Raw genomic sequence first — 57568 nt, 5'->3', positions numbered from 1 at the left:
TCCCGCTCCCGGAGTTATCGCGCCGCTTTACAAAGCGCGGTCGTTCGCGCCACGCCGGCCTGGGGGCGGGGCCCAGATCCCCTAGAGGCGTGTCCGCGCGGCTGTGCACCGCCCCCTGACGCACGCTCCCGTCCCCGCCGTCCCTGTGCGGCGGAGCCACCTCACAAAGCGGCGACCATTCGCGCGGGGCGGGGCCGACCCCGCCCCCGGGTGTATTCTCTCGTTCCCCGCGCCCAAGACCTCCAGCAGGGGGCGCTGTGACACGGGGCCGGGCCGCGGCGGCGGCGGCGGCGAGGCGTGGCGTGGCCGGCAGGTGGCGCTGCCCGGCTCGGCCTCGGCCTCGGCCTGCGCGGCGGCGGCGGCGGCGGCAGCGGCGGCGGCCTGGGCCCGGGCGCGGCGGCGGTGGCGGCGGCGGCGGCAGGCCCTGGAGCCGGATCTAAGATGGCAGCGGCGGCTGCGGCGGTGGGGCCGGGCGCGGGCGGCGCGGGGGCGGCGGTCCCAGGAGGCGCGGGGCCCTGCGCGACAGTGTCCGTGTTCCCCGGCGCCCGCCTCCTCACCATAGGCGACGCGAACGGCGAGATCCAGCGGCACGCGGAGCAGCAGGCGCTGCGCCTCGAGGTGCGCGCCGGCCCGGACGCGGCGGGCATCGCCCTCTACAGCCGTGAGTGGGGGCCCCGGGCTTGGGCCGAGGGCCGCGCAGTGCGCGGGGTTGTGCACGAGGCTGGCGGGTCTGGGGACCCCGGAGAGGCCCTGAGCCTGGGGGGCACCTGGCTGGGGGTCCCGGGGGCTGAGTCGGGGCTGGGAGTGAGGGGGTGTGGAGCGCCGGCATCCAGGGACAGAGAGAGAGAAAAGAAGGCATGCGTGGTGGCCAGAGGGGAGAGGTGCCCCGAATAAAGAGGAAAGCGCGAAATGGGGAGTGAGGGGCCTGAGATTTGGGAGGGGGCTGTGGGCAGGAAGTGGGGGGCAGACAGTGGTAGGGGTATTCGGAGGAAGCCGGGCGAGGGGGTGTCGGGAGCGGGTGTGGCCGCCCAGGCTGGGAGGAGGGTGGGGTATGGGCGGCCTCTGGCCATCTCAGGGGACCCCCTGGACTACTAAGGACAGTTGAAAAGTAATTCCCAGTCTGGGGCGGCCAGGAGAACGGGGTGCCTCCTCTATGGAGGGCTTGGCTTCCAGGACCCTCCGAGTGGGAAACTTCTAGAGCTGGGGAGAGGGCCCATGTGAGGGTGGTGCGGGCCACCGTAGGGGCTCTGGATGGAAACGTGGAAGGGGAGGGCCGCTTTCTGTTAGGCTTAGAAGTAAGAGGTAACACAGCCACCTCCTTCACCACGCGCCTGCTGTCGCCTTTTTGGGGATGTGAGAATCTAGTTGCATTTTCAGAAGCTGCTTTCAAAACTGACATTTCAGTAGGGGGAAAATCGCAAATGTGCTTGCCAAGACGTCCCCCAGCCGTAGTCTTTGTAATTCATCCTTTTTCTTTTTTCTTGTTACTCTTTCTTTTCTCCTCTCTTCTCTCAGATTCCTCGTTCACATTTTGCTATTCTGTTTCATTCGCCTTTGTCTCATGGGATCTCTTGCCCTGATGCTCTAGGGAGCCACGGAGAAGGCCTTTACTAGCTTTGGCCCCCTGGGAATTTTTTGCCACTCTGGGAACTGGGTGTTCTGAAGGGAAGTGTGTGGAGCAGTAGGTTCACATGGGCTTCTCCCTTCGCCTTGACTTTGAAAATAGATTAAAGGAGTGTGTCTGTCACCCAAGTGTGACACCTTTTGTCACACTGGAGAGGAGCTAGGGTCTTCTTGGACTAGATGAGAGGGAAGAAGGGTTGGGAGCTCAGGACAGACATCTAAGCTCAGCAGGATCTCAGATCCTAGGAAGCCCATTCATTTGGCAAGCATTAATAAGCAGTTTCTCAAGCTAGTCCCTGGCCTTACACTCGAAAAGAATTCCAGGAGGCTTGGTCTTCTTTCTTTTCTTTTCTTGTGAGTGTGTGTGTTGTGTGTGTGTGTGTGTGTGTGTGGTATTGGGGATTTAACCCAGGGGCATTCTATCTCTCTTGAGCCACACCCCCAGCCCTTTACTATTTTGAGACAGGGTCCAACTAAGTTGCCAAGTCTGGCCTCCAACTTGGAGTCTTCCTTCCTCAGCCTTCCGAGTTGCCGGGATTATAGGCATGTGCCACTGCAACTGCTCAAATAAACTTTAAGAAGAAAATTTAGAACAGTTTTTAAGTTTATACAATTATTAGGAACATAGTACAGGCAATTCTCAAATAACCCCCACACTTTCCCTTGTTCTTAGCATTTCATTTCAGAAGAGTTTTTACATTTTGTGTTTTTGATGTTGATAATCATGAAAGTAGGCTGGGGTATCGGCGTGTGTGAGATTCTGCATTGGAACCCCAGCACCCCAGGAAAAAGAGAGAAAGAACCAAAAAGAAAAAAGATAATCCTGAAGTGTCATGAGTTACACAGGCAATCTTCTGTGAGAGGTAATTCATAAGCAAAATGTCTTTAAAGAGGGAAAAAGTCCAGATTTCTCAAACGGAAATCCTGAATTCCAGATAATATTCTCAGGGGTCAGAAAGAATTTCTCCCCCTTTACACTTTAGTAGCATTAGTGGAGAGTTAAAAACATGGGCTCTGGAGGCAATCAGAGCTGGGTGTAATAATTTCCCAGGGCTGCCGTAACAAATGAACACAAACTTGGTGGCTTAAAACAACAGGAACGTGTTGGGGCTGGGGCTGGGGCTCAGCAGTAGCACACTTGCCTGGCATGTGTGAAGCACTGGGTTCGATTCTCAGCACTGCATATGAATAAATAAAATAAAGGTCTATCAACAGCTACAAACAAAACAAAACAGAAAGTGTTCTTTCTTAGTTTGTGGCCAGAAGTCTGAAATCAAGGTGTCAACAGGGCCTCGCTCCCTCTGGAGGTTCTCGGGAGAATGCTTTCTCCACTTTTCCAGCTTCCAGTGGCTCAGGCACTGCTCGCTTGTGGCAGCAAAACTCCACTCTCCGCCTCTGTCTTTACACAATCTCTCTCTGGGCTCTCATCTTTTCTTATGATACCTGGCATTAAATTAAATGTAGGACAGTGTCATCCTGAGATCCTTAATGATGTGGTCAAAGACCCCGTTTCCAAATAAGGTCATCCTCCTAATTCTGGGGATTAGGACTTTGACATCGCTTTCTTGGGTCATACTGTATAGGCTAATCTTGCGCCCTGCCACTTTACTACTAGCTGTGGGACTTTGTGTCACAGTTTCCTCATGGTTCAGTCTGTTGTAGCCCTTTGCTTAATAAATGAAGCCTTCCTTGGCAGTGGTACCTGCTCCCCTTAGGGGCTGGCAATGGCCTTAGAGTGGTTGGACTGCTGCTTGGGTAAAATAGCCTGAACAGTGGGGACAGACTAAGAGCATAGGGAGGAACTACTCTGAGTATGCTCTGAATATGGTCCCAGGGCTGGGGTGTGTGGCTACATGCACCCCATTTGAGAGTAGGTCTGCCCATATCCTCTGGGAAAAGTCTGAGGTACTGCAGGCAGTCTGGGGTATGGGAGGGGGATGTGGCAGTTGGGTGGGCCAAGGGGGAGCTCTCCCTATGCCTCCAGGTTGAAGCAGGGTGCTGGGAGCTTCGGGCCTTTTCTTGGGATGAACTTCCTTTCCTGGCTTCAGTTTTTTTCCACCTGGACCCTTCTGGGGCCTAAATGTTTTGTCCCAGAGAGTAAGCATCAGGAGCACTGACACTGACCTGTCCTCACAGATGCTGTGACCCACTTGTGCTTCTAGACTCCCAGAATTGCATCTGTGTAGGTGGGGACATAGGGAGGAATAGTCAGGATTGGCCAGGGCACAAATCTTCCATTACCTTGAATATTTGTGGTAGTCCAGAGTCTTCTGTGGGTGCTAGGGAGGGTCTTCAAAGTGGAGTCTGACAGGTTCTGGTCAGCTGTGTGGTTCTGAACTAGCTATTTGACCTCCCTGAGCCTGTTTTCTCACCTAGTAGCAACACTTACCTGTGCGTGGCCTCTGTTTCCTCTGCAGTGGGAATCATGCCACTTGGGGCCCAGGAAAGTGGGCGAAGTTGATTGGGTGTGTGGAGCAGGGTGTCCAGCGTATAGCAAGCATTCAGTAAACAGTAAGTTTTTCATAGATGTTATTGAGAGTGATGGCATTGTTGTGGCCTAGGAAAGACCTGGCTGTTCTAGGACAGAGCTCCTTATGCTGCAGGCCTGCCCAACTGTCTTATACCCCTGGTGTTGGGAGAGAGACTTGTGGGCCCTGTTTCTTGACACCTGTACCTTGTCTGGTGGGAAGGATGACAGCTGCAGAAGATCCTGCTGTGGTCATCCTGCTGCAACCCCAGGCAACCCTCGCTGCCTCTTCTAGCCATTTGATCACCCTGGCTTTTATCCATGGGATTGACCGAATGGCAGGCAGCTACTAAATCCACACCGTTATCCCTGGGCAGAGGTAGAGGTCCTCTGGCTGGTCTTTCTGAGCCTTGAGGAAGTTCTGGCACAGCCTTGGGCATTCTGGGAGGCAGCTCTGCTCTCCTGAAGAGGAGGTGGGGCGGGCTGGGATGAGAGCAGGTCAGACTCTCAATCCCTCAGTTTCACGGCCTCCTTTCAGGAGATAGCTGTGTGGTTTTTCTTTCTTGATCAGCACAGGTCAGTTTGGCCAGTGTTGTGTGCTCTCCCTGATGCTTGTTTTAAAGAAGAGACAGGGGAGACAAACTTTGAAAGGGGCTAAATTTCGGTTTTGTGGGGGGCATGCCAGTGTGTGCAGAGCCCAGAGGAAAACTTTTTGTCAAAAGAAGGTGAAGAAAGGCTGGCTGCCACAGAACCAGGAGCCCTTGTGACTTGGGACCCCTCTGACAGCTGGGGTGTTTGTTATGTGCCCAGCCCTTAAGACACTTTATTGTCAAGTTGGACTGACAATTGAGAAAGTTGGTAACACCAGAAGTGCATTGTGGTTTCAGCAGTATCTGTATGTTGCTAACCGCTGCTGTCATTTATTGAGCACTTACTGTGCACCAGGCTGTGCAAAAACTTGTGTAGACAGACTCAAGTGCTTGACCTTGGGGGCAGCAAGGGAAAGGACAGTATAAATTCAGGCCTGTGGGCCAAATGTAGCCTGCATCCTATTTTTATACAGTCAGAGCTGGGAGAGGCTTTTATAGTTTTGAAGCATTGAATTAAAAAAAACAACAAAAAAAAGCCGACCCACAAAGAGGAATATTTAATCGAGACCATGGTGTCCTTTAAAACCTAAAATATTTACTTGTTGGCCCTTTTTGACAGAAAAAAATGGCAAATCCTGGGATAAAAGATTGAGGCCGGTAGGAGAAGGGGGGCCAGTAGGGAAGATGGCCCCAGTCAGACAAACCAGATATCCTTTCTTTCTTTTCATTGTGAAGTGTCCTGATGGCTCAACACAAATGCACCACACTTTCTGGATTGTGTGGGCAGGTTGGCCTGCAGGTTGTGGCCCTTGCTTTATGTTAGCACTGGTCCTTAAAAAGTCCTAGGAATCAGTGATTCTAATCCCATTTTATTGGTGGAAAAACAGGTAAAAGGGCTTGACCAGCTGAAATGACATGGTGGGCTGGCAGCAGAGCTGGCTTTGAAGTCCAGGGCTGCCAGATGCCCACCCTACTGTGTGTGTGTGTGTGTGTGTGTGTGTATGTTTCAGAAAGGAAAAATAAGCAGCATTCAGTTTATCTGTGTGGAACAGAGACCCAAAGTAGCAGTGCTTAAACAAGATGGTATTTAATTTTTTGTGCTCTCGTGCTTAAATCCGAAGGTTGGCAGGTACCCAAGTCTCTAGGGCTGGATGGTATAGAAGTCCCCAGACCCAGATCCTTAATAGCTACCACTTCTAAAGTGAGGTGTTGGCCTAGCTTGGTGGTGCATGCCTATAATCCCAGTGGCTTGGGAAAGCTGAGGCAGGAGGATCACAAGTTTAAGGCCAGCCTCAGCAATTTAGCAAGACACTGTCTCAAAATAAAAAGTAAAAAAAAGAGCTAGGGATGTGATTCAGTGGTTAAGTGCCCCTGGGTTTAATATCTGGTACCAAAAAAGAAAGAAAGAAAGAAAGAAACATGCGTGAGGTCTGTCTTCATGGTTCAGCATGGCTACTGGAGTCCAGTCTTCACACTCCGGTTTCCCAGTAGTAGGGTAAAAGAAGGGATGAATGAGGAAGGGTGCAAATGTCTGTTAAGGAAGGTTTCTGAAAGATGGCTTAGGGCACTTCTGCTTCCATCCCATGGACTAGAATGTCCGTTGTATGCAAAGGAGACTGGGAAATGTAGCCTTTAGCCCAAGTAGCCATGTGCTAAGCTAGATTCAGGGCTGCTTTTTGCTGTGCGGGAAAGGGAGAACATAACTGGCAGACTTGCCCTGGCTGCCATGGGAAAATGTGCACCTTGCCAGGACATTTCTGGCTTATGGAAAGATGCTCAGGTACACGGTGAGAAGGGACAACTTGAAACAAAGGGGGTCCCCTTTAAGAAATGGAGTAGCAAAAGGGGAAAACGGGGTTGCGTCAGAATTGCTTTTTTTTTTGTACTGAGGATTGAACCCAGGGGTGCTCTTCCACTGAGCTACAGTCTCAGCCGTTTTTATTTTTTAGAGACAGAATCTTACTCAGTTGTCTAGGTTATCTTGAACTTTTGTTTTTCTTCATCAGCCTTCAGAGTGGCTGGGATTACAGGTGTGTGCCACTGCACCTGGCCAGAATTGCCTTTTACAAGCCTTTCACTGTGTGGTCAGGAGATGTGTACCCTTCAGGAGACGTGACAAAAGGGTCTTTTCTGAAGATTGCTTTAGCAGCAAAACACCAGGTCTACAGGAGCAGGGGGAGAGAAGCCTGTGGGAGCTTCCTAGGCTGGAGAATGGAACGGGAATGTGGCTGCAGAGTGGCCTCCCCTCAGCCTGCTTCAGAGCAGGTCAGAGCTCAGGAATTGTATTCTGGAACAAAAGGTGAATTCTACCCAGGGGCCTCAAGGACTAGATTGTAAAGCTTTAAACCCTGTCCAGGAGTTACAAATGACCTGCCCCAGGGTTCCTTGCAGTTAAAATCTAGGTAGACTACTCCCTGCCCCCCACTTCTATTGGGGCCTGAACTCAAGGTTACTTAACCACTGAGCCACATCCCTAGCTCTTCTTATTTTTTGTTTTTTTAGATAGGCTCTCACTGAGTTGCATAGGGCCTTGTTAAATTGTTGAGGCTGGCCTTGAACTTGTGATCCTCCTATCTTAGCCTTCTGAATTGCTGAGATTACTGGCATGCACAACCACACCCCACTCCCAGCCTTCTTAACTTTTTATTTGAAGACAGGTTCTCACTGAATTACCCAGACTCGGTCTTGAACTTCAATTCTTCTGCCTCAGCCTCTTGTGCTCAGGCATGTGTCACTATACCAGGCATGTGCCACTATACCAGGCTAAGAAGCAGTTTTTTGAACCCAGGTTTCCATCAAGTGTGGATAAATGTCTCTCATCTCACACCTGTAACCCCAGTGACTCAGGAGGCTGAGGAAGGAGAATGGCAAGCTAGAGGCCAGCCTCAGCAAATTATGGAGACCCTCAACAACTCAGTGAGACGTTGTCTCAAAATAAAAAATTTTTGGGAAAAAAAAAAAAAAAAGACTGGGGATGTAGTTCAGTGGTAAAGTGCCACTGTGTTCAATCCCTGGTACGAAAAAAAAAAAAAGTCTCTTACCTCTTTAGGCCCCCAGCCCCTTTTTCTAGGCATCTGAGTTTGAGACTGCGCTGCAGTTCCAGTAAGGTGGACTCGGCTTCCCACCCTGATTGCAAAGTCCTGGCCTCTTGGCCCTTTTCCTTCTATACCCATATCTGGTCCCTGCATAGGCCCACAGCCTCATGTGCAGTTTGGAAACTCAAAAGTTCTGAACATATAACTTATTTTTACTACTTATTTGACAGCATATTCTGCTGTGAGCTGCCATGTGGGCCTTCTTTATAAATTTCTGTGTCCAGTTTAGTGGCACTGAGTCATACATTCTGTTAAAAAGACATGCTTGGTTATAAGAGTATTATAGAGACTACAGAAGAGTGATATAAGTCACCTGTACATTATCATCTTTCTAAAAACCAGAAGAGTTGTCATCTGAAACAAACTGGCCCTTGTGGAAGTGTGAAGGACTGTGATGTGTACAACCTGCCGGGGTTTGGGGGCCCTTATATGAATTTGTGAGTGGAGAGTGGCCAGCACAGGCATCAAGTGCTGGGCTCCCATGTCATGGTCTGGATGTGGTGGACAGGCAGGGCCTTTCAAACTCACCAATGACTTGGAGGTACCAGCTGAGACTAGGGGACTCTGGAAGGCATGTGTAGCTCTTTCCAGGGAAGTCTGCTCTGCCTCTAGGATCTGCTCAAGAACCTGGGGAGGTGGTGAGTTTGCCAGGACATCAGGGAAACACCACTGAGGAGAGAGGGCTGGATGGAAGGACAGGCCCAGTTGTTCCAGGCGAAGGACTGAGGCTTCTGAGGGGCTTCTAGCCGCTCAGAGCTGGCATTCTGCATCTGGTCTGTAGATGGCCCCTGGTGTGCATGGGGGGTCACATAAGCCCCTCAAAATTATATATATATATATATATATATATATATATATATATATATATATATATATATATATATATTTTTTTTTTTTTTTTTTTTTTTTTTTTTTTTTTTTTTTAACATTTTTATTTTTTAGTATTTGGCGGACACAACATCTTTGTATGTGGTGCTGAGAATCGAACCTGGGCCGCACGCATGCCAGGTGAGCACGCTACCGTTTGAGCCACATCCCCAGCCCAATATTTTTTATTTATTATAACCCAGGGCCTTGTCCATGCCAGGCAAATGCTCTACCACCACTGAGTCACAACCCCCGCTCAGGAGTCCCTAGAAATTGATCACAGGTTTGTTTGCTTCAGGGTAAAAGGTGAAGTGTCAGTGACTGTGACCTCAGATGAGCCTGTGAGATTCTCTTTCCATCCCAGACTGAAAAGGGGTTCACAGGAACATCTTCCTGGTATGGTGTGAAGAAAATACATTTAAGGCACCCCTCCTTGTGTGCCTGGGTTTGTGTATGTGCCCTGTAAACGGGTTTAGGTATTACTGAGGGTTCTTAGCCCATTTTTCTGGGCAGAGCCTCCCTTGGTTTCCATCAGTTTCTTTTTTTTTAATATTTATTTTTTGGTTGTAGGTGGACATAATATCTTTATTTCATTTCTGTGTGGTGCTGAGGTTGGAACCCAGGGCCTCATGTGTGCCAGGCAAACGCTCTACCACTGAGCCACAACCCCAGCCCCTCCAGCAGATTCTTAGAGGGATCTGTGACCTGAGAAAGAAAGGGTGACAACCACTGGAGGAACCATCCCTAGGAGTGACTCAGTTGGCCCTGGCTGGTCAGCTGCAAGTGCTGTGAGTGGACAGGTTGAGACCCTGCAAGGGGCTGGGGTGTCCTGGGAGACATGGGGAAAAGACATGAAAGGAAGGAGAGGCCAGTGGTTCCAGGTGCTGAAAAAAGTCAGAGAGAGCTAGAGCCAAGGGCAGACACTGGGTTTCCGACCCAGAGGGCACAGGCAACCTTGATAGCAGTCCCCATCTTGCAGGACCCGGTGGGGGCTGGGCCCAGCCAACTGGCAGCTGGGGAGAGGCATGTGAAGCTATGGAGTGAGGTGGGAGGCTAACCTTCCCCCACCTGGGGCCTGGAGACCCGCCCTTTCATTCATTCAGCCTGAAGTAGGCCTGGAGAGTGGCCTCACTGTCTCTGGTGCAGAGGTCACCACTTATCCAGCTTCAGACAGTCCGCAGAAACTCACGGAACAGCTGCTGTCTGCCAGTTGCTGTTTTAGAAGCTGGGGATATAGTGACACCTGAGGTAAACACGTGGTCCCATACCTGCATGTCTGAGAATGTGGTGCCACAGGTATTAAATCAGCCATCACTCAAAAGTTCCTTGTTCCCCAAAGGGTTAGTGCCTTGGGTATTTTTTTTTTTAATATTTTTAAGTTGTAGATGGAACACAATACCTTTATTTTATTTTTATGTGGTGCTGAGGATCAAACTCAGTGCCTCACACGTGCAAGGCGTATGCTCTACCACTGAGCCACAACCCCAGCCCCTGCCTTGGGTATTTTTAAGGATGCTGGGGGAGGGTCTCTACATAAAATCTGAGGGGAGGGCTGGTCACAAGGCCTCCCTGCTCAGGAAGGGGCATTAAGCTCACTAAAGAAGAATAAGTAAAGCAGGAGGCACAGTGGGGCTTGTGGCGAGCCACCAAGTCCTGACTCCACTTGTCACCATCCACATGACCACTCTGTGCCTCAGGTTCCTTGGCTATAAAGTGGGGAACTTGACGCTTCTCTTTTAGAGGTTGTTGTGAGCGGTGAGCTGACAGAAGTCAAGTGCTTAAAATAGTGTCTGGAACGCTGTACTTCCCTGGCAGTGGGAAGACCTGCTCTGGGAGTGAACTTTCGGGCCTGGCATAGCCAAGGGCAGCAGAGTGTGTAGTGGCTTTCATTCCAACAGTGACAGGGAGGAAGTGACACCCATGGTGGAGGTCGGGCTTAAGTCTGGCTCTGCCCTCCACCCTTTCTGAATGGTGTGGTCCTGGACAAGTGCCTCAGCCTTCTTGTTGGTGGGAGGTGGCTTTGGCCAGGGTGGACATCTGTGACTGGACACAGCCCCTCAAAAATCAGACACACTGTCCAACCCCAGCACAGTCCAGTTTTAGAGAACAGAGAGAATGTGGACTCCGTCTGCTCCCTGCTGGGGCCCGGGGAGTCCCCTGTGGAGAATGGCATTGAAGGGCTTGGGGAGAGGCTGCCTGGCCAGAGAGTTGACTGAAGGAAACTCCTGGGACGGGGCAGCAGCTGACCACTGAGTGAGGGGCAGCAGGACAGTGTAGCGTCTCAGTTTCCAGTCCCACTGCACTCCTGGGTCCCCTTTGTGGCAGGCCAAAATGGCTTTCCCCGGCTGGTTTGCCTTTGCCTTCTCCCTTTCTGGGCCAGAAGCTGCTGGTGCCTGAGAACACAGGCTGCAGAGCCACCCTGCTTCCTTTCCTTTCAGTTTCTTCTTGTAACATGGAAGGCTTTTTTGAGGTTAGTGACTAGTTGGATAGTATTATTATTTGACTCCTAAGCCTGAAAGAGAAATGCTTCTGCAATGCTCAACTGTGAGGGTGATCATTAAATCCCAAGACGAGGGAGAGCTGACCTGCAAGGGGTACAGAGGGGCTTTGGAAATCCTCCTAAGACCCTCTTTTGGGGACCTGCCTAAACTGCTCCTGGATCCAGAGCCCCAGGAACCAGCAGAGGGCCCTCCTTCCAGTCTACCCACAGAAGCCTTGGTCCCGCTCTGTGCTTTTGACACTGTCCAGCTCAGACTTGAGTTGAAGAATCTGGAGGCCCTGACTCCCACCCCCGCCTTTGTTCCTCCATAACCAGTTTTATGAAGGAAATTGAAAGCAGACTTAGCCTAGAGGAGTTGGGCCTGGAGATTCCGAGGAGCTCCAGGCCTCCTCGGGTGGTTCTTTTCTTTTATTACTTCTTTCATTGCTGTTGAGGCTACACAGGCACATGTCTGGGCCTTAGGTGTCCTGTTTGATGCATCCGACAGCTGTGGTCACCTGTGTAACCCATGTTCTGCCACCCAAAGCCAGCTTGTCCTTCACTCTCTGGGTAATTTTTGTTTATTTGAGCAGTCCCTCCTTCGCACGTCTGCTCCTTTCTCTATGGGCCATTTGTCCCTTACTGCCAGGCTGGCCATTCTTGAAAACAGGTCCAGACTGGTTTGGGGAGGCTCTGCTCCCCCACCTTGCCTCTTGCACAGATCCTGAAAGCCCCTTTCCCTTTTATTCCATCTTTTTGTCTGTCTCTTTAAAGCGATTCATTACTACGCACAGTTTTGGCAGGAGCGGTCTGGGCTGTTTTTCTTTAACATTGTTGGCAGGTCTCTCCTCCCGCTAATTGTGTTCTTGGAGGTGGGGTTCGTTTTCGCTGGGTGCCTCACGCGTGTCAGAGTGTAATGGTTTTATGTATAGCAGCCTGCCTGACAACAGGCGTGGGTGAGACTCGGGGCCTGCTAAAGGGCCCTAGCTGATCAGTGCTCTAGTGAAAAAGGGATGCCCTTGTCACATGAATAACTAATCAAAGGCATATTGAGGGACCCAAGAGGCACATTCCAGAGAATTCAACACATTCTTCCTGAAGCTATATGGGAAGGTGAAAGGTCCTTTTGACCCCAGACTGGAGCCTCCAGATTTATGACTTGTGTCCTCTGCTTCTGAGCCCTGGGGTGAGGGGGACAGGGGCACCTGGCTCCTACTCCCCCTTCCCCACACTTGTGCCCCTGCTTATCAGCGCTTGCAGTCCCTACTATGGTTAAGCATGACCAAAGTGCCCTGCAGGCCCTGTTCCAAGTGCTTTTCATTTATCGACTGGTCCAATCATAACATCCCTGAAAGTTGGCAGGTCTTCACAGGGAGCCACAGTGGCCACAGATTACTCCCTTCATATTTACAAATGAGGAAACTGAGGCATTGAAGGTTTGGTGGTAGTGTCCTTTGTCACTGGATTGGTCATGGAAGGCTCCTAGAAACTCACTAAAAACTCACTAAACTCCCAGCTTTCCTGTGTGGTGATTCCACGGCTGCTCAGGCAGCCTCGGCACCTTGTTGTCTGTGCCACATCTGGAGTCACATCTGGTGAGGCAGCCTGAGGCTCTGGGCAGGACATGGCTCTCCTAACTCAAACATCCTGTTTAGGAGCTGAGGTGGGGCCGGAGAGGCTCTGGGAACCCTGAGGGGCCTGGCAGAGGCCCTTCCTAAGGCTACGCAGTCCTGGGACATCCTGTTTCTCTTCTGGGCCCATGGTCAAAAGTCTTTCTTCCAACATGGGCCCTGGCCAGGAACTTTGAGTGGGCCTCAGCTGCTGGCAGCTTCTTCCTGCCCATCTCCAGTTCCCCCCGTGCCTCTTCCCTGCTAAAGCTGCCCTGGCCTATCCTCTTATCTTGTGTAGTTTGGCCTCTTGGGAGCCGGCCCTGGTCCTCAGCTGGAGGCCCCTGAGTGGCCTGGGTGCTGCTATTCTGAGAGCCGGTTTCCCTGTGCAATTTGGGGTACTCCTGCTGCTCCCCTTTCATCCTCATTCTATCCTGGTCTTTGGGGACTCTGAAAATGGCCCTTCTGCTAAGGATCTCACAAAGCACTGCTACCTCAGCCATGTGTCCCAGGCTATGGTGACCCTACGAGGCAGGCTCAATTACCTCCATGCAGTGGGGAGGGCAGGGGTCTGTGTCGTTGCCATCCTGGACATGGTGTCTGTGGCCTTCCCAGCCAGATTCTCCTTTGACTCCAGAGGCTGGGATGGAGTTTGTTTACTCTTGGACCAGTTGCTGGGTCCCCAAGCATCGCTGCTCTTTTTTTTTTTTTAATATTTATTTTTTAGTTTTTGGCAGACACAACATCTTTGTTTGTATGTGGTGCTGAGGATCGAACCCGGGCCACACACATGCCAGGCGAGCGCGCTACCGCTTGAGCCACATCCCCAGCCCCTCGCTGCTCTTGAAAATGGGGCTAAGGTAGCACAGAGGGTGATTTGGTGCCTGCACTGAGACTCTGCACAGATCACACTCCACTGCCTGGTGTTCCATAAATCACAGCTTCAAAGTCTCAGCCGAGAAGAAAGGACAGGCCAGCCTGTGGAGTGAGGGGGCTGGGGAGGCTGGTTTTGTTGCCTTGCCCCCCTTTTTCATAATTATCCACTAAGCTTCACATTTGCAGGGGCTGCAGAACTCCCCAGGCACATCTGCCATCCCTTTTGTGGCCACAAAGCAGGGGCCAGTCACAGCAACTGATTAGCATGGCCAGGGAGACATTTGCATTTAATTGCCCCTAGTGTTCTTTTCAGAAAAGCCAAGTTCTTTCTTTGTCTTGTCCTATTCTTGGGGTTGCTCTTCTACACACCCCACAATTAGACTCCTGTTTAGGGTCTCCACACCGGGCCTGGCAGGCTAGAAGCCTTTACTCTTAAAGGCAGGGCTGGCCTTACCTCCTCTGGACCAGCCCTTTGCTAGGAGCCTCCTGCCCAGTGTTTTCCCCAGGCCTCTGACCTCCCAAAGCTGATTTGTGAGGTCTGCATGTCCCCAGTGAGGGAAGTTTTCTCTATCCCATGGTCACCCCAGAGGCAACTTGACCTTTCTCCACATGCCACCTGCAGAAGTGTCTTGAAATCAGACCTGGTGGGGGTGGGGTGAGGATAGGTCAGCCTGGGGCCATGCAGATGCTATCAGGAACCCTGGAGGAAGATGTCACCATCCCCAATTGGTTACCTCTTGGCCAAGTCCTGTTTCTGAGTGGTTTCAGAATTGTTGCCATTCTCCTGGACACTTATGTTCGTGGGGATTCTCCTAAAATAGATTAAACTCTTTTGAGTTGCCAGCCCTATATTGGAGAGTGGTCTTTTGGGGCTGTCAGATTGTTCAACATGTTAAAGGCCAATATGCCTAGTCCCTCTGTGCTTCTCATTTCCACTTAACAGAATTGAAACACACTGGGTGTGGTGACTCACACCTGTAATTCCTGCAGCTTGGGAGGTTGAGGCAGGAGGATCACAAGTTTGAGGCCAGCCCCAGTAATTTAGCAAGGCCATAAGCAACTCAGCAAGACCTTGTCTCAAAATAAAAAAAGGGGGGGCTGGGGTTGTGGCTCAATGGTGGAGCGCTCGCCTAGCACGTGCAAGGCCCTGGATTCGATCGTCAGCACCACATAAAAATAAAATAAACATACTGCGTCCATCTACAACTAAAAAATAAAATATTAAAAAAATAAAAATATAAGAGGGGGCTGGGGATGTGGCTCAGTGATTAAGTGCCCCTGGGTTCAATCCCCAGTATCCAAAAAATTTAATAAATAAATAAAATTAAAACACTGAGAATGGAGAATGAAGGGGACTTTCCTACTCTAACTTCCCACACGTCTGCTGAGAATCAACATTTAGGGGGTCATTTTGAAATGACCTGAAAACTTAAGTTGTAACCATGAAACTTAAAATGAAGAATGAAGAGTGTTGGGGATATAGCTCAGTTGGTTGAGTATTTGCCTCGCATGCACAAGGCCCTGGGTTCAATCCCTTAGCACCATAAAAAAAGGGGGGGGGCTGGGAATATAGTTCAGTGGTAGAGCACTTGCTTAGCATGTCCAATCTGGCTTCCATTCCTAGCAAAACACACACACACACACACACACACACACACACCTCAAATGGTGTGGGTGGTATGGGAAACCAATTTCTCTGTTGGCTGCAGGTTCAGCCATGTGTTCAGATGGCCACTCCCTGGCTGTAAAGATTGACTCTTGAGGGGCTTCCAAGGCAGATGGGTCTGGGGTTGGCTACTTGGGGAATAGGGTCAGATGCCTGGACTGGACCTGTCATGAACTTGTGTTCAGAATTCTTTCTGGGGTTCCTGCTCTGCCTCACTGTAGAGCACCTTGGGGACATGGGGACTGGGACCTGTGTTTTGTACCAGCACCACCCTGCTTTGTGCCTGTGGGCACAGGGTGTGTCCATCCTAACAGCCTGAGCCATGCTTCATTTTATTTTTCTAGACAATAAAGCTGAGGCTTAGGGAGGGGAAGGGCCCTTGCTTGCAGGTGGCCAAGCCTAGGTTCAGATGTGGGTCTGACTAAGTCTAGAGCCAGGCTCTGGTAACTGCACCTGGCCTTGGTCTTCTTGGCAGTAAAGGAGAAGGGCTTTCCCAGGTGACAGCTGCCTGGAATGCAAGCCAAAGCTCTGCTGCCCCGGGGCAAGCTGATGTGGTCCAGCCTGCTGCCCCACCTCCATCACATCCCCTGGGACTGGGGGCCGTGGCATGGGTGCAGGGCTTTCTTTGGAAGATATTGTGCAGAGAAGATAGAGCTGACCTTCCTCCTCCAGCTGGGGCACAGCAGAGGCCCACGCCTGTCCTCACTGCTCTCCCCACCTGGGCAGGGTCTGAAAGGGTGGGTGGGTTGGGGTCCAGAGTCAGGCCTGCCCACTCTGGAGTGGACTGGAATGGACATCAGGCCTCTCCTGCTGTGGCAACTGCCTTTTGTGTGGTTATCTTTTTATGTATAGGGTAGAAATTCAGCTTACTGGAGAGTGACGTGATCTTCCCTGCACACTGCTGCCAGCTTCCCTTGGGTTTTTTAGGCCCACGTGCATAAATCTCTTGGCTTGAAGTTATGCACATTTCAACAATGGGGGGGTGGGCCGATGGAAGAGTATTGCCTTCCCAGAGCCAGTCCCTAAAGTCATTTTATTGTTTCTAGACCAGCTCTTCTGCTGGTCCCCTCATTTTTACTGATACGATACAAGTGATCACTTTAACGTATCAGTGTCTACAGATTGAAACCTGCTTCTTTTAATTGGCTGCATCTTCATTCATTCAATGGATATTAAGTTTCCTGCTGCTTTGGACTTATTCATATCTAGGTATGTCTTTCCTCATGTTTGCAAGTAGGGCCTTGTAGGGTCAAGCCCTGTAGGTGGATTTTGGGGTCACTTGCCCTTGGAAGAGTTGCCCAGATTTGGTGCTTTAGTGTACCAGGAGCAGTGCCAGACCAGGGCCCCCAAGTCTGCATGACCAAGGGGAGGGGCTGGGATTCACCCAGAGAGTGGGGCCTGGCCATAGGAGCCCAGGGTGACTTCATGGTCCTTAAATACTACTAGAAAGGGCAGAGTGTGGCAGCAGCTGCTCTGGATCTTCTCTCAGGACAGCACTAGAGAATGGAGCTTAGGTTATGGCAGGTGAGTGAGGCGAGGCTGGGTTAGGATTCCTGTGGCTGGGATTTTTTGCTGAGACAGGCATTGATCTGTCACTGATGACAGTAATAGTGACTGATTCCATTTATTAAGCCCTTGTTACAATTACTACTACCTCCATTATCGTGGAATCCTAGAAGCAGGGGAGGATTTTCATCCTTAATTTATGCCCAGTTTTCCAGTGGAGCTCCTGAGGCCGGGTGGAGGCAAGAACTGGGGTGGGGAGGCAGGAGGTTAGGAATCCCACACCAACACAGTTCTCCAGGCTCTGCTGCCTGCCAGCTGTGACCTAGAGCAGTTCCAGGAGAGTGCACTGGGCTGGCTGCCAGGCCTTCCACGTGGGTTATGTCATCCCACCCTTGGGATATGTCAGGATGCCATTGGACAGATGAGGAAACTAAGGCCCAAGGTCATACAGCTGGAGAAGGGTCTTTTTAGTTTCCAGAAGCCATCACTCTAACTCCATCCCTGCTGGATGACCCCAGAGCGATCTCTTCCTTCTGGCCACTGGGATGTTAAACCATGCGAGACAGAGGAAGCTTCTGATGCTGACTGGTTTGGAAGCAAGATTTTCACTGCAGGGGTGGTGGTGGGGGTGGAGGGGGACTCCCAGTGTCTCCTCTCCTTTACTCTAGTGTGACTCTCACGCTGTCTCTATGCATCAGCCTGTTTTGCTTCCTTCCAGCACTTACCACCAGCTCCTGCTGCCCTGTCTTCTCACTGGTGTGCAGAGTTGTTTGCCTCTCACCCTCAGCTCTCAGGAAGGGCTTGGCCTTCATGTTCACCTCTGGGCCCCCTGTCCCCACCTTGGCATGGAGCAGGGTGTGCCTGGGTGAGTTTAGGAAGGCACCTGTCTTCAGTTGGGAAGGGGTGGGGGTCTTTCTTTTTCTCACCTACTCCTTTGCCGTGGAATGTTTTTCTCTGGAAGGTATGCAGGCTGTTTTTTTGGCAGTAGGAGGTGATTTATTTGGACAAGCCTTTCACATCTCTCCCCCCACAGGTCTGCCAAGATAAATAGCCTTAATTATTCCTCTGTTTGGTGGCAGTAATAATGTCCCACTAGAGAGGCAAAGGCTTGAGATGTAGCCTTTTTGTTCCCCCCTGAGCTGGTGACTGTGTTTCGGTCTCATCCTCAACCTCCTCTGTCTTGTGCAAGGTTGGAAGGTTCCACAGGAGGAAAAAGCTTAACTCCAGGCTGTCCAACTGTCCCCCTTCTGCTAGGTCCCTCTGACACAGGTCTGCCCAGCCTGGGGTGCAGACAACCCTTACTTTTTCACTGCTTTCTAGAAATAAGGAGGAAGGGAAGGAGGGCAGAACAACAGGGAGCATTACTGTGTTGCTGCCCACCATCTCCTAGTAGTGGAGGGGCCCCCAGCTAAAGCCATACTTGTGGGCAGGGACAGACTGGCTTTGGACTTGGGTCCCTGGGCTTCCATACCCTCTGTCTCTTGTGCTTAGGAGAAGAGTCAGGGCCTGGGGACACCATTCAGATCAGCATCCTAGCCATGTACAGAGCCTGAGTCCATACTTCACAGATTGGTCAGGTGGATGGGCAAGGCCCACATCAAATGAGGAGTCACCATGCAATTAGAGCTTATCCAGAAAGTGCTGGAGCACCTCTTGGTGGAGGTGCCAAAGAGGCAGGGGAAGAGGGGAGGGTGTTCCTGGCTAAGGAGCCTCAGAGGCTAGAAATAACTTCTGCCAGTGGTCTGGGGGCACTGAGCGAATGGCAAAACCAGTGTGACTGCAGGAGGGACAAGGCACTGCACTGAGGCTGCAGATGCTGGCAGGGGATATGACCCTGTGTGGGGTTAGAACTTGTTCTGGAAGGCTCTGGAAAGCCATGGAGAACTGTTTTTGTTTTGCTTTTCATTTGTTTGTTTGTTTGGTATCAAAGCAAAGAAAACCCCGGTGCTCAACCACTGAGCCACATCCCCAGTCCTTTTTTATTTTGAGACAGAATCTTGCTAAGTTGCTTAGGGCCTCGCTAAGTTGCTGAGGCTGGATTTAAACTTGGATTTCTCCTGCATCAGCCTCTCAAGTCATGGGGATTGCAAGGCACGCACCACCACACCCGGCTCATTTTTGTTTAGGAGATGGCATCTCACTGTGTTGCCCAGGCTGGTCTCCTGGGCAGTGATCCTCTTACCTCTGCCTCACAAGTAGCAGGGGCTATAGGAATGCACTAGCGGGAGGGGTGTTAAACAGAGGAGAGAGCCAAGCAAATGGGCTGTGTTAGATACTGTGTGACTTGTAGGGTGGACCAGGAGATGACTAGGGCTTGGGGTGTTCCCTTGTACTATATGGTCCAAGTGCCCCAAGACAGGTCTCTTTGTTTGTTGAAGCCCCTCTGGGTATCAAGCCCTGGGGCAGGTCCAGGGCATGCCAGTGAATGGTATAGGTAGGCCTCCGGTTAGCCACAACCAGTTTCCTTTCTCTTCAGCTTTTTTTTTTTTTTTTTTTTTTTTTTTTTGTGTGTGTGTGTGTTTAAAGTTCTGAACTATGGAGCCCCCTATATCTCAGGGTTCCCAGATTCTTCTGTGGTGGATCCCATGGTGCTGCCCTGGGGAGCCAACAAGGAAAGGGCCTGCAGGGTAGGGAGCAGTAGCCTGAGTCCTGCTGGAGCTACCCTCTTGCCAGCTGCTTTAGCCCCTCCACCTCTAGCCCCAGCACCTTCCACCTGTCTCACAGCATGTGGACACTCCTGGGGCTGCTCATGCCTGTGGAAGCAGCTAGGTTCTTGTCCAGGAGCCCTCCAGAGCCTCCTGGGACCCGCAGCAGCTTGCCCATACATCAGCCTGTCCTGTGCGGAGGCCTGTCAGTGGCCTCCCTGGCCAGTGTGCCCCTTTCCTACCCTTCGTATGCTCCTTCCTCTCACTGGAGGATTTGTACCCAGTCTGCTCCCCAGGCTGGGTCAGGTGTACCTCTAGGCTCTCATAGTACACATGAGCCCCTCACCTGGGGATACTTGTCACTTTGCCACCTGGCTATCCTTAACTCCTCTGGGAATGGGAAGCATGTCCTCTTGCCCAATGCCTGGTGAACAAATGAAGGAGGGGGCTCAGCTCCTAGTTTCTGCACCTGTAATTCCAGACATGGTGACCTTGCATGGTTTTGTAGATTGTTTACTGGCACATAGCCATGTTCCCTCATTTACTTATTTTCTGCCGCAAGGCCGAATTGAGTCACTGGAGCAGAGATCATACTGCCCACAAAGGCAAAAATATTTATTGTCTGGTCCTTTATAGGGAACATTGGCCTAGTCCTGCACCAGGGTGCACAGAGAACTCATAGGGCACAGGGGTTAGAAGCAGGGACCCTTGAGCAACAGCCTCAGCCCCCTCTTGGTATATGACCTTGAGTAAGAGACTTCACCTTTCTAAGCACTCTAGTGAGGTGAGGGGGAAACAAGGGGCCCTATGAAAAGCTAAACAGAGCCTGGCCTCTGCTAAGGATTGTCACTTGTTTTTTAGCCCCAGATCTCAGTCTCAGCAAGGTGTGAAGGGGCTTGAGGCCTCATGCTAGAAATTGGGTGTTTATGACATGGGACCAGGGGTCTTGCTTCCTGGGGAGCAAGGCAGGATCCCTCAAAGGTGGGGTGGTTTTCCTACCCATTAGGAATCTGCTTGAGCAGTACTTGCCTTATGGAGCTGTCGCCTGCCATTTTGGCCCCAAAACTTCAATAGGACAGGCTGTTGTGCAGTAGATGAGCAAGTAGTGCCAGGCTAGACCTGGGGGTAGGACGGCAGACTTTGGGGGGGCGGGGGCTGCAGCATTATTCATCCTCAGTCTGGTTTGATTCCTCGTGCTCCTTTTTCCATTCCTCCCTAGAGAGGCTGCCCAGACAGGGCCTCTTCACAGCTGTGGCCCACCCCCTCCTTTTATTTATGGGAAGAGAAATCCCGGCTCTGACCTGGTTGTGGTTGGCTGGAACCCAGCACAACCACCCCACCTGAGAGATCCCACTGAGTCATCCCTAACACCCCTAATTGCCCCTACCTCTCTAGCCCGTGTGCAAATAATCCAGTTTGTGTGACAACTGTGGGGCCTTCTGGATTGGTTTCTAGAAGCTGACACAGAAGACCTTTTCAACTTTAGGGCCCTTGAGGCCCTGTTCCTTCCATGTTTCACACTGTGATGGCTGAATGGCCAGTCAGTGGGAGGGCAGTTGACAACCTTGCAGTGTACCAGGAGTTTCCTGAGGAACAGAGCCTAGGTGTGTGTGTGTGTATCTTAACTCCACTGCCAGATCCAGACCCCTAAAGCTTCCAGGCCCTAAAGCCTGTGGGGAGGAGAGGTGCCCTTGCAGGATGTCTTTGCCCTGGGGCCCATCCAGGAGGCAGGGGGGTCTTCTCTGGCCACAGGTGTTCCTTGGCCATTGGCTGAGTATCAGCCCAGGAATGCAGTTGTCCAGAGGGGGGGAAAAGGAGAAGGAGGGGCAGTTTGTTCATATGGCTTTTTGGAGCTGGAGGATTGTGTGGAGCCCTCGGGAAGGGGTGCAGTGGGGAGAGGCTGGGTGAGCGAGGGGACAAATCATGTAGGATCCTGACTTCCAGTTCAGGAGCTCAGGTGTCTCCTAAAGGAAAGTCACCCCACCCCTACAGTGCTGGGACCTTGAACCCAAGACCTCAAGCACGCCTGGCAAGTGCTGTACCACTGAGTTCCATCCCCCAATCCCCTCCCCCACTAAAATTTTAAAAAGCAGGGAGGGACACAGTTGAGCGTTGGTTTGTCAGATATTTTCCTGGTGCCTCTTGTGTGTCAGAGACTGGCTTGTGGTCCAGCTGTGACTTGTCAGGAAATGCTGGCATGGGCTTTAGCTGCTGCTGCTATGAGGAGACAGGTCCTCTCTCCCTCAGTCCAGACTTCCCTGGCCTAAGCCCAGCTCCTATTGCTGGCCAAAGCCAAGCGTCCTTTAGCCGCAGGTACTGTGGTCGCCTGCCTGGCGCCAGGTTGCAGAGGGGCACCTAGGACAACCGGTTAGGTTGCCAGGTTGCCTCATAAACAGAGGCTCTCCCTGGGTCTCCTTACTGTCAGCTAGGCACAGCTGGCAGATGAGATTTATCTTCACCTCAGGAGAGGCATTTATAAGGCACCATGCCAAGATCCCTTCCTTGGACCCACTTAGAGCTGAATTTGGAAGCACCTTGTCTTGGGTCTGCTGTGGCTATAGTGGGACCAGAGCCGGCAGTGGCTGATCCATACCCTCTTCCATTCTGCTTATGGGAGGGAGTGTGGCAGGGCCCGGAGTGTGGGGAGCCCTTCTCCTAGCCCTTTCCATTGCTCAGGCTACATAACAGCAACCTAGAGCAAGGGCCTGTGAGTACCTGTGGGCTCTTGAGTCCAGTCACAGATCTGGAATCTTCAATTGGTAACATTTCTCTTCTTCTATGGAAGTAGAACTCCCATAACCTAAAATGAACCTCCCTCCCTCCCTCTCTTCCTTTGCTTTCTTTTTTTTCTTTTATTCGTTTATGTACTGGGGCTTGAACTCTGGGGCAGGAATGCTGTGACACATCTCCAACACGTTTTTTCATTTTGAGGCAGTCTTGCTAAGTTGCTGGGGGTCTTGCTAGGTTACCCCAGGCTGTTTGAATTTGCAATCCTCCTGCTTCAGCCTCTGGAATCTCTGGGATTACAGACTTCTGTCTCCACACCTGGCTAAAATAAACCATTTTAAAGTGTACAATTCAGTGGCATTTAGTGTATTCACAGTGTTGTGTAACTGTGACCTGTGTCTAGCTGCCAAACATTTTCATGCATTTCAAACATTTTCCTCCAAAAGGAAACCCCACACCCGTTAAGCACTTGCTCCCCATTCCTGCCTTCTTGCAGTGCCTAGCAACCCCAGTCTGCTTTCTGTCTCTATGAATTTCCTTGTTGTGACCTTGTTGTGATCTTCTTTCACTGAGCATAATATTTTTAAGATTCTTCCAGGTTGTAGCAGGTCTCAACACTTGGTCAAGTTATAGTCTATTTTATTCTTTAAGTGGCTGTGAATAATATGCTTGTATTTTTTTTTTTTTTGGTACCGTGGATTGAACTCAGGCACTTCACTACTGAGCCACTGAGCCACTGAGCCACATCACCGTGCCTGGCTTGTTTGTTTGTTTTGTAGTGTTGGGAAATCAAACCTAGGGCCTTACATATGGTAGGCAAGGGTTCTACCACTAAGCTATATACCCTCAGAACCCAAGTGTTTGTAAATTTGATATAATCCAATTTACATCTTTTCCTTTCATTGCTCATTTTGATTTCCTTTCATTTTGATTTATGTGTTAGGTTTTTTTTTTTTTTTTTTGGTGTGTGTGTGTGTGTGTGAGATTTTCATAGAATACCTGAGAAAAACAACATAAAGGAGGAAAGATTTACTTTGGTTTATTTTTTCAGAGGTTTCAGTCTGGGTCATCTGGCTTCATTGCTTTGGGCCTGAGGCATGATGGAGGAAAGCCGTTCACTTCATGGCAGCCAGGAAGCAGAGAGAATAAGGGGACAAGATATGCCCTGGAAAGACATGCCCCCAGTGACCTCCTTCTTCCCACTAGGCCCCTTCCTCTATAGTTTCTGCCACCTTCCTATAGTTCATTCGATTACTAACCTCTCAATGGATTAATCCATTGATCAGATGAGAGTCCTTGTGATCCATTCACTCCCCAAAAGCCCTCCCTATAAATATTACCGCGTTAGGGATCAAGCCTTAAAGATATAATGAGCCTTTGGGCTTCCAGGTCCAAACTACAGCAGTTTCATACCCAGGACTCCACTGCTAAATTGAAGGCCATAAAGATTTACTCCTGTGTTTTTTTTCTAACAGTGTTAATAGTTTTAGCTCTTATATTTAGGTTATTGATGCATTTTGAGGTTTTCTTTGTTTTCCCCCAGTGCTAGGAATCAAACTCAGGGCCTTGTATGTGCTAGGTAAGTGCTCTATCACTGATATAAATCCTGAGCTCGTTAGTTTTTGGTATGGCATGAGGTAAGGATCCAGTGTCATTTTTTCCCAAGTGGATACCCTGTTGTCAGAGCACCCTTTGTTGATGAAACTTCTTTCTCCTTTAAATGTTCTTGGCACCCTGATCTAAAATCAACTGGCCGTAAGTGGAAGGAGTTTAAGTCTATTCCACTGATTTATGTGTGTTCTTTTGCAAGTAGTACACTGATTACTGTACCTTTGTGTAGTGTGTTTTGAAATTGGAAAGTGTCAATTCTGCAACTTTGTTATTGTTTTTCAACATTATTTTGGCTACTGGGGGTGATTAGAAACATTTTTTCCCCCAATACCAGGGATTAAACCCAAAGCCTCACTAGTGCTAGACAACCACTTTAACACTGGGCCACATTCCCAGCCCTTTTAGTTTTATTTTAGACAGGGTCTCACAGGGCTGGCCTTGAACCTGGTGATCTTCCTGCCTCAGTCCCCCTTGTAGCTGGGATTACAGGCATGTGCTACTGTACCCCATTTGGAAACATTTTCTTTGACAACACCAGCACTCTGTAAATTTAGTTATTATTGATGAGCCATTTGAAAGCAAGCTGCAAGACATCACACAAATTCACTCTAAACACTTCTGCATGTATCTTCTAATAAGGGCATTCCTCTGAAAACCACAGTGCCATTGTCATATCCAGATAATTTCAGACTGTTGCACATACAGTCCATGCTTGCATTTCCACAGTGGTTGTTTACAGTTTTTTTTTGCAGGGGTGGGTACCAGGAATTGAACTCAGGGGCACTCAACTACAGAATCACATCCCCAGCCCTATTTTTTATTTTATTAGAGACAGTATTTCACTGAGTTACTTAGCACCTCCTCGTTGCTGAGGCTGGCCTTGAACTCGTGATCCTCCTGTCTCAACCTCCAGAGCTGCTGGGATTCAGGCGTGCGCCACCGTGCCTGGTTACCTATAGGTTTTTAAAGAACCTTTTGCTCGGCCCCAGTTCAGGATCCACTTGGCATTTTTTATCCTCCACTCTTGAGTCTCCTTCACTCGGAATAGCCCCCAGCAGTTTTTCTCTCTCTTGACATGGGTTGTTTGGGGATACCAGACTGGTTCTCTTGCAGACTGTGCCACGATCTGACATACTCTGTTGTCCCCTTGTGATGGTACAATACTACACAGGCACTGGCTATCCTGCTACAACATGGCAGGAATACAGTGTCATTCGATTGGTCAGTTCTGCTCCTGAAGACACTGAGTTTCATCCTTTGGCCAAGGTGGGGGCACACTGCTCATTTGTAGAATGGTAGCAGTGTTGATGGACATGGAATGTGGTGCTTCCTCTGTGCTGCACCCTCTAAGGACACATAATAACCCCACCCCATCAGCCCCATTTGACAGATGAGAAAATTGAGGCTTTGAGAAGCTAAGTGATCTGCCCGTATCACACTAAGAGGTGTGGGTGGGGCATAAACCCAGGAGGTCTGGCTCCACAATGACTCACAATGACTATACCACAGCCTGAAAGGGTTCAGCAGGGTGGGCAGAGCATTTCCAGGCTGATGGCTGTGAAGGTATTGAAGGCCAGTGACCCCTCAGGATCTGAATGAAAACTCTCTTGGTCAGCTGAGTCCAGGGCACCCTGCCAGGTTTTAATGACCCCATAACCTTGCTCTCGTTGTGCCTTACTATGTCTTCTCATGGAGGAGCCCCTGCCAAGTGGCCGTCAGCCCTCACGGGGTCAGGATGCTTCCCTTGGTACCCAGGCCCTTCCCCTGTGGATGCCTGCTTCTTCTCCCACTTGACACAGTCCTGGAGGACACAGGCTGTGTTCTCCTTCCTGATTGGGTCCAGCTCATCCTCACTGTGGGCTAGACTGGCAGGGCACCTGGCAGCACTTCCAGGTTGGGAAGACAGAGTGGGAAGGTGGCAGGGACACAAAATCAAACAAAGGAAGCCCACAGGGTGTTGTTGCTCATACCAGCTTCTCTCTCTTGCAGATGAAGATGTGTGTGTGTTTAAGTGCTCAGTGTCCCGAGAGACAGAGTGCAGCCGCGTGGGCAAGCAGTCCTTCATCATCACCCTGGGCTGCAACAGTGTTCTCATCCAGTTCGCCACACCGAGCGGTACGTGTCCATGCCATGGTGGGTGGGGGGCCTGGAGTCCAGTGAAATAGTGGTCTGTCCATCCCAGCCAGTGTTCCACCACTGTCAAAAATAATTCCAGCTTGGTGCTACATCTCAGTCCCCTTGTATGACTATATTCCAAAGTGGTTCTTTCAGTTCTAGCTGGGATTTTTAAAATTGTAAAATATACATAACAAAAATTGATCATTTTAACCCTTTTTAAATATGTAGGTCAGCGGCATTAAGTACATTTACATTGTTGTGTAACTATGACTATTATGTCTCCAGAATTTTCTCATCTTTCCAAACTATTTTTGTTGTTGTTGTTCTTTTTTAGGAGTTGGGGTCTCACTATGTTGCCCTGGCTGGCCCCAAACTCCTGGGCTCAAATGATCCTCTTCTCTAAGACTCCTAAGTACCTGCGACTACAAGATGCACCATTGTGCCCAGCTTCACACTGTGTATTTCATTTATTTAATTTTTTAAAAAAATATTTTTATTTTTAAAAAATATATGTTTAGTTGTTGATAGACCTTTATTTTATTTTTTTTTATGTGGTTCTAAGAATTGAACCCAGTGCTTCACACATGCTAGGCAAGTGCTCTACCACTAAGCTTACCACCCAGCCCCTATTTATTTATTTGTTTTTATGTGCTGCTGAGGATTGAACTCAGTACCTCACACGTGCGAGGCAAGCGCTCTACCACTGAGCTACCACTCCCAGCCCCTATTTATTTATTTATTTGTTTGTTTGTTTTGGTACCAGGGATTGAACTCAGGGGCATTTTAACCATGGATCCACATCCCCAGCCCTTTTCTTTTTTATTTTGGACAAGGTCTCGCTAAGTTGCTTAGGGCCTCACTAAGTTGCTTAGGGCCTTGCTATGTTGCTGAGGCTGGCTTTGAACTCACAATCCTCCTGCCTCAGCCTTATGAGCTGCTGGGATTTCAGGAATGTGCCACACACCTGGCTGTATTTTATTTTATTTTTAGTTGTAGATGGACCCAATACCTTTATTTTGTTTATTTATTTATTTTTATGTGGTGCTGAGGATCGAACCCAGTACCTTACACATGCTAGGCAGTACCTCACACTGAGCCACAACCCCAGCCCATGTATTTAAATTTTTTTAAGAAATGGTTTTATAAATCAAGTACAATGGTGCATGCCTGTAATTTCAGTGACTTGGGAAGTTGAGGCAGGAGGATGGCTAGTTCAAGGGCAGCATCTACAACTTAACGAGACCTGTATCAAAATTAAAAAGGCTGGGGATTTATATAGTTCAGTGGTAAAGTGTTCCTGGATTCAATCCCAGTACCTCCAAAAAAAGATGTTTTATAAATATGTTCTCTCTTGTATTTTTTTGTTTGATAAAATTTAGTGGTAATTTTTCTACTTCTGTATCAATAACTTTTGTTTGTAGATATATTTATTTATTTAGATGGGACTGGGGCTAGAACCCAGGCCCTCATGCAGGCTAGGCAAGTGCTCTGCCACTACACTTGATACATTCATTTTAAAGGACTACAGAACATCACACCCAGGGAGGGAGGGTGGTGACAGGTTCTCTACTGTGCTTCTCTGGGTCCACGGAATTTATCTACTTTATTGGACATCAAAGTGGTGTCTCTTGTGCCAACTGCCACATGTAGACACTGCCATCAGCTCCTGGGTGGATGTGGGGATGCTTGCTGGAGATGTGACACTGAGGTCAGTGGCCTATGCCTTTGAAAACTTCACCAAGCTGCTTTCTTGATAGGAAATGCCCAGATCCATTCTCGGTGCTGGCAACCCCGCTATCTCCTCATGGTGGTCACCAAGTGGTATTTTTAGTTGACTTGCTCCTTTTTCTTTTTTTAATTTTGTGTGTGGTGCTGAGGATCAAACCCAGGGCCTCACACATGCTAGGCAAGCATTGTACCACTGAGCTATATTCCCAGCCATTTTTATATATATATATATATATTTTTTTTTTTTTTAGAGGATTTTTTTTTTTTTTTTTTATTTATTTTTTAGTTTTCGGCGGACACAACATCTCCGTTCGTATGTGATGCTGAGAATCGAACCAGGGCCGCACGCATGCCAAGTCGAGCGTGCTGCCGCTTGAGCCACATCCCCAGCCCCATTTTTATATTTTATTTTGAAACAGGGTCTTGCTCAAGTTGGCCTTTTAACTTGTGATCCTCCTGTTTTAGCCTCCCAAGTAACTTGAGATTCCAGGTGTGTGTGCCTGTGCCAGGCTCTTCTTTTCTTTTACACTTGTACATTATTCAGGTAGAAAAGAAATCATCAAATCACAGTTCAAGGTACAAAAGTCAGATGGTGGAGCCAGGTGGAGTGGCACACACCTGTGATCCCAGTAATGGGGAAGACTGATGCCGGAAGATTGTAAGTTTAATAAGGCAGCTTAGGCAACTTAGCAAGACCCTGTCTCAAAATTTAAAAAAATTAAAAAGGCTGGGAATGTGACTTAGTGGTAGAGCACCACTGGGTTCAATTCCTATACAAAAAAAAATATGTCATGCATCCTGACAGAAAGTCAGCCATGGCTCATTCAGAACCCCTCAAATGGCTGAGTGCACAGCCTTCTGGGATGGGTTGTTTGCAACCCCCTTGTGACTTAGCTTCCCCATTTCAGATTTCTGTTCTTTCTACAACATCCTGAAAACCTGTCGGGGGCACACCCTGGAACGGTCGGTATTCAGCGAGCGGACGGAGGAGTCCTCAGCTGTGCAGTACTTTCAGGTAGGTTGGCGCCCATTCTGGGCCAGGCCACCTCTGCTGAGTGGCCCTGTCCTATCTTTCTGAACCATGGGAAGCAATGTAGCACAGGGCAAGCCCCTGAGTGTTCACATACTGGCTCTGTCCCCTACTAGCCATGTAATCTTGGGCAGGTATCCTCTGTTTGCTGGGCCTCAGTTTCCTCATCTGTGAGGCCTGAGAGGATTGCTGGAAGGATCTGAGTGTGCGTGAACCCCAGGTTCCCAGGTGTTTTGAATAATGATAGAATGCTTGCAATGTCCTAAAACCTCTGTGTGATCAAGGCACAGTCTAAGTATCGTTGGGTTTTTTTGTTTGTTTGATGTTTTGTTTTTTTAGATATTTTTTTAGTTGTAGTTGGACATAGTGCCTTTATTTTATTTATTTTTATGTGGTGTTGAGGATTGAACCCAGCACCCTGCACATGCTAGACGAGTGCTCTACTGCTGAGCCACAACCCTAGCTCCCAGTCTAAGTATCTATACATGCCCAGAAACACTCAGACCCTCCCAACAACTAGAGGAGGTAAGTGCTATTATTGTCCCCATTTTACAAATGAGAAAACTGAGGCTCAGAGAGGTTAAGTAAGTTATTCTTATGCCACAGAGCCAAGATGAGAAGCCAGGTCTGACTGATGCCAAAGCCTGAGGCCTTGCCCAGGTGCCACACTGCCTTCCTGTTGTCTCACAGAGAGACACTGCACCTCATCTGCCTAGCACTCTGAGCTCTAGCATTCTGTTCCACCTGCTCCTCTTCTTTGGAGTCCCTAAGATGGGGCACATGGCCCCTGATATCAGAACCCTCCCAGGCACATCTTGCAGTTTTCTGGGTAGCTCCCAAGTCTATTGTGTCCTTTTGCCATGGTGATGGTGATGGTGTCCTTCCTGGGGGCTTCCCTTTGGGCCCCTCCCCGTCTTTCTGGAGCATCTGGCGGGTATCAGCAGGTCCAGGCCAGCTGAGGGTATACAGCCTCCTAGAGGAAGTTTATGCCTGAAAGGGCCTGTCACTCTGTCACAAGGCTGGCCAGGGCCTTGACCATCTATCATGCTATGTGCCCTTTGTCATTGGTATATCTCTATTCCAGTTTTATGGCTACCTGTCACAGCAGCAGAACATGATGCAGGACTATGTGCGGACAGGCACTTACCAGCGTGCAATCCTGCAGAACCACACTGACTTCAAGGACAAGGTGAGTGGCTGCTGACCTCTACTTCCTCTGGGCGAGATAGTGTGTGAAGCAGAAGGGAGGCTGGTGGGTGCCTACACAGGCTGAGAGGAGCAGTAGCCTGTCTCCCTCTCCATATGTCCGTTTCCTCGGGCCCTAGGCCCACCTCCCTATTTATATTGCCTCTAATTTTTCTTTATTTATTATTTTTAGCTTAATAATTTTATCTTAAATTTTTTTCGATTATAAAAGTGAAATCAAATGTATAAATACAATACATATGTACAGTATTGGCATGAAAGGCCTCTATCATCTCCCTTCAAACTGTTTAGGGTCTCTTTTTCCAAGTTGGATGTGGTGGCATATACCTGTCATCCCAGTGACTTGGGAGGCTAAGGCAGGAGGATACCAAGTTCAAGGCCAACTTGGGCAACTTAGACCCTGTCTCAAAATCAAAAAGAAGGGCTGGGGTTGTGGCTTAGTGGTAAAGCACTTGCCTAGCACATGTGAGACTCTGAATTCGATCCTCAACACCACATAAAAATAAATAAAATAAAGGTATTATGTCCATGTACAACTAAAAATAAAAAAAGTAATAATAAAAAAAAAAAAAAGAAAAGGGGCTGGGGATGTAGCCCCATGGTAGAGTGACACCTGGATTCAATCCCCAAGACCCCCCCCACACACACACAAGAGTTCTTCTGAAATGTTCCTCATACATGTATCAACATGTATTTTAGAATTATTTCAGCCTTTTTTCTTTTTAATTCAAATTGTAATCTACCTACTGCTAGAAAACTTTTTTATTGCTTAATGATATGGCTTAAAACATTCTATCCCCTCCCCCTTTATTCAGGTATGATTGACAAATAAAACTGTATATGCTGGGCTGGGGTGTGGCTCAGTGGTGAGTGCTTGCCTAGCATATGTGAGGCTCTGAGTTCATTCCCAGCACACGGGGGGATAAGTTGTATATGCCTAAAGTGATGTTTTAAGATACATATCCATAGCTGGGTGTGGCTTAGTCCCCATAAGTTGGGGACTAAGTCCTTAGACCCCTCTGCACCTCCACACACACACTTAGTCCGATCATCTTGGGAGTCTGAGGCAGGAGGATCACAAGTTCAAAGCCAGCCTCAGCAACTTAGTGAGACCCTGACTCAAATATAAAAAAGGGCTGGGTATGTGGCTCAATGGTTAAGTGCCCCCGTGTTCAATCCCCAGTATCAAAAAACAAAAAACAAAAACCCTATTCATTATAAAATGATGACTATAGTCAAGCTAATTAACATCCATCACCTCACCTAGTTAATTTTTTTTGGCAGGGGAGTACTGGGGAATGAACTGAGGGTTGCTCAGCTACTCAACCACTGATCCATATCCCCAGCCCTATGTTGTATTTTATTTAGAGATAGGGTCTCACCGAGTTGCTTAGTGCCTCACCAAGGCTGAGGCTGGTTTTGAACTTGTGTTCCTCCCGTCTCAGCCTCCTGAGCTGCTCACCTAGTTACTTTTTAAAAATAGTGATGTGGGGCTGGGGCTATATAGCTCAGTGGCAGAATGCTTGCCTAGCATGCGTGAGGCACTGGGTTCGATCCTCAGCAGCACCACATAAAAATAAACAAATAAAATAAAGATATTCTTTCTATCTAAACCACACACACACAAAAAAAATTTTTAAAGAAATAGTGATGTGTAAGAAAAACAGTGCCTTTTTTTGTTTGTTTGGTTTTCACTCACACACCGTAAACAACTGGATTCCCCCACCAGCAAGCTAGCCATTTTGCTGCAGCAGATACCAGCTGGGTGTCCTCTATTCCGGTTCATTTGTTATCACTCTTACCAGGAGATAGCCTTAGACCCCATAAGTTGGGGGCTAAGTCCTTAGACCCCTCTGCACCTCCACGCACACTTAAATGCTAGTTTGCTAGTTACCAGCGCATGGTGGATTTCCCTGTGTTTGTGAGGGACTGGCTCTAAATTAGGCTCCCACTCAGTGTTCAGTTAATCTTCTTGAGCCGATCACAGACCTCAGGGAAACACATTTGTTGGTGTGGTATAGAGGATTACAGAAGATACAAATGAAAAACTTCATGGGGCGAGGTGTGTAGGAAATTCCAGGAAGCTCATGAGTTCAACTGTCTAGAAGATTTCTGAACCCAGTCCTTCTGGGTGTTAGTGGAGACTTCATTGCATATCTAATGCTGAGAGACTGGCTGCGGAAACCCAGCCAGTCCTGTCCAGATTCTTCTTGGCCTCTCTGTCAGCATTATTCCCCCCAGGGTACCCTCAGAGGGTCTGGACCCTCTGAATTGAGGAGTGTCTTATGACTGACTGTTGAACAAGGGTGGTTCAGTTTCTTTAGGGCTAGCTCCAGAGCAGACAGACTGGGGAAGAGTAGAGGTTCTTTGACCCATCACAGGGAAGAGAAATTCTCATTTTATGGCCTGCCTTGCTGGAAAAAGGGATTCGAAGCCAGGAACTTCGGATGAAAACCAAGATGTATATATCAAAATATCACAAGTGAAAACTTGTACAATCTACTTTCTGAGCCAGATCCAAGTGCACTGAACTGTCCATTAACTAATGCCACTATGCTGCACTTCAGGTCCCTAGAACTCCTTGGGACGTGCTCTTTAGGCACAAAGATTTAATTGAGATTGATCTTGTCACTTTCCTAGCTCCCCCCCACCCAGCCCTTTTTTTTTCTCTAGTGCTGGGGCTTGAACGCAGGGCCTTGTGCATGCTATGCGAGTGATCTACCACTATGTTACAACCATTTTTCTTCCCCCAGTACATTATTCAATAAACTACACGAAATCATCAATACTTTGTTATAAAATAGGCTTTGTGTTAGATGATTGTGCCCAGTTGTAGACTTAGAAGTATTCTGAGTATTTAAGGTTAGGTAGGCTAAGCTGGGATGTATAGTGGGACAGGTGTATTAAATGCATTTCCCATTTAAAGGGACAGAACCCCTTCATTAGTTGAAGAACACCTGTGTATTTCACAGTGGAAACATGCTTTCTTCTCATCCCATACCCAGCATTTTTCCCCCTTTTTTTTTTAGGTGTAGATGGACAATTTATCTATCTATCTATCTATCTATCTATCTATCTATCTATCTATCTATGTATTTGTGGTGCTGAGGATAAAACCAAGTGCCTCAAACATGCTAGGCAGGCGCTCTACCACTGAGCCCCAGCCTCTTTGTTCCCTTTTGAGTCAGTTGGAACCCTTTGTTTTCCCCTCAGCATGTCTTGTGCTTTCCTCCTGGATCTGTGTGGATCTACCTCATCTGCATCTTTGTCATGCCTCCTGAAATTGCCAGCCATCCCCTAGGACACTGGGCCTGGATCCCAGGAAGGAATCATCCTGATGGGGCAGCCATCACAGACTGCTGGCTTCTCGATGAGCCATTCTGAGTGTTTTCCTAGTTGCTGGCCTGAGCTGTGCTAAAGCAGTGCTTGGGGCCTTGAAAGTCCATGCATTTTTTGGTGATATCCCTTCTGACTCTCCCAGGACTGAGATCCATTTGTTGGTTCCTCCAGGGCTCCAGGAGGCACCAAGGTTCTCCCCTGGGCACTTTCTCTGGGTCCATCACCATGCCAAGTGTATTTTTCCCCAGGAAACTTACACATCACCTCAGAAACATAAGTCCTTATTCTACTCAGGCAGAAGCAGCCACAAAAATCAAGAATACCCTGGCATGGACTCTGCCAAGAGTCAGTGTGTGGGACATTGGGAGAACCCATTGGGCTGTAGCGCTCAGGACTTGATCTGCCCCCACCAATGAACTGGCTGCTTCTTGGGGCCGGAGTCAGCGTGGAGCCAGGAGATGCTACCTCCAGTACTCCCAGGCCCTTTCCCTTCCCACAAGGGCTGCAAAGGTCTCAGAGGTTACTGTTAGTGCTGCCCAGGTTTCCAGGGAGGCCCACGGCCTAGGGGTTGGGACAGGCACACAGACTGTAAGTAGGTCCATGACCTAGATGGCTCCCTGAGTGGGAGCCTCTGGAGTCTTCTCCCAGAAGCCTAGACCATGGCTCCTTCAGCCACCTTTAGCTCTAATTTCATTTGTACTCAGAGCCTGTGAAGGGCAGATACTCATAGTGAGGGCAGATCTGGTGTAAGTTCTGGCTCTACCCATCAACATCTCCGAACAGGTAATTGTGCCTCTCTGTGCCCCATGACTGGACACAGGGAGTGAGTTCTGGTGACATGCACCTTTCGTCCAGTAGCTAACCTCTGCTTCTTACCAGATTGTTCTTTATTCCTTTTTTTTTTTTTTTTTTTAAGATAGAGTCTTTCTAAGTTGCTCAGGCTGGCCTTGAACTTTTGAGTCTCCTGCCTCAGTCTTCTGGATAGTTGGGATTATAGGCCTGTGCCTATATTTAAAAATATATTTCAGTTGGGCTCAGTGGCACATACCTGTAACCCCAGCCCAGAAGGCTGAGGCAGGAGGATGAAAAGTTTAAAGCTAGCCTGAGCAACTTAGCAAGACCCTTTCTCAAGATAAAATATAATAAGGAGGGCTGGGGTTGTGGCTCAGCGGTAGAGCGCTTGCCTAGCACGTGCGAGGCCCTGGGTTTGATCTTCAGCCCCACATAAAAATAAATAAATAACATAAAGGTATTTGGGTACATTACAACTAAAAAATTAAAATATTTTAAAAAATATATAATAAGGAAAGACAGTAGAATGAATTGGATATCACTTTCCTACGTTCATTTATGAATGCATGCCCAGTGTAACTCCACCTCATGTACAATCATGAGAAAGGGAAGGTATATTCCATGTATGTTTAGTATTAAAGCTAACAAGAACAAATAAAGTAAAAAGGGTTGGGGATGTGGCTCAATGGTTGAGTGCCCCTGGGTTTAATCCCTGGTACCAAAAAAAAATAATAATAATAATAATTAAAGTGACACATAGTAATTGCATATTCGTGGGTGCAGCGTTGCATTTCAGTACATGTTATAATATATGATTAGGTCAGTGTGACTGGCATGTCCACCACCTCAGACATGTGTCATTTCTTCAGATCGTTCTTGATGTTGGATGTGGCTCTGGGATCCTGTCATTTTTCGCTGCCCAAGCTGGAGCCAGGAAAATCTATGCAGTGGAGGCGAGCACCATGGCCCAGCATGCTGAGGTCAGTGTCCCCTGGTATCCTGGCTACACCCCATGGTTAGCCTTCATCTCTGCCTGCTAGGAACTCTCAGGAGACCTGACCCCTGGGTCCAGAGGACCTGAGGATATATCCCTTCTGTGCTTTGTCCTTAAGACCAGGTGGTTGTGGATGGGAGGGGCTTGCTGGGCCTGAGGTAGTCTTTCCTCCATGAAACTAGTCATCCATCCAAAGGCTGGTTTGGGGCCTACAGAGGCTGGATGGCTTCATGCTTCTGGGGCTGGGCCATGAAGTCACATAGACCCTGGTGGAACTTCTGAGACACATACCTGGACTACTCTAGTTGAGCACCAACCTCCACCCACTGGAGAGAAAGATACCTTCTAGATCCTTATAGAGCTGTTCTGTGGAGATGGAAGCAAGCATGTGTTTCTACTCCTCCTTCCCATTTCTTGTGCAAATGGAGACACACCATCGCCTTGCTCCTTTCTTTACCTTTTAGAGTAGATCTGGGATTGTTTTTGTCCTTATGGAATTAACGTTCTTGCTCTTTGTATAGCTGCAGAGCATCACTGTGTGTGGGCAGACTGCTATATAGGAACCCACATTTGGTCTCTTGTGCCGTTGACTCTTCCCCATCTTTTCATCATAAATATGGTCACACTGAGCCCTTTTAAACACACATCACTTTTCCTATGTATGATTGTGTCCAGAGGACAAATTCCTGGTGCTGGAGTCACTGGATTGGGGGATGTCCAATTCCTGCTTTGATGGCTGTTGCAAAGTTGACTCATCCACATCTCTACACCCACTAGCACCTGTGTTCACAGCGTATGGGGGAGGACCAGGGATGCTGCAACCCCGAGAGAGGTCTGGGCTTCAGTAAGCTCTTAAGTGGTCATTGCTGTGGTTAGGATGCTGAGAGGCGTTGGGTAATTGTATATGGACAGAGGCCCTCCTTTGAGAAGGGACCCAATGAGGGCACTAGGCAGGTGGGTGCAGGGAACCCCAAGTGACCCTTCCTGCCTGCCTGCCCACAGGTTTTGGTGAAGAGTAACAACCTGACCGACCGTATCATTGTCATACCTGGCAAGGTAGAGGAGGTCTCCCTCCCTGAACAAGTGGACATCATCATCTCAGAGCCCATGGGCTACATGCTCTTTAATGAGCGCATGCTCGAGAGCTACCTCCATGCCAAGAAGTACCTGAAGCCCAGCGGTGAGTGTCTCCTCCTACATACAGGGAGAGCAGGGCCAGACCAGGTGCCTGCAGCTGTGAACTGTATGGCCAGCCACCATGCAGGGGCTTTTCTGGCCCAGACACCAGGGTTGTATCCACCAAACCAAGTATTTTGCCCCCTGTCAAGCTCCCTGGCTGCTATACAGTTTGCCCATAGATGGCTCAGTTCCATGCTTGCCAGTGTCAGTGGCCTAGGATGTAGGGCATCTTGATCTTTGCCCTGCTTCCTACCCCAATCTTGCCCCTGCTGACTGAGGCTTTGGGAGTCCTGTGTCCCATAGAAAGCCAGGCATCCACTTGCTCACCAACCCTACTGGGCTTAGAGGGATCCCCTCGGGCTCCTTGAGAGTGTCTGGCACCTCCACCACCTGCATCTTGTACAATAGGACTACTTCTTTCTGGGAGCAGGGGTTGGGACAGGCACACAGACTGTAACTTGGTCCTGTAGTTGGTGGTTCTCTAAGGGGCTTCAGTCCTAGGCCTGGAAACATTCCTCTGGGCAGATGCCCTGACAAGCCCTGCTCTCCTCAGAGCCTGGGAAGTGAACAGACATGCATGTGTGCAAGTGAGGATGAATGGGTACATGTGTACGTGTATGAAGGCATGTAGGCACCTGCCTGGGAGTGAGTGGAAGAGGTGGCTCTCTGGTGAGCCCATCTGTCACCACCTGTGTTCCTGGACTGGCCTGTCTGTGCCTCTGTGTACAAGCTTCGGGGTCACTGGGCAGCTCTTTATATCAATGTGTCTGTATTGGGTTCTGTTCATTGCCCTGAGCACCTGAAGTGTATGTCCATTTCTCTATTGGGTATCCATGTCTGAATGTTTCCACAGGCAGGGAGTTGTGCAGGAGTGTGTAGAACATAGGCAAGGGCCTTGGCCAGGGCAGCAGCCATGGATGGAGCATGGGAAGCAGTCAGACTGCCCTGTGGGCAGGGCTTGGTGGGTTTGCAGGGGGAAATTCCTACTTGAGTCTCTTCCTTGGGGCCTGCCATGAGTTGCACTTCCAGAGGCAGCTAAAACAGCTGTGTTTTCTGCCCCAGGTGTGAGTGTGGAACTCCAGGCTGCCCCAGTGATTGTCCCAGTCCTACTTTCCTTCCATTCTGCCCTGCTGGTGGCCAAGTTTGCATTGGGGTGGGAACAGGCCCCAGCAAAAGGAACTACTCCCCTGCTCAACATGAGGCCAGGGGCCAGCCTACAGAAATGAACCTTCCAAGCCAAGTTCCATGGTTCATATCTGTAACACCAGCAGCTCGGGAGGCTCAGACATTAGATTCTCGAGTTCAAAGCCATCCTCAGCAATGGCAAGGCAATTAGCAACTCAGTGAGACCCTGTCTGTAAATAAAATACAAAATAGGGTGAGGATGTGGCTCAGTGGTTGAGTGCCCCTGGGTTCAATCCCAGGTACTACCCTCCCCCACACCCTCAAAAAAAAAAAGGAAAAAGAAGAAAAGAAGAAGATGAAGAAATGGGCCTTCCATCCACATCAGAAACTTCTTTGAAGCTGGTGGGTGCTGTGAACACACCTGTAATCCCAACTACTAAGGAAGATAAGGCAGGAAATTCTAAGTTCAAGGCTAGCCTTGGAAACTTAGTGAGACCCTGTCTAAAAACAAAAATAAAAAGGCTAGGGATGTAACTCAGTGGTATAGTGTTCTGGGCTCCAATCCCTAGTACTGGGGTGGTGGAAGGGGAGGGAATCTCCTTTGAGCTATGGTTGTAGCTCAGTGATAGCTTCCCTAGCATGGATTTCACCCCTACCACTGCAACAATAACAACAAAACCTCTTTTGAGGATTATAGGCAACCCTCCCCCAGCCATATGCTTACTGGCCTGCAAGAGCCAGAGGTGCCTTCCAGGCTAGGGCACCTTCCCATGATGCTTCAGTCCTCTGGGGCAGGTGGTCTAGCCTATGGCCCGTGAGCTAGAGCTGTGGGCCTCTGTCCCCTGCTGAGCATTGCTAGCCTGCTGGAGGCTATTGTGGAGGCACCTCGGCTCATCCCTCCCTCCCTCCCTCCCTCCTCCCCCTGCATGAAAGGGTAGACTGAAGCCCACATCTGGAGGCCAGGTGCTCTCCCAGAGCAGGAACAGCCTCTGGAACCCTGGCTTTCCCTGCGGCTGGTCCTGACTCATCTGTTTGTTGAATCACAGATGAGGGCCATATGCCAACCAGGATGGCGAAGTTGTCCACCCTGTCTGCCTGGTGTCTACCAGAGCCTGGGCAATACTGGTGGTGCGGATGAAGCTGAACCTAGACCCAACCTGGGGCCACCCTCATTCTGGCCAGAGTGACCCTGCTTGACTTCCCTGCCAGCTGTGCATACTCAGCATGTGTGCATGTGACTGCCTGAGAGGCACTGCTGGCTGCATCCCAGCCACTCCTGCTCATTATGAGGCTCTGACTGGTCCTTTCCTGTCCTCTAGCCCAAGTAATGGGACATAAGGACAGGCAAACCAGCTACCTCTTAGGGTTTGTGCAGGCCAATGGCTTCCCCAGCACTCAGCACACAACAAGCATTTGGGAAAGGTGAACTGTTAGTAGATTGATTGATCCTTGGTGTGCTGATTTACTGATTTTACATATTGTGATTTTTGAATTGATACATAGATCCATGGTTCAAAAATCAAGAGTATAAAAGAAAAGAACCTCCTACCCCTCAGTCTGGATGCAGTGAGATGGTACAGGTCAAGCACTCCTCCGTGGCCACTGACAGAGTGGGCACTCTACACTGTGTGTCACATGAATGCATGAATGAATGAACAAGCAGCTGGAAAGGCCAGGGTTGGGGTTCTTGGGGCCCTTTGGAAGCTCTGCCTGGCCCTGTGGGATGTGCCACCCTGACACCAGCACCCCTCCCTGCCCCCCACTCCCAGGAAACATGTTCCCCACCATTGGTGACGTCCACCTCGCACCCTTCACGGATGAACAGCTCTACATGGAGCAGTTCACCAAGGCCAACTTCTGGTGAGTGCGCCCTGGGTGTCCCGCCCGGGCCCCACGGCCTGCCTGCTCGGGGATAACCCCCAGCCCCCAGGTGGCCCCACCTTTCCTCTTTTTCTCCTCATCCTCAGTAGGACCTGAAGAGCTTGGGCTCGACAAGGGCCAGCTGGGAGAGAAGGCAGTGCTATCTCACCTGCCTCTCCTGCTGCTGGTGACCTTGCCGGTGGGGGTGGGGGCTTTCTGCAGGTACCAGCCATCATTTCACGGAGTAGACCTGTCAGCCCTCCGAGGCGCTGCTGTGGATGAATATTTCCGCCAGCCTGTAGTGGTAAGTAGGGGACACGGAATGCTATGGCATTACTACTGGGCATGGCCCCTCTGGAGTGACTGAGGGGCATGGGCTTCATCATCAGGCCTTGTTCAGGCTGTGTAGTACTACTGCCCCTCTTAGGCTCACTTCTGCCCAACACAGAACTCTCAGAGATATTGAAGCTACAGACACACTCAGTACATAGCATGCAGAGGACATGGGGACTGGTAAATTGATCCTTGGTGAGCTGATTTGTACTAATGGATTTTACTTGCTGAGATTTGTAAATTGATACATAGGTCCATAGTTCAGAAATAAAGAGTATAACAGAAAAAAGCCTCCTAATCTGTTCCCAGCTGCAGTTCCCCTTCCTGCAGGCAAACTATTTCTTCTTGTCCTTCCAAAGGCTTAACACCTAGATGTGCATGTTAAATTATATTTTTGAAACTTTTTTCCACTCATAAAATATAGCTTAGTCAACAATACTATTCTGTCTTAATTTCTTTATGGTCAGAAAACATACAATGTACATTTCAGTCCTTTGAAATTTGCTGACACTTGCTCTAAGTCCAGTATGTGATCTCTCTTGGTTAATGTTCTATGTGCACTTGAAAAAAATCTATGCTGATCACTTGCTGAGTAGTGTTATACTCATGCCACTTAGGTCACATTTGTCGTCATGTTGGTCAAATCTCTATTACTTTTGTTACTTTTTTTCACTAGCCTTGAATTTGTCATCCTCCTGCCTCAGACTCTCCAGCAGATGGGATTACAGGTGTGCACCACCACACCCAGCTTGATACTGATTTTTTTTTTAAATCTGCTTTTCCTATGTATAACTAATCGTGGAATTGGTTTTCTTCCCCCATTTCATTATATTTATTTTTGCTTTATATATTTTGACATTATGTTGTTAGGTTCATAACTAATAGTATGAATTAGCATGAGCCCTAGTTTAGGATTATTATCTTCCTGTTGGATAGATCTTTTTTTCATTATGAAATATCTTTTTATCTGTATTACTATTTCTTGTCTTAAAGTTTTTTGTTTTTGTTTTTTTTCCCCTGACAGTACTTCTCTGATAGTACCAGTTCAGATACACTTGCTTTCTTTTGATTAATCTTTATACAATATAACTTTTTCTGTTCTTCTACTTTAAACCTGTTTGTATCTTTTCTATTTAACCTTAGTTTCTAGGAAGCAGCATGTAGTTGATTTTTTTTTTTTTTTTTTAATTTGAATGTTAGACCATTTACATCTAATTTAATGCAGACCTCCATACAGTTTATTTTACTGTTCTGTCCCCTCAATGTCTTTCACTTTTGGGGGGAATATTCTTGGACAGCATCTTTTTGACATTCTTTCTGTCTTTGGGATTCTGATCATGTGTACAGTAGATCTCTTTGCCATGTCTCAGGTGATTCTTTTACATTACTTTATGTGTGTGTGCTACAGATTGGGCCTAGCCACATCCCCAGCCTTTTTTTTTTTTTCTTTGTAGATGAACACAATATGTGATTTATTTATTTTTATGTGGTGCTGAGGATCCAACCCAGTGCCTTACACATGCTAGGCAAGCGCTCTACCACTGAGCAACCCCAGCATACCCAGCCTTTTTAACTTTTTGAGACAGGGTCTCCCAAAGTTGCCCATGCTGGCCTCAAACTTGCAATCCTCTTGCCTCAGCCTACTGTGTCTCTGGGATTACAGGGGTACGCCGCTGTACCTGCTCATTTAACTGACTCATCTTCCAGCTACAATCCTTTCTTCACTGTGTTTAATCTGCTTTTCTAATTTTTAATTTCAGCTGTAATTTTTCAGGTCGAGAATGTGAAAATTTTTGTTTTGTTTTTGTGTTACAAGTAGCTGGAACTACAGGTGTGCACCACTGCACCCAGTGTGGGATTATTTTTTATTGTCGTCTTAGTTCTCTGTAAAAATTTTTTTTTCCATAGCGCTGGAATTAAATCCAGGGCCTTCTGCATAGTAGACAAATGCTCTACCACTGAGCTGCTGTTACACCCCAGCCCTTTTCAGTTTTTTAAAATGTTAATTATGAGTCTATGATCATTTCAGTATGTGGAAAAAGGTATGTTTTCTGTGTTTGTTCCCTTCGTTTTGAGTCCTGTTTGTTTAGTCCAGGCTCTTCATATGCCTGATCATTGAATGCCAGAAAGAAAAATAGGTGGCTTTGGATGGTGTTTCTCCTTCCAAGTTTTTGTTTTCCTCTGGGCAGTTAGCTGTATGGACAGATCAATCACAGTCCTATCATGAATCTGAGATATTTGGAAATTGCTTTGTAGACTGTTTGGCTGACCTCTTCTCTGGCTTCCCTATCTCAGGACCTCTTGAAGCCACAAAAATTGAAGATCCTCAAGAGCTTTTGGTTATGTGTATTCTGCCTCACTATCTATTAGTATTAAAAAGTAAACCCCATAAATTTTAAAATGTGCTAACCAATTGATTTAATATGCCAATTCCATGTTAACATAAATAGTATTTTTATTAAAAAGAGACTATTTAAAGAAAAAACTTCAGTGAAAATAATGGCATCTTAGTTTGCAAATCTAATATCTGACTTAATAGAAGGCATCTGGACTCTGCTTCTGCCTTCAGCCTGTTGTCATCATATATGAGCAGAAAGAAAACATTTTAGCATGATTAGAAAATACCCTTGACCCAAAGCTAAAGGGTGCCCTGGATAGGACTACACTTTGAGAACCACTGCTTTAGGACTAGCCTTTAGTGACCATTTTTGGTTTGGGGGATTGTTTCTATTTTTGTGGTGTCAGGATGGAATCCAGGGCCTCGCACACGCTAGGCAAGTGCTGTACCACTGAGCTGCAACCCAGCCCTTCTCCAGCAGTCTTGATACAAGTGTGCCTCCTCCTATCCTCCCCAGGACTCTCTAATGGACCTATTTAGTCTCTTAGGAATGGTTTTCTAGTTGAATTCTTGGCCTGTAATCTCCTCCCCACACATGGCTTAGGAATTGACTAATGCCACAAAGTGAAACTGCAAGTACAACATGCACTCCTTTTCTGCATTTTCCTGTGTTTTTATGCCTTCTTGAGTCCTAGCTGACTTGGTTACTTTGATCTCCCATTCCCCCTCCCTGCAGGTGGCTGAAAGACCTAGATGTTTTGCATGGGCCAAAATGGGCTCCCCTGAAGGGCTGAGGATATAGCTCAGTTGGTAGAGATGCTTGCCTCGCATGCATAAGACTCTGGGCTCAATCCCTGACACCACAAAAATAAAAAATAAAATTAAAAAATGGGCTCTCAACACATTTCCTTTGTCTCTAGGATCTTGGCCCCAAATACCTGCCTGTTGGGGTTACTCTCTGAGGCTTTAAACACTGATTTTTTTTCTTTGGATTTGCTTCAGTTCTTGGTAGGAGTGGATGTCCGCACTCAGTTCTCTAATTTACTTTTTTTGTTAACTGCTTAATGGTTTATCTTGGAGATCTTTCCCCAACTAGCCACAAAGACCCTCTTCGTACTTGTTCATCATTTATGGATGATCTGTTATTTTATATGGTTTCCAGTGTCACTAGTACAGTTATACATGTAGCTTGTACATGTCCATGTATGTTTATGGGCTAAATTCACAGAAATGCAACTGCCAAGTCTTTAATGTGTGTGAACACTTGTCATTTTGAGAGCTGTTACCTAATTGCTCTCCATGGTATTGTGCCAGTACATCTTCCCCTAGCATCTCTAAGAAGGGCAGGCATTTTAGCCAAATGGCTTATAGGCTATGGCCAGACTAGGAGAAGCATTGGGGCTCTCCTTTCTCCCTGGTCCCTCCAATAGAAACCAGGCCATGCCTGTGGTCTCTCCCAGGACACATTTGACATCCGGATCCTGATGGCCAAGTCTGTCAAGTACACAGTGAACTTCTTAGAAGCCAAAGAAGGAGATTTGCACAGGTACCAGAAGCCACACCCCATTCCCCCAAGCCTGGCTCATACTGAAGATCAGGGCCACTACTGGCTCTTGCTGACTTTATGTTGCCCTGGGGCAGGTGGGCAGGGGATCCCAGCCTCTGTACCTGGCCACCCCTTTTTTCCCCAGCAGCTCATTTTGGCTTCCCCAGCAAACCACTGTCCTTTACCTTCCAGGATAGAAATCCCATTCAAATTCCACATGCTGCATTCAGGGCTGGTCCACGGCCTGGCTTTCTGGTTTGACGTTGCTTTCATCGGCTCTATGTGAGTTCAGCAGGGTAGACCATGCTACCCCCACCCACTCCCCGGGCTCCCTACAGCTGTGGCCACCCCAGACCTGGCTGTGCAGTCGCTGCATTGGGGGCTGGGAGGGTAGGACATAACTCCTCAGGTTCCTCTGTCCCATTCAAAAGGCAGCGAGAACATGTCTTTGAACAAAAGACCCTTGGGAGGGAGGTGCATATCTGCTGTGTTCGGAGTACCTGTCCCTCATGGGCCCTTGTCTGTCTCACTGCATGTAGATGTCACGGTGAGAAGGCACCCCATGGCTGCAGATGCCTTGTGCGCTTGTTTAAGCTCACATGTGTTTGCCTAGGCTGCTGGAGTTCCAGCCTGTCTTGGTTATGGGGCCCAAGGGACCAATCAGAGGGGGCAGGCACTTTTGGAGAGCCCAAGGTACAGATACAGAGCAATGACCCAAGTGGTGGCACCAACCCAGTCAAGTAAATGCCTGTCCCTGCTTGACAGAATGACCGTGTGGCTATCCACTGCCCCAACGGAACCCCTGACCCACTGGTACCAGGTCCGGTGCCTATTCCAGTCACCACTCTTTGCCAAGGCTGGGGACACACTATCAGGGACATGTCTGCTTATTGCCAACAAAAGGTATGACCTGCTGCCCAGGGCTGGGAGTGCAGGGGTCTGTCAGCTTGGCCACCTCACAACTGCCCTCCTCTACTTCTCTATAGACAGAGCTATGACATCAGTATTGTGGCCCAGGTGGACCAGACAGGCTCCAAATCCAGTAACCTCCTGGATCTAAAGAACCCCTTCTTCAGGTAAGAGGGCCTCTGCCTATGTGGGGGGTACCCTGGGCCCCACAGTCCCCCAGCCCTGCCCACCAGTCATCTCTGCCACAGATACACAGGAACGACTCCCTCACCCCCACCTGGCTCGCACTACACCTCTCCCTCTGAAAACATGTGGAACACGGGCAGCACCTACAACCTTAGCAGCGGGATGGCTGTGGCAGGTAAGTCCACCATGCCCTTGACATAGCCGCTGACTTTGGTGGCCTGCCTGGACTCCTCCTGCTCCCGAGCCTGCCTCTAGCACTGGCATCCGGGACACTGTGTCCTACCCCTGACATGTCCCTCTCTGGGCACAGGGATGCCAACTGCCTATGACCTGAGCAGTGTTATTGCCGGCGGCTCCAGTGTGGGCCACAACAACTTGATTCCTTTAGGTAAGTGTCCCCTGGGGTCCAGGGAATGGCTGGGGGAGGGGGCAAACAGGACCGCCCTGAAGCAGGGAAGGGCTGGTGGCCAGTCTGTTGATCAGTGCTTAGTCTTTCAGCACTACTGTCTCCATCCTTGCCTCTTCCTCCTCCTGGGGGCTCCTGGCTGAAGCCCTGCGTTCGTTCGTTTGTTCCTCTCTGCCTGGCTCTGTCACTGCTGCATCTGCCCTTCCCACACCCGCTGTGAAAGCGTGAGTGGGCTGGGCAGGCTAGGGGTGGTGACGCTGTCTCCCTTCCTTCCTTCCTTCCTCCCTGTCGCTGCGCAGCCAACACAGGGATTGTCAATCACACCCACTCCCGGATGGGCTCCATAATGAGCACGGGGATTGTCCAAGGTAATGGCGGGTGGAGGGGTCTGGGGTCCCTTGGGCAGGGCCGCGTTAGCATGGGAGTGTGGCCCAACTGCTGCCTCACCTGCACGCGTGCTCTCACTTTTGGGGGAGCTGGATAGGCACAGGGGTCAAGCTGGCCCTCAGTACCTACTGCCTGCCCCACAGGCTCCTCAGGTGCCCAGGGCGGCGGCGGCAGCGGCTCCAGTGCCCACTATGCAGTCAACAGCCAGTTCACCATGGGTGGTCCTGCCATCTCCATGGCCTCGCCCATGTCCATCCCGACCAACACCATGCACTACGGGAGCTAGGCACTCTGCCCTGACAGACTGACAGCACCAGGAAACCAAATGAAGCCCCCGCCCAGCACCTTCGCCCGGGCGGCTGTCCCCTTGTACTGGAGAAGCCCAAACATCCCGTCACAGCCCTCTTTGCTATGGGAACTTGGACACTTTTTTTACACGATGTTGCCGCTGATCCTACCTGACCCTGCCCACACCTTGGCCCTGAGCGAGTGTCGCTGCCACATTTTACACAAGATCATGTCAGGGGAGCCTTTGTCCCCCTCCAGCCCTCTTCACTCTGACCTGGCTTTGACATCTGCTGTAACAGGCGTGTTGGGGCCAGCAGCTGCACCCTGGTTGGGCAGGAGGAGGGAAGCAGCTGCCACAATGGCCCAGGCTGCCCTGCCCCACCAGGCCCCCAGCCCCTGCCCCCATCACCTGTCTCCAGTGGGAAGGCAGCCCAGCTGGGCAGGACCTCTCCTTCAACTACCAGGCCACCATGGTCACCATGGGCGTGACATGCTGCTTTTTTTAATTTTATTTTTTTACGAAAAGAACCAGTGTCAATCCACAGACCCTCTGAGAAACCCGGCTGGCCGGGCCCAGCCAGCAGCCCCTCTCCCCAGGCTCAGAGGTTCAGTGGTGGGGGCAACCCTGGGCCAGGCCTCAGGCCCCTCCCCACCAAAGGGTTCACCTCACTTGAATGTACAACCCACCCCAGCTGTCTGAAGGCCCTCCGTCCTCTGCCCCTGCCTCTTGCTGCTGTTCTGTCCCTGAGCCCCTGCAGGTCCCCCCTCAGCCTCCACCAAAAGCTGGAATAGGCAGCCTGGAGGGAAGGTCATTGTGGGTTGCTTCAGACAGACAGAAGCCTCAAGGATCTGTCAGAGAAGGCATCCTTTTCCCTTGTAGCTAACATTAGGCCTGTGTATTTCCCCTCCAGACTCATAGATAATCCAGTCCCTACCACCATGATGGCATTTTGGTCCTTCTCCATCCTGGGAAAGGACCTTGAAGGAACTTCTTCCTCCAAAAAAGAAAGCAAACAAAATAAACAAGGAAATGTATGTTTCAGCACAGGCAATTTTCTTCTACTTCTGCTCCCCTTGTTCCTAGCACCCCCAACCTCAGAAGCTGGAGCTCAGGCTAGGCCTCACACCCACTCTGTGCCCCCAGGCTGCCCTTCTTCCTTCTGTCCTTGGCAGAGCTGTCAGGGAAAGCATAAGGCCCACTGGCAGGCTGGAGGGCTTGGGAGTCCAGTCCTGTCCTGCAGCTGTGTTGCCTGAGCCACCTTGGAAGCTCCCTGCTCAGCTGCCCCTCCCCCACCTTTATATGAATTCTCTGGATCACCTTTGCATAGAAAATAAAAGTGTTTGCTTTGTAAGAAAAGTCTGGAAAGTAGCAGAGCGGTCTCGAGCGGTCGAGGGAGACTTCAGTCATCACCAGGAACAGGACAGGCATGTCCCTTTAGGTTTTGCCTGAAAGAGAGAGACTTCTAGAAGCAGCCCCAGAGAGAAGGGAAGGTACCCCCTCAGACAAAGCAGAAATGGTCCTTTACCTATAGGGTGGGCCTTCCTAGGAGGTTGCCATGGACCGGGTCATGGTGGGTGTTGGTAGTATGTTTGGGGGCAGAGATGTGGCTTGAGATGGAGGTGCAACGTGTTCTGGAGGCAGTGGCTGGAAGAAGTACAGCTGAACAGAGACCCTTGGGGTCAGTGGCAAAGGCAGGCAAGCAACCCACTCCTGCCCCACAACCCAGCCTGGGGCCATTGGAACCATACCTTACAGCCCATGGCCAGGAGGGCATGGAGCACCACCACAGTGGACAGTAGCACTGCAGCCACCAGTCTAGTGTCTTCACGGACGACAGGCCAGAGGGTGAACACCAGCCCAGCAGCTGACAAGGTCAAGGCCAGTGCCCCAAAAAGCCACTGCAGCCATGGCACAGGGATGAGCCACAGGACCTGAGGTGACAGGGGCAGCTAGTGACTGTGCCAGATGATTCCTTTGGCTCCCACCATCTACCTATCACCAGGCCATACTCACCACAGTGGGGATAAAGATGAAGAGGGAGTAGCCATAGATGCACACGGTCTCTAGGAAAGTGTAAGGTCCCATGCGTTCCCGGACGCCCTTGCGCCACCGCAGGAAACCCCATAGCGCCAGCGGCACAAGCCACGCATAGCAATAGATGGTGATACCTGCCACAGTAACTGGGAGGCAAGGCAGCAGTTACCTCTCATGTCCTGGGGCCTGTGGCTGCCAGGAGCTGAGCCCATCCACTCTACTTACCCTTATGAAATTGGGGGCTATAGTGGACAGAGGGGTCCCTCCTCTGGGCCAGCACCAGGGTCAGGTTGCCAGTGACTGCCAGGACGAAGGCCAGGGTGGCACAGATCCAGAAAGGGCCTGTGAGGAAGTCATAGTCCAAATCCCGGGCTCAGTGCTCCCAGAGGGGGTGAATGGGTCTTGTCTCTATTGCTGGGGAGGTCAGGGGGACCCCAGCCACTCATTTGACTCTCAATTGGGACATTCTGGTGGCTGGATTTAATGCTGCCTCTTAGTTCATCCTTCTCTGCCTGGGAAGGCTCCATACGGCTAGAACCCCACGCTCTAGCTCTTGTCTCACATCACTGGCAGCAATTCCTCAACTTTTTCAACTCTGATAAAGCCATTAATGGAGAGCAGCTGGGGCTCAGTCCTTGGCCCTGCTCCATGTCCCTGTTCACCCCTGGCATAGTCTTGTTCAGCCTCAGGGTTCCCTGTTATTTCTATACTGATGATTCCCAGATGGTAGAGTGTCCCAAATTGTATACTCATACATGTTCACTTTTCAAGGTGGACATTTTGAGGTGTCTCCATCTCCACCCCACACTTGCTCCTTTCCCTCCAACCTGCCCAGCTTTTCCCATCCACCCACAGCAACTATGCTGGTGGTCCAGGCCAAAACCCTGGGAGTACCCTTTGCTTCCCTCACCACCCTGACTAGTCTGTCAGCAAATCCTGTTGGTTCTGCCTCTATAACACATCCCAGAACCAACCACTCTCTCTGTCCTCAGCCTCCATGAGTTGTCTCCTGCCTGGTCTCCTATCTTCCATCCTTATCCCCGATGTGGCCAGAGGGGAACCTAGGAACACCTCATTAAGATCCTTTCTCACCACAGTATGGGAGCCTGTGCCACTTGTCCCAGTACTTCAGTGACATCCTAACAGCTCACTTCTTTTCAGTGACAGTGCAACCCTCCAGTGCGGGGATGTCTCTACCTTAAGGCTTGGGCCCTCACTGGGACCCTCCTCCTCTAGATCTGTCCACCCCTGACCAATACTTGCCAATAAGGCTCATTCTCTTTCCTCAGAGACCTTCCCTGACCCACACAGACACAACAGCATCACCCTCCACTACACTGCTTCCCTTCTCTTCTCAGCCCCATCATCCACTACAGTCTGTTATGTCTCTGTCTCCCTAAACAGAACACAAGTTTCACTCTTGGTGACTACTTTTTTCTCAGCTGTACAGCAACACCTGCCATTCAGTCCACACGTGCTGAATGAATAATCAAATGAAACAAATGCACAAACTTACTCACCATACAGATCTGGACGGTTTCGCAGATGGTACCGTACAAAGTTGTGGCCAGGCCAAGGTAGGAGTGAGCCTTTGATCCGGTCTAGGACCTGAAAGACAAGGCCACAGTCCAGGATGGAAGCCTTCCCAGGGTTCCTCCTGTACTTTGGGAGTTTCTTTCCCCAATGACCTCTTCTCTCCTCTCTCCATGCCCTACCTGAAAGAGCTCATCTCGCCCTTCTAAGACTTTTTTTTTTTTTTTTTTTTTGGGGGGGGGGCTGTTGAGGATTGAACCCAGGGCCTTGTGCATGCTAGACAAGCACTCTACCAACTGAGCTATACTCCCTGCCCTGCCCTCTAAGCCTTTTTTAAATTATTTTTTTAAATTGAATCCTGGAGGGCTGGGGATGTGGCTCAAGCGGTAGCGCACTCGCCTGGCATGCGTGCAGCCCGGGTTCGATCCTCAGCACCACATACAAACAAAGATGTTGTGTCTGCCGATAACTTAAAAATATATATATATATATATATATATATTAGAAAAAAATTCTCTAAATAAATAAATTGAATCCTGGAGCACTCTACCATTGAGCTACATTTCTTTTTTCTTTTTTAATTTTGAAACAGGATCTCACTAATTTGCTAAGGCTGACCTCAAAACTTTTGATCCTCTGGAGTCAGCCTCTCAAGCAGCTGGGATTATGGACATGCACCACCATGCCTACCTTCCCTCTAGGCTTTTGACAAGATGTTCCCATGGCTTAGAGACCCTTCCCCTGGTCACTAAGTTGAGCTCTCACTCAACTTACCAATACTGAAGGCTATCTTCCAGGCTGCCACTTTCCTGTTTGCTTCCCCTTAGACAACTTGGCTGCCTAAACTGTCCTTGACACTTCCCAGCCCCAATAAAGACAGCCAATAAGTCCTGGGAAATCTTCCCTCTACATCTCTGTGTAGCACCAGTGGCACGAGACAAGACACATTCACTTGCTCTCATAGTCTGTGGCCCTGGTTTATTCTCATTAAGCCTGGCCTGGAGCTGAGCATGGTAGCATACATCTGTAAGCCCAATGACTCAAGAAGGTTGAGAGAAAGGAGGATCACAAGTTCAAGGCCAGCATGGGCAACTCAGAGGCTCAAAAAATAAAAAGGGCTGGGGTTGTAGCTCAGTGGTACAGTACTCCTGGGTTCAATCCCAAGTATCCCCCTACCACGGACCACAAAAAAAAAAAAAAAAAAAATCCTGGTCTAGAGCTCTGATCCATGTGCACATCTGGTCATCTCATTCCTCTCCTGCTCTGACCCTTCTGACTCCCCAACACCCTCAGAATAAAACCCAAATTCTAACTCCTTAACACAGCTCATGGCTGGGCAAGTTAGCACATGAGTAGTCCCAGCTACTCAAGAGGCTGAGCTAAGAGATCCTCTTGAGCCCATGAGTTTGGGGCCAACCTGGGCAACAAGGCCAGACTCCATCTCAAAAAACAAAACAGTAAACACAAAAAAACTAAAAACATAGCGTATGAGGTCCTCTGTGATCTGCCTTCTGCCTGTCCCCCATCTCACACTCTCCCACCAGATTTAGTGATAGGTAGCTTCTACTACTGTTCATGACTCCTCTTGCCTTTTGTCTTCACATATACTGTTTCCTGTGTCTGGAACATAACTAGTGCTCCCATCCACCCTTCCTGGGTAACCCTCCTTTCTCTGTTAGGTCTCAGCAAATTCCTCACTTCCTACTGGAGGCCTTTCCCTATTCACCAGATCCTGTGCATGTAGCGGGGTTCCCCCCTCTTTGTTCCCACAGCCCATCACCAAAATCCTTAGAAAATACCACCATTCCTTTTACTAGCCTGGGTAGGAGCACTTGTTCTCCCATGTAGCTGTTACCAGCACTCTGTCTCAGCCTGGTGCTCAGTCGATACTGGCTGAACCGCCAGCATGACTCTGAGCCCCTCCCATCAGCTTCCAGGCCTCACCTGTGAGGTATCCACGTCAAAAAAGCTCTGATAGTAGCTGAATGTCCAGAATCCCGGCTGTGGCTTCTCCTCCTGTAAAAGCTGCAGAGTGTGGGATTTCAGTGCTTGCTCTTACAGCCTACGTCAGCCAGGGGGTGGTCAGAGTCAGGGAATGGGGACTTAGGTGACTCACCGCTGTCTTGTCACCCTCTTCCTCCACCTCTTCCTCTACTCCATAGCTGCCACCAGAGCCGACAGCCACAACTACGTGCCCTTTTGGGGTCAGCTGATCACTTTTGCTGGTGGTAGCTGCATCTGGGGTCTCAGCCAGAAGATTAGTAGCTTCCTCAAATTCTATGAAGAAGGACAAATGGGACAAGGCACGTTTTGAGGCAATTAATTGTGCATGGTCCACTGCTCATGGCGGGGACTAAGGTTATAACAGCGGCAACCTCAACTCTCTCCCGAGACAGGGCACAACTTCCTCAGTTCCGGGGCATGGGAAGTAAGACTGTTCCCTTACTCCTAACGTGGGAATGCAACTCAGGGTTGGTCCTCGGATAGACTCAGGGCCTCGGGATATGGAGTCTAAGTTCAGGACGGGAGCGCGGTTCGAATGCGGATGGGGCTCATTCTTGAGGCAGGTTTCCGGTCTGGGGTCAGTGTACACAGCCGCGTGGGATTCGGGTTAAGTAAGAGATGGAAGCTGCACGGGAGGTTCTGGCCAGGGGCGGGAGCAGAAGTTCCCGCCGCATAGGGTCCGCACTCACCGTGGAAGGCCAACCCGTCAGCCGCTGCCATGGTTGTTCAGGGGCGTCACCGCATCCCGCTCTGAAGACAGAGGCCGATCAGGCTCGCGCCCCTCCCAAACCCTATTCCTCAGCTTCAAGCCCTGCCTCGTGGCTAACAACACCCACCGGGACTTAAGCTCGCCGTCGGGTCCCTCAGTAGTACCCCGCCCTCCTCACCTGCAGCCACTTTAGCCGGCGTGGCCAGGGCTCTCTGCGCCTGCGCGGGACGCCTACCCGTCAGAATCAACCCTGCTTGGATCAGAAAGCAACATCCGGTGCTGGTCCGTTTTCTATTCTCCTCCGGTGGAAAGCCATGTCCGGAAACTCACAGAAGAGCCCCTACTCCCCCTCCCCCGTGGGTGGGAGCCTTTTACTTCAGGTATGAGGTGTTTCTCTTCGGACTAAGGGCCCTAGGCCGGAAGAGGATGGCGGCGGCTGCTCTGAAGAGATTTTGGTCCCGAGGCCGCGGAGAAGGGGGCGTTGAGGCTGGAAATGCTGCCGTGGCGGTGAAGCCAAGCGTGTGGGCGCGGCTGGGTGAGTAGTGGCGGAAGGCAGTGGGATGGGTGCCCGCAGCGGCTGAACGGCTCCGACAGCGTTTCTTTTCCCTCAGGCGACTGGGCCCGCGCGCTGCTCCGGGACTACGCAGAGGCTTGCCGGGACGCGGTGGCTGCGGCGCGGGCTCGGCCGGGGCGCGCAGCAGTGTACATGGGGCTGCTGGGCGGCGCCGCAGCCTGCTGCGCTCTGGCGCCGAGCGAGGAGGCCTTCGAGGAGGCGCTGCTCGATGCGTCTGGGACTCTCCTGCTGCTAGCGCCAGCCACTCGCAACCGCGATTCCGAAAGCTTCCTGCAGCGACTCCTTTGGCTGCGGGGCCGCGGTCGTCTGCGCCACGTGAATCTGGGGTTCTGCTCGCTCGTGTACGAGGCGCCCTTCGACTCCCAGGCCAGCCTCTACCAGGCCCGCTGCCGCTACTTGCAGCCCCGCTGGGTCGACTTCCCCGGCCGAATCCTGGATGTGGGCTTCGTGGGCCACTGGTGGATACTGAGCACCCGGATGCGTGACTGCGACATCAACGATGACGAGTTCCTGCACCTGCCGGCACATTTGCGCGTGGTCGGACCCCACCAGCTGCACTCCGAGGCTAATGAGCGGCTCTTCGATGAGAAGTACAAGCCTGTTGTGCTCACTGACGATCAGGTGGACCAGGCGCTGTGGGAGGAGCAGGTGTTGCAAAAGGAGAAAAAGGACAGGCTTGTCCTGAGCCAGGCCGACTCGCTAGTGCAGTCGCAGGTCGCAAGATGAAACCCAGTAAGAGCGTGAGGCCTGACTGGGGTCTGAGCCCTGGCAGACTGTGGAATGATGAGAGTGGGACGTAAATTATATGCACTGTTCTCTAACTGCTGTTGTTGAAAACAAGTTTGGAGAGCCATACTCTCTATCTCTTTGTTCCTTATTAGTGAAGCTAGTTCACAGTCTTTTTGGTCTAGGAATTGGGTAGAGCAGAGTTGACTAATGTTTATCACTGCCAGAGCTGGTAATGAGCCTTTTACATAAGTCTTTTTAGGCTGGGAATGTAGTAGCTCAAGTGGTAAAGCACTTGCCCCTGGCATCCCTAAAGTCCTAGGTTTGATCCCCACTACCACAAAGACAAAAGAAAAATAACTTCATCCTTTTTCACTGTGTGACACAAGTCCCTTGACAGAGGTACTACATTGGTCAGGTGACTCCCAAACTCTCTTCCAAGAGCATGCATATTTTGCTTTATTTCTTTGTGTGTTTTCCTCCTCTTGTTCTTTTTCTTTGCGGGGAGGGAGGGGGTACTGGGGACTGAACTCAGGGGCACTTGGCCACTGAGCCACATCCCCAGCCCTATTTTGTATTTTATTTAGAGACAGGGTTTTAGAGAGTTGCATAGTGAATTGTCGTTGCTGAGGCTAGCTTTGAACTCACGATTCTCCTGTCTCAGCCTCCCAAGCTGCTGGGATTAAAGGCGTGTGCCACCATGCCCAGCTCCTCTTGTTCTTTTATGAGTAACATGTTTGTTCAGATTTTTAAAATTCGTTGAGCCAGCTGTGGTGATACACACCTGTAATATGAGCTACTCTAGAGGCTAAAGCAGAAAGATTGCAAGTTTGAAACCAGCCTGGGCAGCTTAATAACACCATATTCAAATAAAAAGGGCTGGAGATGTTGCTCAGTAGTAGAGCACTGGCAGTGTGAGTGAGGCCTTGGATTCAAACTCCATTACCAAAAATAAAGTAAAACACTAATTATAGTCTCACAAGAAATTGGCAAAATAATACATTTTGAATACTCTTTACCCAGTTTCCCTTAAATGGTATTGTTTTACATAACTAATACTAAATGAGGATATTGATATTAGTATGACTGTTTGGTTTTGGAAGGGACGTGTTTTTGTAAAAACAACTTGGTTTTATCATATGTGTATTGACAGTGATTAGAAGTGGCTTGGAAGGAAAAATAGGTCCTAATCTCAAAATCTATATCTAATTGTAAATCCTGTTGATGTCATACTTCAGGTACCCTGAAAACAGAATTCTTTGGAAAAGAATAAGTTAAATTATGTAGTTGGTACTTAGCTAGGTTATGATAATCACACCTCTTAAGCTAAAATATTGGGGAATGTGACTACCTCTGTCACCTTGGTGCCTGTAGCTAGTTAATAAAACCAGGAGATGAAACAGTGGTCTTTGTTGTTATGGGTTTTTTGTTTTTTGTTTTATTTTTGTAGTGCTGGGGATCAACCAGTGGCCTCACACATGCTACACACACACCCTACCACTGAGCTACACCTCCAGCCCTTTTTTTTTAAATATTTTTATTTGTTGATGGACCTTGTTTATTTATTTAATTGCTTATATGTGGTGCTGAGAATCGAACCCAATGCCTCACACATGCTAGTCAAGCGCTCTACCACTGAGCCACACCCCCAGCCCCCTTAAATTCTTATTTAAGAATCAGAGGAGTATCTGCATCTCCATTTTACTGAAGAAAAGTTGTGGTATATACAAAGTTACTATTTCCAAGGATATGATAGGTCCATCATCAGGCCAACTGCACAACTGCCAATCCTGTGACTTAGCCTAAGATTTGTGGTACAGTATTATCTTTGTTCCTAATAACATCTTGCCAGAATTTGTGTGTATGGTACTGGGAATCAAATTTAGAGCCTCATGCATGCTAGGCAGACACTGTACCACTAAGCTATACCCACAGCCCTCTTTGCCAGAAATTATTGAATTCTGCCGTCACTTGCCATATATACAATTTGAATACAGAAATAAATAAATAAGAAAGATGCAATGAAAACAAAAAAACAAATGATTCAAAATTCTAATCCTACACTGTTAATTTGGCAGACTTTGGACTCAACCCCTGCATTCTTTGTTAGATTAGCCAACTTCAGGAGAGGGTTTAGGACACACTTGTGCTGTGCACAGTGCACACCTATAATCCCAGCCACTCAGGAGGCTGAGGCAGGAAGATCACAAGTTCGAGATGGCCAAAGTGAGATGTGTTTTCTGTGAAAGAGTATTGTACACCTTCATTGCCTGCCTGAATCAATTATCAAATGCCATTTCTGACTTCTACTTGGGTGTCTTTCATGCAGGCCTCCAAAATCTGCAGGCAGATACAAAGGTGAGAGCAATGGATGGCCACAAACTCAAGAATACTCATCTGTGGCTAGAAATTGTGGACTTTGGTCAGACTGAAATCCTTGTGACTTGTTTTTTGCTGAAGGGTTTGCCTTTCTCAGAGGAGAGTCCTGCTGTATTTTGGACCTTTCACCAGTCATATGAAAGGAGGAGCTGTTAGATGTGACACAGGACTAGGTGGGCGTGGTGCTGTGCATCTTGGGCTATACACTATTTCCTGAGGGTAGATCTAAGTCTGTTCAGTGATGAGCTCCTAGCATCCTCAGGCTCAGCCTAGTGTGGGCCTCAGCAAATGTTGAGAAAGTTAACAAAGTACTACATGTTTACACTGTTGATACAAGTTGGTATGGTCTTGATGGGGAAGGAAAGCAAATGGAGCCTGAATCTTCAACCTTTAACTAGCCCAAGGAAAGAAACTAACTCGTCTAAGTCCTGCTCCCAAAACTGGAATAACAAAGTGAACATGTTGTTTGTTTTTCTGTAAGGGAAAAGTGGTCTTTAAGGGAAGATTTGAATCTATCTCAGGGTTTGTAGTAAGTGATGTCAAAACCAAAGAAAGAAGCAGACAGATCCAGGATTGCACAGAGTGCAATTTATTGGGGACTTACTGACAAGCATAGTTGTGGGCAGTAGCAAGACCAAGTGGATGCCTCCAACTTAGGTTAGAAGGAGGAACATATGTATTGTTCGGGATAAAAATGACTTCATCCTGGCTGGAATGTATCTGGCTTTTCTTGAGCCAATATCAAAAGAGTTAGGCACATTCCTAGCACCAAGTCCAGTTGCAAAGCTCCACACATCACTTTGATGATTTGGTCTGATTATAGTTTGCTGGGAAACTAGGAAAAACCTGCTGGGGTTACTCAGGAGGGGTAATCATTGCAATTATTACTTAAGATGGCTGCAGTCATGTCAAACTGAATCCATACAGTGACCTCAGATGGATGAAGTGACTTCTCCATCCTGGCTCCTTATCTGTTAGTGGAATTATTAGAAAAATTGGAAATTCTTTGAAAGCATTTGGTACATTGTAGGCATTCACAGAACATACAGTGTGACTATGTGAAATTGTGTTTGGTTTTGCTTTTTTGGTACTAGGGATTGAACCCAGGGGTGATTAACCACTGAGCCACATCCCCAGCGTTTTGTTTTTGTTTTGAGACAGGGTCTTAGTTGCTCAGGGCCTCACTTAGTTGGTGAGGCTGGCTTTGAACTTGTGATTCTTGGGGCTCAGCCATCCATGCCGCTGGGATTACAGACTTGTACCATCACACCTGATTGTAAGGAAGATTATGGCTCTTGAGTCCATGCTGTGCCTTTCCCTTGTAGGGCGGGTTCAGTAAATATCATAGCAGTAGAGCCAAGGTGTGCTTGGTTCTCAGGGCCCAAAGAGACTTAATATATAAATATTTTCGGGGCTGGGGATGTGGCTCAAGCGGTAGCGCGCTCGCCTGGCATGCGTGCGGCCCGGGTTCGATCCTCAGCACCACATACAAACAAAGATGTTGTGTCTACCAAAAACTAAAAAAAAATAAATATTAAAATTCTCTCTCTCTCTCTCTCTTTAAAAAAAAAAAATAAATAAATAAATATTTTCAAGTTCTCCCTTTTTCTTTTCTTTTTTTTTTTAAAGAGAGAGTGGAGAGAGAGAGAATTTTTTTAATATTTATTTTTTAGCTTTTCGGCAGACACAACATCTTTGTTTGTATGTGGTGCTGAGGATCGAACCCGGGCCGCACGCATGCCAGACGAGCGCGCTACCGCTTGAGCCACATCCTCAGCCCCAAGTTCTCCCTTTTTCTTAAATTTTTTTTTTATGCAGTGCTGGGAATGGAACCCAGGACCTCACACATGCTAGGCAAGTGTTCTATCACTGAACTACACTCTGTCCTTTAAAATTTATCAGCTTTTTTTGTGTGGGGGGGCGGGTTTGTTTTTTTGTTTGTTTGTTTTTACTATCAGCAAAGTTCAGTTTTTATTGTATATTACTAGATTTTTAGTCAAAAAGATGAAAGCCTTCATCATTATTGGACTCTGGATTCTTCTCCTATTTCTCAACTGGGGCAGCAATGGAGGAATGGGCAGGACC

The 57568-nt window shown here is 49.1% G+C and overlaps 3 protein-coding genes across 7 annotated transcripts; 2 read left to right on the top strand and 1 right to left on the bottom strand.

Annotated features, from left to right (window-relative positions):
* The first annotated feature begins 435 nt into the window (after positions 1–435).
* Positions 436–46568, top strand: Carm1 (coactivator associated arginine methyltransferase 1). Of its 4 annotated transcripts, none has more exons than XM_046436543.1 (16): positions 436–661; positions 25749–25874; positions 28514–28620; positions 29720–29824; positions 34842–34952; positions 35969–36146; positions 39040–39130; positions 39353–39434; positions 43262–43347; positions 43540–43629; positions 44113–44250; positions 44334–44423; positions 44505–44617; positions 44753–44830; positions 45148–45216; positions 45379–46568. In XM_046436543.1, the coding sequence occupies exons 1-16, from the start codon at positions 442–444 to the stop codon at positions 45519–45521; spliced, it is 1827 nt and encodes a 608-aa protein (XP_046292499.1). In that variant the 5' UTR covers positions 436–441; the 3' UTR covers positions 45522–46568. The 4 variants fall into 4 exon arrangements, with proteins under 4 accessions (XP_046292499.1, XP_046292498.1, XP_046292501.1 ...); XM_046436542.1 differs by having other exon boundaries at positions 43232–43347; XM_046436545.1 differs by lacking the exon at positions 45148–45216.
* On the bottom strand, positions 46015–52097 carry Yipf2 (Yip1 domain family member 2). Of its 2 annotated transcripts, XM_046436546.2 has the most exons (10): positions 51983–52097; positions 51785–51845; positions 51208–51368; positions 51036–51116; positions 49079–49166; positions 47784–47900; positions 47538–47704; positions 47273–47455; positions 47050–47183; positions 46015–46969 (listed from the first exon to the last, which is right to left on the bottom strand). In XM_046436546.2, the coding sequence occupies exons 2-9, from the start codon at positions 51813–51815 to the stop codon at positions 47067–47069; spliced, it is 945 nt and encodes a 314-aa protein (XP_046292502.1). In that variant the 5' UTR covers positions 51816–51845; positions 51983–52097; the 3' UTR covers positions 46015–46969; positions 47050–47066. The 2 variants fall into 2 exon arrangements, with proteins under 2 accessions (XP_046292502.1, XP_058432809.1); XM_058576826.1 differs by lacking the exon at positions 51983–52097 and having other exon boundaries at positions 51785–51958.
* A 4-nt stretch (positions 52098–52101) lies between these two features.
* Timm29 (translocase of inner mitochondrial membrane 29) lies at positions 52102–54506 on the top strand. The gene is made up of 2 exons (XM_046436547.2): positions 52102–52339; positions 52416–54506. The coding sequence occupies exons 1-2, from the start codon at positions 52231–52233 to the stop codon at positions 53102–53104; spliced, it is 798 nt and encodes a 265-aa protein (XP_046292503.1). The 5' UTR covers positions 52102–52230; the 3' UTR covers positions 53105–54506.
* Positions 54507–57568: the final 3062 nt, after the last annotated feature.

This window comes from Marmota monax, unplaced genomic scaffold (assembly GCF_021218885.2).
Source record: "Marmota monax isolate L192 unplaced genomic scaffold, Marmota_monax_Labrador192_F-V1.1 WCK01_AAM20220418_F8-fsc00021, whole genome shotgun sequence".
Lineage (NCBI taxonomy): Eukaryota > Metazoa > Chordata > Mammalia > Rodentia > Sciuridae > Marmota > Marmota monax.
The sequence above is the reverse complement of the archived record's forward strand: the minus strand, read 5'-3'. Positions and strand labels throughout refer to the sequence as shown.

What these genes read in the sequence shown, in the direction of transcription:
- Timm29 (XM_046436547.2), top strand. Translation starts at nt 52,231, where the DNA reads ATGGCGGCGGCTGCTCTGAAGAGATTTTGGTCCCGAGGCCGCGGAGAA. An exon ending in AAGCGTGTGGGCGCGGCTGG is followed by an intron (nt 52,340 to 52,415) that starts GTGAGTAGTGGC and finishes CTTTTCCCTCAG; the next exon opens with GCGACTGGGCCCGCGCGCTG.
- Yipf2 (XM_046436546.2), bottom strand. Translation starts at nt 51,815, where the DNA reads ATGGCAGCGGCTGACGGGTTGGCCTTCCACG. An exon ending in AAGAGGGTGACAAGACAGCG is followed by an intron (nt 51,117 to 51,207) that starts GTGAGTCACCTA and finishes CACACTCTGCAG; the next exon opens with CTTTTACAGGAGGAGAAGCC. An exon ending in AAACCGTCCAGATCTGTATG is followed by an intron (nt 47,901 to 49,078) that starts GTGAGTAAGTTT and finishes ACTTCCTCACAG; the next exon opens with GCCCTTTCTGGATCTGTGCC.
- Carm1 (XM_046436542.1), top strand. Translation starts at nt 442, where the DNA reads ATGGCAGCGGCGGCTGCGGCGGTGGGGCCGGGCGCGGGCGGCGCGGGG. An exon ending in CCATGGCCCAGCATGCTGAG is followed by an intron (nt 34,953 to 35,968) that starts GTCAGTGTCCCC and finishes GCCTGCCCACAG; the next exon opens with GTTTTGGTGAAGAGTAACAA. An exon ending in CAACAACTTGATTCCTTTAG is followed by an intron (nt 44,831 to 45,147) that starts GTAAGTGTCCCC and finishes GTCGCTGCGCAG; the next exon opens with CCAACACAGGGATTGTCAAT.